Source organism: Schistocerca americana, chromosome 1 (assembly GCF_021461395.2).
Source record: "Schistocerca americana isolate TAMUIC-IGC-003095 chromosome 1, iqSchAmer2.1, whole genome shotgun sequence".
NCBI lineage: Eukaryota > Metazoa > Arthropoda > Insecta > Orthoptera > Acrididae > Schistocerca > Schistocerca americana.
In genome coordinates this window covers 884,544,824-884,616,912 of record NC_060119.1, presented here as the reverse complement: position 1 = coordinate 884,616,912, position 72,089 = coordinate 884,544,824, and the positions used below count along the sequence as shown (strand labels likewise).

Here is a 72,089-nt window from a genome sequence, read left to right as displayed (position 1 = left end):
ACAGAGCTTCCACCAGCCTTAACAGTCCCCTGATGACATGCAGGGTCCATGGATTCATGAGGCTGTCTCTATACCTGTACACGTCCGCGCGCTCGATAGAATTTGGAACGAGACTCGTCCGACCAGGCAACACCTTTCCAGTCATTAACAGTCCAATGTCGGTGTTGACGTGTCCAGGAGATGTGTAAAGCTTTATGTTCAAATGGTTCAAATGGCTCTAAGCACTATGGGACTTAACATCGGAGGTCATCAGTCCCCTAGACTTAGAACTGCTTAAACCTAACTAAACTAAGGATATCACACACATCCATGCCCGAGGCAGGATTCTAACCTCCGACCATAGCAGCAGCGCGGTTCCGGACTGAAGCGCCTAGAAGCGCTCTGCCACAGCGGCCGGCAAAGCTTTGTGTAATGCAGTCATGAAGGGTACACGAATCGGCCTTCGGCTCCGAAAGCCCATATCGATGACGTTTTGTTCGCACGCTGACACTTGTTCAAAAAATGTGTGTGAAATCTTATGGGGCTTAACTGCTAAGGTCATTAGTCCCTAAGCTTACATACTACTTAACCTAAATTATCCTAAGGACAAACATACACACTCATGCCCGAGGGAGGACTCGAACCTCCGCTGACACTTGGTGATGGCCGGCATTGAAATCTGAGCGATTTGCGGAAGGGCTGCTCTTCTGTCACGTTGAACGAATCTTTTCAGTCGTCGTTGGCCCCGTTCTTGCAGGATCTTTTTCCGGTCGCTGTGATACCGGAGATTTGATATTTTACCGTTTTCCTGATATTGACGGCACCCTCGTGAAGTGGTCGTGCCGGCCGAAGTGGCCGTGCGGTTAAAGGCGCTGCAGTCTGGAACCGCAAGACCGCTACGGTCGCAGGTTCGAATCCTGTCTCGGGCATGGATGTTTGTGATGTCCTTAGGTTAGTTAGGTTTAACTAGTTCTAAGTTCTAGGGGACTAATGACCTCAGCAGTTGAGTCCCATAGTGCTCAGAGCCATTTTTTTTGAAGTGGTCGTACGGGAAACTCCCCAAGTCATCGCTGCCTCGGAGATGTCATGTGCCATCGCTAGTGCGCCGACTATAACACCACGTTCAAACTTACTTAAATCTTAATAACCCGCCACTGTAGCAGCAGTAACCGATCTAACAACTGCACCAGACACTTGTTGTCTTATATAGGCGTTGCAGACCGCAGTGCCGCGTTCTGCCTGTTTACACATGCCTATATCTGTTTCTTTGGCGCTCCAGTGTATATCAGCAGCTGTACCGAATTTCTCAACATATTATGTATGAAACTTTAAGGAAATTTACCGATCTTTAAAACTGGTAATAGGATATTTTAGCCTAAAATGAACTGGAAGGGCGCTGATGAGGAATCACTGAAACAATTGCAGTTTCTTAGCCTTTTGTTTCAAGATGGTGGATACCGCACAAGGGAAGGTCTAAAACTTGGATTTTTACGAGAGGGACAATACATACAACATAACTGAAAATTAAATTTATTCCACTTTTTGCAACCATGCCCGTTTTTCATAACTACTTCTACTGTGCTAATTGGTATTCCTTCTCCGGCCGCAGGCTTCAATACGCAAGCAGTAAAAAGTGCGTAACAAGGTGGAAGATGGGAAAGAGTTCAGCTCTATTCGAAATAAAATCAGGAATAATGGCCATGTCATTTGATTTTATTTCTATTTATAGCACCAAAAAAGTCAAGAAGTAGTTTCTGTGCACCAGTCTGCAGTCATTATTTGTGGCAAAGTTTCATTTATGTCCAGAGCGCCACAAAAGTCGCAATAAAAAGCTCCGCACTATCCTAGGATTTGTCTGAGATTAACACGGGCTCGCGCAATAACTACATCCGAGACAGTTTTAATAAACTGTTGTGTCCCAATGCGGGATCACATTTTACACAGTGATTAACGTATTGTCTCTTTCGAAAATGTTCACTTGACTGTTTGCCGCCTGCTCGTGAGGGCGCGCCTGTGATTGCTCCGTAGTTTGCACCAAGTGAAATTTGTATTTAGTTTCTTCTTGTGCACTGAAAGTTATTGAAATTAATAATATTATCAATCTGTCAGTGCAAGTAAGAACAGAAACACGATTTGAGATGAATAGTAATGTGTAAACCAGAAACCAGAAATACAAAAAAAAACTCGCAGGCAAACCTCTCCTGTGTCTATAGGTTACAGCATCATACGGCTCTTACCAGTACTTCTTGCAACCTTACAACGACATTACTCTACCTATACTGAATGTTAGAATGTAGCATAAAAAAGTAATTAAGCGGGTATGTGTCATAAACGCCACAAACGAAAGGAAAATTTTGAGGGCAAGTACTCAGAGGTGACCTCTCATATCTACTGATTATGTTACACGTCTGTTACCACTGAAGGACTCGTGTTGTTGACTGGTCAGTTCATCCACTCCAGGTTTCTTCAGTCTCTTTGTTTGGGGGCGAAGAAGACTGGTTTTACGTCAGAAGTTTGCCACTCGTCGAAGATGCGAGTTGAGGACGAGTCACTGTGTCGCTCTGTAGTGAGTGTGACGTGTCACTTCTGTGAGCACTTAGCTGATTTTGGATGGGAATTAGTTCAGAGTTTTCGAGTCGTGAGCTTTCTGTAACTTCCAGGCCATTTGGAAGAAGCGTTATATCCGTAACATTCCGAAAGCACTGTTCCATTAGCTAGAAGATTGTCTAGTCCTCCACCCGTCAGTGTATAGGTAGAGAGCTATCACAACGAGAAAAATAGCACACTAGCATAGAGGAGAAAATTCACATCCATGCTGAGTATACATAGAGTATACATGGACTGCACAAATAAATTCAGAAGCATAACACCTACAATTCAATGCTATCAAATGACTGTCTATAAATATTCCTCTTTACATTTCCTAATCTCCTTTATCGTATGCCGATGACTGTTAAGCTACAAATACGACAGTGTAATCGTGTCGGAGACTTCGCTGACAGCACAGTGGCCTTCTCTCTTATTTTTATAACATCCAACAGAGTAAAACTACGAACTATAAAAACTTCGCTAACGTCACCTAGTAGAGAACTTAATAAGATTTTACCACATCTCTCTTACCGTGTGTTGAATCAACCATATTTGGTGATCCCATTAAATATACATGTAATTGTCCATTAGAGCAGGCAGCCAGTGATCGAAGTCGCTTCCACGGACCTGTATGAAGTTTTTTCCTCTGTAATGGAGAGAAATCATAACCCACAAACTATTAATCACAATAGAGACGTTTTGTGTTGTTTCATAAGCAGTTTCATACCTTCTTATTTTGCTGTAACAATTCGAAGAAATGTATGACTACATTTTTGTACACAGCTATACATATCCTTTTTCTACTATGAGTTTGAGGTCTGTATTAGGTGCTAAACCGACATTAACTAGTTTAGATCCACTGATTCTCATGGAAAGATGGACACCACATGCTGTATAGTGAGGTGCTGCCACAGCACACGGGTTGGCTGAAATAAAAGACAAAGGGGGTGTTTCTTATTGACAAAAATGTAGAAGACAGCACAACATATGGAAACTGGAAGAGTTTGCGGCATTGTGGAGCGTTTCCGAACCTCTACATTTAATCCCATCTTCCACAGTGATATCTCGGTGTTACATTTCCCAAGAGACCAAGAGCATTGGTTCCTCATATTGGACCGAAGTATATGATAATTGTTTCGGTGTCCTAAGTCAACAAAAGGCTCGTCATGTCGATCTCGTGATTCTGTCAGCCAATGATATTGCAGCATGGTTTTTAATTTCTGTGTTATTGCTAAACCACCCGACCCATTGCTTCGCGAGTGCCATATAAATGTGGACATATCACGAGTTGTGTTACACTGCCTACATCACATGACACAAATACTGATTCTTAGTGAATGAACCAGCCATCAGGAGAGAGGAGGTGCAAAATCTACCTTCTTTAACCGAACTATTTCATGTACTTGGTGAGATTTTGTTAAACGTTTTGTCTCATCTCCCCCTATGTGGATGGGAGTCACCAACTATTCTTGCATTCATAAGATAAAATTGGAGATTGAAATATCTCACCAACACCTTCGACGATTACCATCTCAACAAATTAATCATATCCATAGCAGTACACTGCCATCTATTTCGGAAAGAGCTGCCCTTCGTTGAATCTATCAGCTAAGGATTCTGAGCAAAACTCTAGATGGTCTCTCTATGCATCTTCGAACTGTTCCTCTTTCTTAGGGCAGCCCTCCCAAAAACATTGTCTCTGATTTAAATTGGAACTGACCAAAGATAGGAGGGCATTTTACCCTCTACTTTCGACGTCTCGTGAAGGAACAGAACGAGACAAGTTCCACGTAATCAAATCACTTCAATATTTTGCTTTCGGAAAGAGCATGATTTCCACAATCGACCGACTTAGTCATACAAACTGGTATTCTCATTCCAATACCATTACTACTGTTCTGCGAAGACTGTTTCACACCAGTATTACTCAAGTAACCCATCCAGTTACACTTGGACACTCTTGGCACATACATGCTGAGGAGGTCATCGTTCCTTATTGGTGTGTAGTAGACACGAGCCTGATACATTTAAGATGTTGTGGTGATATAAGAGGATTAAGAAGAAGAAGAGACGTAAGGTTAATGCTTGGTGGAGCTCCAGACGGAAGGACTTTGAAACATTTGACGTAAATCGCTTGTGCTATCAGTTATGTAGTATTGTTGTAGTGTTTGGATTCCATACCAAGAAAGTATTTGAAAGAAAGAAAAGATCGTAGAACATATACACACACTTCTAGCGTTACATACCTCTGCACCTAAACATGCTACGATGTTAAAGCAGTGTGGTTTCCAATACATTAGTCGCGTGGAATGCAACGCAGTTAATACTCCAATGCAGGACATATGTTTACTACACATGACATACATTCACCCTGCAAATTTTCTATCCCACTCACTGTGGTGTGAAACTTTAAGATGATAAAACTACTACTTTCTACATTGTTGTTGTTATGGTCTTCAGTACAGAGACTGGTTTGATGCAGCTCTCCATGCTACTCTATCCTGCGCAAGCTTCTTCATCTCCCAGTACCTATTGCAACCTACATCCTTCTGAATCTGTTTAGTTTATTCATCTCTTGGTCTCCCTCTACGATTTTTACCCTCCACACTGCCCTCCAATACTAAATTGGTGATCTCTTGATGCCTTAGAAAGTGCCCTACCAACCGATCCCTTCTTCTAGTCAAGTTGTGCCACGAACTCCTATTCTCCCCAATTCTATTCAATACCTCCTCATTAGTTATGTGTTGTACCCATCTAATCTTCAGCATTCTTCTGTAGCACCACATTTCGAAAGCTTCTATTCTCTTCTTGTCCAAACTATTTATCGTCCACGTTTCACTTCCAAACATGGCTACACTCCACACAAATACTTTCAGAAACGACTTCCAGACACTTAAATCTTTACTCGATGTTAACAAATTTTTCTTTTTCAGAAACGCTTTCCTTGCCATTGCCAGTCTACATTTTATATCCTCTCTACTTCGACCATCATCAGTTAATTTGCTCCCCAAATAGCAAAACTCCTTTACTACTTTAAGTGTCTCATTTCCTAATCTAATTCCGGCAGCATCACCCGATTTAATTCGACTACATTCCATTATCCTCGTATCCTTACAGTAAAGCTGCATGCCCTCGGGAAAATTTACGGCAGTAGTTTCTCCTTGTTTTCAGCCGTTCGCAGTACCAGCACAGCAAGGCCGTGTTGGTTAGTGTTACAAGGCCAGATCAGTCAATCATCCAGACTGTTGCCCCTGCAACTACTGAAAAGCCTGCTGCCCCTCTTCAGGAACCACACGTTTGTCTGGCCTATCAACAGATACCCCTCCATTGTAGTTGCACTTACGGTACGACTATCTGTATCGCTGAGGCACGCAAGCCTCCCCACCAACGGCAAGGTCCATGGTTCATGGGGGGAGGACGGAAAAAAATACATTCTTTGTGATACATGCACTATACAAGGTGTCACATTTACCTTGACCACCTTAAATAACTGTTTGTCCAGATGCAAATTACAAAATGTTTCAGGCAAATGTCCTGTAGCCTTCAGGGGGATATCAATCAGCATGAATGCCTTCGTTGTAGCTTTGTTTTTTACAAAGATATGAACAGAGGTATGACTTTTTTTAATGACACCCTGTATTTTTTATTCGACAATTCATTTCTTCTGCTAAAGACCTATTCAAAAATGTATCACAGTGTACCATTCACTGAAACACAACGTTATTAGTTCCATCTGTCTAAGCCATCGTGGGTTGTCGCTGGACCAATGACGCCTGTCCTTTGATGGAAGGAACATTCTTCGGTAAATAGAACCTTGGAGAAGAAGTTCGGGTTGGCGAGAATTTGATGCTGTGCCCATTGACAGAACTGTACACTATACTGGAAATCATTCCCGTGCAATGTAGGTGTGCATGTTAAGGATGGAACTGGTGACGTGTAAGAATACGATGTACACTGGTTTTAGAAATGCCAACCTCATTTTCAAGCTGTCGTGTGCTCACATGTGGATTCATAGCAAAGGAAGCGAGAAGAGTAACTTCGGCAGCTTCGTCTGTGCGAGTGCTACGACGATTGCGTTGTCGTGGGTTGAAACTTCCCGTTTCCTTAAGCGCCCCAACAAGAGGAGAAAATATCCGTCGGGGAGGTGGGTTCTTGTCGGATATCACTCTCTGTACAGTTCCGCTGCTTGCGTAGCATTTCGCCAACCTCCAACAAGAATAAAAGAAACGTTATGTCGATGCAGTTTGTAGGAAGACCAGCCTTTACTGTATGCCAACTCTACACAATGGTATTTAAGAGGACTAAACTTCTGTACTGAATATACCCGTACATAAGGAAACAGTATTGCAATTACTGTTCTGATATCTTACATTGCCCATAGATGAATAGCATTTCTATCTTCTCTTCGTTGGTGTACTTCCTACTCTCACAGCTCTTCAACTGACGATGGTTGACGGAATGACTGGTGTGCATTCTACTTATGTTTTTGTCCTCTTCCAACGTCAGCAAGTGGATGTGTTCCATTAACCCGAGTACCTGCACTAAGCGCTGGGAGCGTCAACGTCAATGTTGTGTTATATAATTAATAAAGTTTTGTTTCAATGAATGGTACACTGTGACGGGACACCTTGCATAACGTTCCGGAAGTGTATAGCGCCCACTGTTCGCACGTGATTATGGTTCTTAAATTTCGCCACGACGACAACGATTCTATAAACTGATCATCAGCAACAGAAAACGCATGAAACAACGCGACATGCATGCGTAGCATGCATAGCATGCATGTATAGCATGCATAGCTGCGGTGTTTTACGTGTGTAATTATAACGCCATGGAACAATAACTCTGTGAACAGAACACAGTCTCTTCCACACACAACTGTCAAGCAGTTGTATACAAAGAGATTTCAATACCTCACAAACTCCTGTCACTGATATAGAATCACTACAATTATGCAACTGAAGACTGGATTTATGTCCAAGAAGTTGCAAGGAAATGGGGTACTTCGCATAGATCTTCGTTTGTGTAAAGGAGGGTGCCGAAATAGCTTTTACATCAGTTTGGTGGACATGATTCATCACTTGGGTGTTGGACGTCCTCTGCTGACTGTGGTGTGTGTGTGTGTGTGTGTGTGTGTGTGTGTGTGTGTGTGTGGAGGGGGAGTGGGGTTTATTGTTAACAATTGCAGGTAAATAGCATTCTAATTACACCCAGAACACACAATCGTAAATGAATTGACCCCATGTTACACCATACAACTAATACAGCCTGAGATAACAACGGAAAAAATGGTCAATTGTGCGATAAATGACCTGCCACAACATACCACTCTCTCTACAATGCATCGTCATCATCAGTCTACCATTAAATCCTACCTCGTTACAAGCCCTCTCAACCGATTACTCCATTTACTTTCTGTCATCCTTTAACGCAGACCCATGTCAGTTTAAGGGTAGATAGTCTTCTTTTCTAGATAAGCAGTTGCTTGTATTTCTTTTACCTCAGTGGAATTTTGTTAAAAACCGTGCATGCAACTATTCTCTGAGGTATTTTTTAGCTGACACCAAATGGTTGTGACTGGTAGAGAGTTCAGAGAAGCACACTAAATACTGTTCGTTAAAGTTTAAAACTCTTTAACACTCTTGCAAGCGTCAAACGCACCATACATTCGGAAGTTATGTATTGCAGTCCCCAAGTTGGTAACACAATGTTCTTCAGAAAAGGAGAACGTATCGTAGTCACAAGTCTAGACACTTTATAAAAATCTATAAGGGGTCACACTTGGGCTTTTGTAGAAGAGAAGGAAATGATGATGATGATGATGTGGCTAAGCTATGAGTTCCCGAATTTCTTGGAGGATTAGAAGGCGAATCAGGGCTACAGGGCGTGAATTTACAACTTGTTCTGTGCTAACAGAATGGTACTCGTCCAAGAATGAGGGAGCAGGAAGCAATTCGTGTGATGGTATTTTGTCGCAATTGAAGGGGAAAATTCCAGTGGACTCAAACACTTTCACAGAATTTCCTACGTTATCTCCACGTCTCCAGGTATCGAAATTTTTACCGAAAACAAATTTTTTAGTGAAGCTCCATAATTATGCTACGCAAATGCTTTTATAGAGAAGAAAGGATGCATATTACATTCAGATTCGGGAAGCTTCACGAAGTCTGATTCACTTAGCCCCATTTCCTTGTTACTTTTTAGACGTAAGCAGTTACTCAGATTTATAACAAATGCCCCTAATAGTTCCGTTGACCCATCTGGTGGCTGCTGTACAAGAGGTAGCGGAAAGATTTATAATTAGGATTACGTAATTTAACAATATACCTTGCTTGAAACAGACGTACACTGAGGTGATAAAAGCCATGGGACAGTGATGTGCACATAAACAGACGACACTAGTGCAGCGTACACAATGTATAAAAGGATAGTGCATTGGTGGAGCTCTTATTTATACTCAGGTGAAAAGGTTCCTGATGTAATTATGGCCGCATGACGGGAATTAACAGATATTGAAAGCGGAATGTTATTTGGAGCTAGATGCATGCGATAGTCCATTTTGGAAGTCGTCAGGGAATTCAATATTCCGAGGTAATCAGTGTCAAGAGTGTACCGAGAATATCAAATTTCAGGTATTGTCTCTCGCCACCCACAAATCTGTGGCGGACGGGTTTCTCTTAACGACCGGAAGCAGCAACGTTTCCACAGAGTTGTCAGTGCTAAAAGGCAAGCAATACTGCGCGAAATAAACGCAGAAATTAATGTGGCACGTACGACGAACGTGTCTGTTAGGGCATTACTGGGTTATGCCAGCTTGCGACCGCAGTTGTGGACGGCTATAGAGGCAGCATGGATCAATATTTCTGGGAGGGACTTCGAACGAGATGTTGAGTCCACGCCACGTCGAACGGCCGCGCTAGGCCGGCAAAGAGGTTCAAATGGCTCTGAGCATTATGCGACTTCTGAGGTCATCAGTCGCCTAGAACTTAGAACTAATTAAACCTAACTAACCTGAAGACATCACACACATCCACTCCCGAAGCAGGATTCGAACCTGCGATCATAGCGGTCGTGCGGTTCCAGACTGAAGCGCCTAGAACCGCACGGCCACTCCGACCGGCCGGGAAAAAGGTATTCCATGACTTTTGTCACCTCTGTCTAATGTCAGCACGGAATCACCTTGAGTGTCTCTCTTGTACTCCTGATCGTGTTGGTTGAACCCTAGACGACTGAAAAACACAGGGCTCGTCCGATGAGTCCCGATTTCAGCTGGTAAGAGCTGATGGTATGATTCCAATGTGACACAGACCCTGGAAGCTATGGACCTTGGTTGTCAAAAGGGACTGCGAAAGCTGGTGGTGGCTCCATAGTGTTGTGGGCTGTTTTCACATAGAACGGAGTGGATCCTTTCATGAACCAATCATTGACTGGAAATGCTTGTGTTCGGCTACTTGGATGTGATTTGCAGGCTTTCATGGAGTTCATGTTCCCAAACAACGATGAAATTTTTATGGATGACAACGCGCCGTATCACTGGGCCACAATTGTTCGCGATTGGTTTGAAGAACATTTTGGATATGTCGAGCGAATGATTTCGCCACCCAGCTTACCTGATATGAATCCCATCGCATATAATCAACAGCTCAGTTCGTGCACAACATCCTGGACCGGCAATACTTTAGGAATTGTGGACGGCTATAGAGGCAGCATGCATCAATATTTCTGGAGGGGACTTCCAACGAGATGGTGATTCCACGCCATCTCGAAAGGCCGCGCTACACCGGGGAAATGGTATCCCAAGACTTTTGTCACCTCAGTGTAATCTTGCAGAGCAGATTGTTATAAGCAGTACTATCTTACCTCTTATATTTCCTCCTGGATGGCTACTGACTGGGTTAACGTTATTTGGAAAAAGCTTTTTGCCGCACGGCTTGTCTAGCTAAGGTCCTGTAACGTAATTGCATCCCAGCTGCTCACATGGAATGGGCAGTAGAATATTTTATTTCTGTGCACATAGCCCCACGAGTCAGAGCGCCCTCCCCCTCCTGTTAGTGCTGTACACATTTCCGTGCAGGGTGGCCAGGCAGCACGGCGGCGCTCCTGAGGGCGGGCCGGCCCTTCCTGGCGGTGTGCCGCCTGCTCGGCCTGGCGCCAGTAGCGGTCGCCTTCGACGGCCGCACCGGCAGGGCTTCGCTCACCCGCTGCCGGCCCGCCGTCGCCTGCTCCGCCTGCCTCTTGTTGCTGATCGCTGCGTCGGGGTCCGAGATGGCGACTGCCGTAGTGCCGATTATGGGAACCAATGCCTTCTCAAAGAATTTGGGCTACATAATGCTATTTCTGTTTCTAATCCAACCATTTTTCGCCATCGTGTCGGACTTGAGAAATATATCTACATACCAACGGGTCCTCCAGTTGCTCACCGATTTCGACGAACAGCGTTTTGCGCCGACCGTTGACGGAACCACTGTTGCCTGGGTAGCAGCACTTGCCGAGACTCTGTTTCTGCTCTCTGTAGCTGTGGCTTTCGGCGGACACGCACTAGTAGAAGACTCCGTCGAGGAAGCTCGACACACTCTGTGTGCCACGGTTGCTTTGCTTATTACAATGACCAATGTTGTAAAGTTCGTGAATCTCATGTTAGTGCTGAAAACAAAATTTCGTAGCCTTAACGGGGCACTCGTTCGTGCATGCGGTGAGGTGTCAGCTGTACAGGAACACCCCGCCTCGGCTCAGTGCTTTATTTCCGTCGCAACACTTTCTGCCCATCACATGCCTCGCAGAACCCCGGAAAAGAACTTGCCTAGAGTACATGACGGCCGAGTGAATCTGATCGAAGGCTACGACTTCCTGCGCGGCTATGTCAGTCTCTGCGAGGCATCTGAGCTGGTTTTAAGCGCTCACGAGCCTTTCCTGGCTGCGATAGTACTAATGGCGGTGTTGGAAGGAACTTTCACCGTGGTGTATTTGGCGTCGGCGAAGCATGTCGATCCGCTGGAGGCGAAATCTCCATCGCACTGGGGTGTGCGCGTTTTAGAAATTTTGCTTTCAGTCGGCCTGACGACGGCGGTCGTGGTGCCGGTGAATTACGCAGTGCGGGAGGCGGCGCGCACCTCGGACGCGGCGATGCGCCTCCTGGCGTCGGGACGCCGCGGCGGCGACGCCTACCTGTCGCTGCTGGCGACGCTGCGGCCGCCCGCGCTGCGCCTGTACGGCGTGGTGCCCCTCGACCTGGGCCTGCTGCTCAGTTTCGTGTCCGTCTTCACCACCTATTCGGTGCTCCTACTCACGACTCCCTAACGGCGCCAGGGGCGCGGGTCTTCCCGCTCTTCCCAGCATGCGTACATACCCCCACCGCCAATATAGTGGCTACGGCACGAAATCCCATGCCTCATTGCTAGAATTCAGATGTAGCCCTTAATTGCACATATCATGTCTGCAACATCGAATGCACCTCTAGTGGTAATTTAGTGAAGTAGCCCCATGGAATATGTACGGGTGTTACCCAATTCGTGTTGCACACCTCTAGACCTTGTAGACTGGTCGTAGACGAAAAAGTTTTAGACAGGAACCTTTGTCCGCAAATGTCATCCAACGAAGATACAGAGAGTGGAAGGTGTCAGGCAAATCCAACACCTTCCATGAAAACCCTGACATGATAAGCAAATCCAGTAGTATGTCACATAGCTCCGAATAAATCGTGACATTAAATTAACCAAAGTAATACGAGTAACGAGTAAGCAAATGGAATACCACAGACTAACACAAGAATGCCTAAATGCATGTCATACCTTCCCACCGTGAGACAGACGCAGTGCCGAGGGGAGAAAGGAGAACAGAAGCCGAGAGCAGAACCGTGTTAAGCTAGAAGGCCCTACGATAAGGGACGGACACCCACGTCGCCAGCTAACCATCAGGACCACCCCCCAGCCCATGTTAAAGGCTAGAGCCGTCCAGAAGAACAGTATAGATCTTACGATAACACTAAAAGGGCCACACCAGCCACAAGTTTTAGCGTTAGACTTTTTCGCGTCTCTGTTACGTTACAAACGTTAAAAACATTGCCCCACCACGAAAAGTAACCGCCAGGACCACCCCCAGCCCATGTTAAGAGATAGAGCCATCCAGAAGAACAATATAGATCTTACAATAACACTAAAAGGGCCACACCAGCTGCAAATTTTAGCGTGAGACTTTTTCGCGTCTCTATTACGTTGCAAATTTAAAAACATTGCCCCACCACGAAAAGTATAACGTTTCTCATTGGATAGACAGAATTTTTGTAGGCGGAGCTTAAGGTTAACATTGAGACCCTGATTGTTCAGATGAAAACACAGCCAGATAGTTTTTTTTTTATACCAACTCCGGTAAATTGTAGTAAGGAGAAGTTAGGAGAGAGTTGCTTCCGAGACGGCGACCTGTATGGAGCTGCGCCGGCCGCCGCCCCCTGACGAACACCGACAAGTAAATGAACGCACGCGATGCCGCATTTTTGGGCGCATAAGGCTTCACTCAGAACTGCAGAAGTCTCATCTGTTACATCCCCTTTTTACGTAATACTAGTGTCGATCGTCAATTGAAGCTCATGGTATTCACATTTGCTACGTGAAGTAAAAATCTGAAATGTGATGATTTTTCTGTTATATAATTATTGAGAAGCCACATCAGCCACCGTACTTTACAACAAGTTAAATAAGTAATCAAAGATAATTGAGGGTCACTGTAGACCATTTTGATAGTTTTCTCTATTGTGAAACTTAATTTAAACCTAGATTATAGATGTAATATAGCATAGATAATCCTTCAATTCATTGTAGAACTTGGAAACCCATTCAGGGAATATTCGTTCACATTTTTGTTGAACGTAGTTCGTTTTTATCATCCTGTATTAAAACATTTCCTTTTATCAATAGTGCAATTTATAAACAATGTTTTGTGAGTAGAATAAAATTTCCGATGGTAAACTTAACTGCTTTTTCGACGTTATTTTACCAGATAACTAAAAATAGGAAAGCCTTGAACCCCTTCCACTAAATTTAGTTAGTATTAAGATTCTTTTACAGGGAGTGCAGTGGAGCTGACGCTGAAATCATTAACTATTTGGTTATATCATCGCTAGTCTCACTGAACTCTTCTGAACTCTGCATGTCATGTGTGGTCTGGCGTCTCCTTACTGGCAACAGGTCCCAGGTTCAAACTAGTCAATTCCCTAAAAAAAAACGCTCAGAGCGTCGTTGCGCGAAAGTGGTAGGGAGACACGACATAGAACGACAGACACCACGCAGAATGTTAGAAGAGTCAAAGTTATGGCCGCCGGCGCCTGTAAATGTATGTATATACAGAGTGATTCCGTGAACATGTTATAGACTTTCAGTGTTGATGACAAGAATAAATGTCTCAAACTGAGGTAACGTTCCCTATACCGGAAACGAACGAATCGAAAATTAGAATAACCGAGCGTTTCTAGGCTCTACAGTCTGGAACCGCGTAACCGCTACGGTCGCAGGTTCGAATCCTGCCTTGGGCATGAATGTGTGTGATGTCCTTAGGTTAGTTAGGTTTAAGTAGTTCTAAGTTCTAGGGGACTGATGACCTCAGAAGTTAAGTCCCATATCGCTTAGAGCCATTTGAACCATTTGAAAATTAGAACTGAAAACCGTTCCTGTACATCTGACAGTAGAACACGTGCTCTGGTACTGTCGCTGCTAAGAATGGGTAGGGTATGAAACTTTCAAGGTGGTGATATGGACCAAAAAAAGAAAACATGCCTAACAGATTTCACACTAGCGAAGTGCCCATAGCTCCTCAGCTATGCATTTTAGAGCCCATGTTTACTCGAAATTTTTCTGGCCATGGTCCATACTACCACCTCTGAAAGTTGCATACCATACATTGATAGCAGCAATAGTAAGGGTACATGTATTCCACTGTCAGACGTATCAGAATGATATTCATCTGTAACTTCCGACTCGTTAAATTTCGAACCAGGGACCCTTACCTCAAACTGATACATTTATCCGTTTCCATCATCCTTGGAAGTTTGTATCATCACGTAATCTCCCTCTATACACATATATTTAGAAGCACCTGCACATACAAGTTCGACTCTCAGTGGCGTCGTTGGATGACATTTCCGGACATCAGTTCCTATGCAAAACTTGATCTACTAAGTACGCACTACAGTCTATAGAAGCGTGTAACATGAGATGTGAAACACCCTCTATATCTATGGAGTTAACATAGTGCACTCCGCATGTTCTCTATATCAAGCAGGGCAAGTCACGCCATTTTGGGGCAACATGCTTCTCTACAATTTTCGGTAGTAGCGAGAGTTGAATATTACATGTATTCGCCTGGTTTTATGTACTTTTCGGCACGTTTCAGCTTCAGTAACAGGTATGGTGCAATATTGTTGTTGCTACTGATGTAAATAGATGTATGTGAAAGAAGGACCAGTTATTTCCCGTAGGTGTGTACGACATATGTAACACTGTAAATATCGCATTAATACGAAGCACCTTGTACGTTTCAAAATATCGAGATACGATATAACAATCTGTTGTATTGTAGAAATAATTTCTGTGATTTTATGGCCATATGTTTACAAGAGAAGTGCTAGATGAATCAGCCAGTAAATCTGAGTAAATTGTCAGTCACTGAGTAAATACTGGTGATATGTGCATGTGCAGATGAAATTGATACATCACTTTCTAATTAATTTCCTCGAGTTTATGCAGGTTCTCAAACCCTTGTGTGTGTCGAAGTCTTTATGCATGAGACAGTTTCCTTTACAGTGTCATTGTTAAATAACTAGAACAGATTCGACAATATGAATCAGTGCAATAGAAAACCTAAAATCTATTGTTGGCTGACACTTCTTCCATCACTCAAAAATTCGAGCACTGATATTTTTCTTTGTGCGTAGTGTATGGTTTTACTTTTCTGATGGGATGGCGAAAAAATGTTATATGTATTTTATTTGTCCATAAAAGCAGAAGGGTAAATAAAGAAAAATGTAAAATATTAATGGACAATCGGGTGGTGCAAATCGTTTCCCGTTGTTTGTCATAACAATTTCGTAGTTTCAGATGCATTAGACTTTCGTTACACTTCGGCGCTTTCTACGATGTCATTGTAACACAGTTAATTAGAACAGTCATTCGACAATACGAATAAGTGCAGTAGAAAGCGTAGGAAGTGTTGTTGGGTGACACGTCTTATCCTTTTAGTGAAAATAACGTAAAAGTAATTGACTGAACTACGGAGTTCTGGTAACCTCTTTGAATGAGTGCAGAGAAAGCCGCCGAGCTTCAGTTTTCATTACTTTCACGTTGTGTTTGCCTTAGTAAGAGCCAGTTTAGGAAGAATGAAGAAAACTCACAAAATAAATTAGTATATCGAACCATATTCAGCGAGAAAAGCTATTATAATCGTTCAGTTTCTGATTTTACATAATTTTATAAATTGTAGACGTGCAAGGTGGCGTGAGTATTGACACACAGCGTTGATACGATTACTTTGCCTTGTCACTATTTTTGCATAAATATTCTAATTCGTTGATCTGTTTTCTATGTTGGATGTGATTTTTCGGGATGGTAGAGCTACTACGGTAGTTAAATATTATTATTTTACGTTGAGTCTTAGGTTATGGACCGATTATTCAATCACAGAGAGTTTTTTAAGAAAGATGGTGCTGCGGAATGGTGATGGTGAAGAGGTCAGTACTGATGCATGCGGTAATGACGGTGCTACAGAATTACGTGGTAACACCTGCTCTGAAAATGATTTCTCATCAGGAGGTAAAATAGATGCTGTAGAGTTATCACCCAGGGTTGTGTCCCATCACAGGATGTACGAAGTGGTTCGACTGACCACTGCCCAAAGTGGAACGCCAAAGGAAATCGATGCAAAACTCTGGATGTCACGAGTATACATGCATTTCTAGCACAAAAACTTATATGTACTTTTATTTCAACGAAGCCACGAACTGCTTCACCAATTTCCACCAACAGCTGGACAATATCTTTTAATGTTCTTACTATTACTAGACCACTGATCAAAGTTAACACACAATGTTACCATAGAAAGTTGTATTAATTTTACATTCAGAAAAGTCATTAAGATGACAGTGTATTTAAGGGAATTGATTTTAATAAATATCTTAGACACAAAAATAAAAGAAAATAAGTTAAGGTTTTCCATATTTTATTTTGTACCTCAATATTGCATATGTGCAACATCTAGAATTTTTCTTTATTTCTTTTTTTTTACAAAACTAAGAAAATGGGATTTTTTTCATTTCTGCTTTTCTAAGTATTACTTACAGCCTTCAGAAGTAATTTCTTAAGGAAAAAAACCATTCATTTAAGAGACAGTAACATGCATAGGCACTAACTTTGCTTTTCAGATAGAGCGGAATGTTAGTTTTCAAGCTTTTTTTAGATTTTGGGAAGCACTTAAAGGCACTTTTACTCTTTTTTATTTCTTTTGCTTTAAATGTTGCCCCAGCAACTAAAACTATCACGGCATCACCATGGATAGGTTACCTATTAAGCTTCGAAAACCAGCTGCAAAAATGAAAACCCATAATGATTTATTGCAAGAATGCTACTTCCAGCGGCGCCGACTAAATTCTCTGAGCGCACGGTCTGGGTTACACATCAGCTGAGTATTGTCCAGGTGTATGGCTCAACGGTTCCCACAGCCATGAAGTACAAGACGGTAGGTTTTTACAGGTCATGCGCATTGTATGTGTTAATACTCTGCCTCCACATGTTCAATGGTTCCCGGTATAAAGCGCCATCGCTCCACCGCACGTAAGACTCTCCGTTATGGGAAGGAATACAGAGGAACCAGTCTCTTCTCAATCACAATATTACACAGGAAGTTACTAAGGTCCGATTAAAATATTATCAAACTGTCTGGAGGACCACCATGTGGCTGTTAACCACTGCTAGCCTTCACACCAGCAAGGCTCCTTACAACACAAAAGCCCGACCATAAAATTCCTAGATATCACACTACTTCACATGACATGGCGCAGACGGATTAGAAACAGGTGTAGAATGAAACAGATGTGGAACTGGGAGAACGGCTGCCGCTCTCTATCGCTGGGGATGGCGGGACTCTCCATGCTGCTTCTGCAGCGAGGTGCCACTGGCGGTGCCACGCGACGATCACGACCGCCCTCAGGTGCGTTCACCGGCTCCCTGGAAGGATTATATCAAACTGGCTCTACGGCAATCGAGCGGTTGGAAAACATGGACAATGATCTTAAGGTTATCCTGTATGTGTTAAAATGGTTGTCTATTATTTCTTTGTAATTGTTTATGTACTTGTCGATGTATAAGAGCATCAAATGCTATATAAATAAAGCTTTCTAAACACAAAGGCTGATGTGAATTTTAACGTTACACCCGCCTTTTGCAGCCAAGCAAGTCCGCTATTGCTGAACATTGTATTTCTACTGGACATTCAATGGAGTATGAGAAAACAATGATTTTGTCCACAGCAACGTCTTTCTGGGACTCCATTATTAAAGAATCCGTAGAAATACGACTGGCGGAAAATCTGTTAAACTGTGACAGCGGCTACCAGCTGGACAGTGCATGGAATCCCATCATCTCCACGATTTGCCCAAATCGAAGACGACAGAGTGCGTCGACGGCCGTGGCAAACAGCAACGCAGAGGGCGACTGAGTTCCGCTATTCCACCAGCGAGGGCGCTGCCGGCGGGCAGTGTTGGTTCAACTATCAAGTTTTCGACGCATGCGCAGAATAGTTACGGTACGTTATATATTGCGGAGCGAAGGACGTTATCGACAGTCTGCGACGGTTCACCTGAAGATGACTGGCAGGTGCCCAGTTGAAATATCGTGCGAAGTATTGAACGACGACCGGCTGCAAGCCCGAAATTTGTTTGAACACAAAGGCTGATATATGTATGATTACTATGCTCTTCACAATTGCTTTTCAGAGGGCTCATAGAACCACTTTCAGATTATTTATCTACCGTTCCACTATCTAATAGTAGTTGGTAAAGATGAACATATAAATCGTCCTGTGCAAGTCTGATTTCTCTTATTTTATCACGATATTCCTTTCCCAATATGTGGATGCAACTCAATTAAATCTATTGGAATTCTAAGAAGAAGTTCGAGGATTATAGTTTTGTGAAAAGATCTCAATCTGGAAGGGCGGCTGATAGTAACTTCTAAATCTCTCCTGCAGACGCCAATGGTTCTACAACTTTATTTTAAATGTGTTCTATATTCCTTTCAGACTTTTCAGTGTAAATTATTTTAGTGAATGTTTCATTCATGAAAACGATGTTTTAGAAAGTCGGTAGCTGCGTCATTAAGGATTTAATAATTGAACGCTGCAATTTGTACTTTTTTCTCATTCATATCATGACACGTTTCAACAACTAATTACCGTTATCAAACGGGTATTTTATATGATGTCAGCGTGGCTGTTATTCTGCCTCTCTTGAATTGCGATACTCTTTTTGTGTTCTTACTGCAACCGGAAAGCGAGAAATAAAAGCTTGTGACTCTTTACACGCTAATTTGAGAGAACAGTATTTTTTTTTTTTTATTTTAATTACACGTACGGTGCCTCCTTCACCGAGCGACAATTCAACCACACGTAAACCATTATTCACACAGCATGTTTACGTGAAGTCAAAGTCATTATGATATAACGTTATCAGGAGTATAAGGCTTTAAAAGAAATTATGCCGTCGGAGTTGTTCCATTTTCTGTGTATTACATTACCTTCATGAAGTTGTCGCGTATAACTCCTGTCAGTGGCATTGATGACTATTTATAATTATCACCTATGCTTTATACTCTATTTTGTGCCATGAATGAGAAATTATTTATGGAATTAGTATGGTTATTATATACAGACGAAACATTTGAAGAAAGTAATCGGTCAACTATATAGCTTGTCATTGGGCACAAAATAGTAGGAAATAGAATATAAAATATAATTTTTATTGTTAATACTCAGTGGTGTTACTGACAGAAGTTATAAGTCGCAAATTCATGTAGTAATGTAATCCACATAAAATGAAACACATTCGAATGCATACAAAACTCTTTGAGAAGACATAATAGTAATGTCTTTCTACCATACTTTGATTTCACACATAAAAAAGAACAGTGTCTGCATGATTAGACTGTGTGTGAATTTTCGCACAGTAAAAGAGGCGCTGTGCCTCTAACTAGATACACAAAAATTACTATTCTCTAACATTAGCAAATAAAAAATTACAATATTTATATACCCCGGTTTCCAATTCTAGTAAAACCACAAAAAAGCTCGGCGTGGTAAAGAGAGGCACAACAATATACACCATATACAATACAAACGTAAATAACTGCGTTAGATAATGAAAATTAAATCCTGAAAGACGTCATGCTATGCATGAGAAAGGGAAACGTAATTGGTGCAGTGATTTATCACTAAAATTTTTTAATGTTATTGCAATTTACTTTCATTACTACACAATAAATTATTGTATTTGGATCTTTTATTGATAACTAAAGTTAATTTGCTTAATTCGGGGGTGTCAGCAAAACAAAGATGTTTCCAATATGATCGATTAACGCCGACCGGAGTGGCCGAGCGGTTCTAGGCGCTTCAGTCTGGAGGCGCGCGACCGCTACTGTCGCAGGTTCGAATCCTGCCTCGGGCATGGATGTGTGTGATGTCCTTAGGTTAGTTAGGTTTAAGTAGTTCTATGTTCTAGGGGACTGATGCCCTCAGAAGTTAAGTCCCATAGTGCTCAGAGCCATTTGAACCATTTGAACGATTAACGCACGTACATTCTTTGCTCTTCTAGTTAAATGATTCACATATTTTCTATAGGACCGTTAGAACATATCATGTAATATGGAACGTACCTGTTTCACCCCTGCTTATAATCTAAATTTTTCGGTACCATGATGAAGATTGTATCATTGACGTATATGGTGTACCTACCAATCGGTACAGAAGCGTAATTTAAACTAGTGGAATATTATGCATATTTCCTCTCGTGTCACATAACTGCACTTGGGCTATACGCATCACATACACACTCTACTAATCTGTGGAGATCACAAATAATCCTTTCAGCTACGCATAACTGTAGAATTTCCATCAATTATTTATCTTTTAATTCCTCACGTTCTTAGGAACTTATTGATGTAATATCAGAGAACGACTTAATAAATGTGCTATAACTTAGAAGTGTAGCGCTCGTTGTGACTGACGTACTAAATTGCGTTTTCCGCAAAACTTCCTCTTATGAATAGTGACAAAGCATAAATTGAAGACAGTGTGCTGTTCTGTAATCGTCATCTTTCAGCTATACAGAAAAGAAGCGTCATATACATAACTGATAAAGTGACTCGTTCGATATACTTACGTTATAAATCGTTCCTATACGCTATGGAACATGTACTAACTGTTTAAAAGTACACACATCACCTCGATTCCGAAAGATTCGGAACACATGCAGAAAACTGCAACAGAGATCAGCAAAAACTTCATTTACGCACTTCTTATTGCACATGAAAACCACACATTGCATGTTGTACCACCATACAGCGAGAGCTTCAGAGGTGGTGGCACGGATTGCTGTACACACTGGAACCTCTAGTAGCCAGGAGCATGTCCTCCTGCATTGATGCATGCCTGTATTCGTCGTGGCATAAATTCCTCAAGTTCATCAAGGCGCTGTTGGTCCAGATTGTCCCACTTCTCAACGGCGATTCGGCGTAGATCCCTTAGAGTGGTTGGTGGGTCACGTCGTCCATAAACAGCCCTTTTCAATCTACACTCCTGGAAATGGAAAAAAGAACACATTGACACCGGTGTGTCAGACCCACCATACTTGCTCCGGACACTGCGAGAGGGCTGTACAAGCAATGATCACACGCACGGCACAGCGGACACACCAGGAACCGCGGTGTTGGCCGTCGAATGGCGCTAGCTGCACAGCATTTGTGCACCGCTGCCGTCAGTGTCAGCCAGTTTGCCGTGGCATACGGAGCTCCATCGCAGTCTTTAACACTGGTAGCATGCCGCGACAGCGTGGACGTGAACCGTACGTGCAGTTGACGGACTTTGAGCGAGGGCGTATAGTGGGCATGCGGGAGGCCGGGTGGACGTACCGCCGAATTGCTCAACACGTGGGGCGTGAGGTCTCCACAGTACATCGATGTTGTCGCCAGTGGTCGGCGGAAGGTGCACGTGCCCGTCGACCTGGGACCGGACCGCAGCGACGCACGGATGCACGCCAAGACCGTAGGATCCTACGCAGTGCCGTAGGGGACTGCACCGCCACTTCCCAGCAAATTAGGGACACTGTTGCTCCTGGGGTATCGGCGAGGACCATTCGCAACCGTCTCCATGAAGCTGGGCTACGGTCCCGCACACCGTTAGGCCGTCTTCCGCTCACGCCCCAACATCGTGCAGCCCGCCTCCAGTGGTGTCGCGACAGGCGTGAATGGAGGGACGAATGGAGACGTGTCGTCTTCAGCGATGAGAGTCGCTTCTGCCTTGGTGCCAATGATGGTCGTATGCGTGTTTGGCGCCGTGCAGGTGAGCGCCACAATCAGGACTGCATACGACCGAGGCACACAGGGCCAACACCCGGCATCATGGTGTGGGGAGCGATCTCCTACACTGGCCGTACACCACTGGTGATCGTCGAGGGGACACTGAATAGTGCACGGTACATCCAAACCGTCGTCGAACCCATCGTTCTACCATTCCTAGACCGGCAAGGGAACTTGCTGTTCCAACAGGACAATGCACGTCCGCATGTATCCCGTGCCACCCAACGTGCTCTAGAAGGTGTAAGTCAACTACCCTGGCCAGCAAGATCTCCGGATCTGTCCCCCATTGAGCATGTTTGGGACTGGATGAAGCGTCGTCTCACGCGGTCTGCACGTCCAGCACGAACGCTGGTCCAACTGAGGCGCCAGGTGGAAATGGCATGGCAAGCCGTTGCACAGGACTACATCCAGCATCTCTACGATCGTCTCCATGGGAGAATAGCAGCCTGCATTGCTGCGAAAGGTGGATATACACTGTACTAGTGCCGACATTGTGCATGCTCTGTTGCCTGTGTCTATGTGCCTGTGGTTCTGTCAGTGTGATCATGTGATGTATCTGACCCCAGGAATGTGTCAATAAAGTTTCCCCTTCCTTGGACAATGAATTCACGGTGTTCTTATTTCAATTTCCAGGAGTGTATCTCAGGCATGTTCAATAGGGTTCATGTCTGGAGAACGTGCTGCTCACTCTAGTGAGCTTGCAAAAATGTAGCGTGTTAGGGGTTCGGTGGTAATCTGGTCAGCAATATCGTGGTATTCCATTGGCCCCACGGTTACTCTGCAAGATCGTTTTATTGCCAAAAATTACGTAACCATTTTGCCTCGTTTGACACTCCCATGGAATAAAGTTTGTCGGAAAATGGAGGTGCTGTCTTCCATGGTCGGCCGCTGTGACAGAGCGGTTCTAGGAGCTTCAGTCAGGAACCACGCTGCTGCTTCGGTCGCAGGTTCGAATCCTGCCTCGGGCATGGATGTGTGTGATGTCCTTAGGTTAGTCTCAAAATCTGGCAGAAAACCCAAAGAGATTCTGGTCATATATAAACCACACCAGTGGCAAGACGCGACCAATACCTCCACTGCTCGATAACAACGGTGAAGTCACTGATGACAGCGCCACTAAATCAGTTTTCCGAAACTCCTTCACCAAAGAAGACGAAGTAAAAATTCCTGAATTCCAATCAAGAACAACTGCCAAGATGAGACACATAGAAGTAGATATCCTCGGAGTAACGAAGCAACTTAAATCACATAATAAAAGCAACGTCTCCGATCCAGATTGTATACCAGTCAGTGTCCTCTAAGAGTGTTGTTGTTGTTGTTGTGGTCTTCAGTCCTGAGACTGGATTGATGCAGCTCTCCATGCTACTCTATCCTGTGCAAGCTTCTTCATCTCCCAGTACCTACTGCAACCTACATCCTTCCGAATCTGCTTAGTGTATTCATCTCTTGGTCTCCCTCTACGATTTTTACCCTCCTCGCTGCCCTCGAATACTAAATTGGTGATCCCTTGATGCCTCAGAACATGTCCTACCAACCGATCCCTTCTTCTGGTAAAGCTGTGCCACAAAGTTCTCTTCTCCCCAATCCTATTCAATACTTCCTCATTAGTTATGTGATCTACCCATCTAATCTTCAGCATTCTTCTGTAGCACCACATTTCGAAAGCTTCTATTCTCTTCTTGTCCAAACTATTTATCGTCAATGTTTCACTTCCATACATGGCTACACTCCATACAAATACTTTCAGAAATGACTTCCTGACACTTAAATCTATACTCGATGTTAACAGATTTCTCTTCTTCAGAAACGCTTTCGTTGCCATTGCCAGACTACATTTTATATCATCTCTACTTCGACCATCATCAGTTATTTTGCTCCCCAAATAGCAAAACTCCTTTACTACTTTAAGTGTCTCATTTCCTAATCTCATTCCCTCAGCATCACCCGACTTAATTCGACTACATTCCATCATCCTCGTTTTGCTTTTGCTGATGTTCATCTTATATCCTCCTTTCAAGACGCTATTCATTCCATTCAACTGCTCTTCCAAGTCCTTAGCTGTCTCTGAAAGAATTACAATGTCATCGGCGAACCTTAAAGATTTTATTTCTTCTCCATGGGTTTTAATACCTACTCCGAATTTTTCTTTTGTCTCTCAGAGTATGCTGATAAAATACACTCCTGGAAATTGAAATAAGAACACCGTGAATTCATTGTCCCAGGAAGGGGAAACTTTATTGACACATTCCTGGGGTCAGATACATCACATGATCACACTGACAGAACCACAGGCACATAGACACAGGCAACAGAGCATGCACAATGTCGGCACTAGTACAGTGTATATCCACCTTTCGCAGCAATGCAGGCTGCTATTCTCCCATGGAGACGATCGTAGAGATGCTGGATGTAGTCCTGTGCAACGGCTTGCCATGCCATTTCCACCTGGCGCCTCAGTTGGACCAGCGTTCGTGCTGGACGTGCAGACCGCGTGAGACGACGCTTCATCCAGTCCCAAACATGCTCAATGCGGGACAGATCCGGAGATCTTGCTGGCCAGGGTAGTTGACTTACACCTTCTAGAGCACGTTGGGTGGCACGGGATACATGCGGACGTGCATTGTCCTGTTGGAACAGCAAGTTCCCTTGCCGGTCTAGGAATGGTAGAACGATGGGTTCGATGACGGTTTGGATGTACCGTGCACTATTCAGTGTCCCCTCGACGATCACCAGTGGTGTACGGCCAGTGTAGGAGGTCGCTCCCCACACCATGATGCCGGGTGTTGGCCCTGTGTGCCTCGGTCGTATGCAGTCCTGATTGTGGCGCTCACCTGCACGGCGCCAAACACGCATACGACCATCATTGGCACCAAGGCAGAAGCGACTCTCATCGCTGAAGACGACACGTCTCCATTCGTCCCTCCATTCACGCCTGTCGCGACACCACTGGAGGTGGGCTGCACAATGTTGGGGCGTGAGCGGAAGACGGCCTAATGGTGTGCGGGACCGTAGCCCAGCTTCATGGAGACGGTTGCGAATGGTCCTCGCCGATACCCCAGGAGCAACAGTGTCCCTAATTTGCTGGGAACTGGCGGTGCGGTCCCCTACGGCACTGCGTTGGATCCTACGGTCTTGGCGTGCATCCGTGCGTCGCTGCGGTCCGGTGCCAGGTCGACGGGCACGTGCACCTTCCGCCGACCACTGGCGACAACATCGATGTACTGTGGAGACCTCACGCCCCACGTGTTGAGCAATTCGGCGGTACGTCCACCCGGCCTCCCGCATGCCCACTATACGCCCTCGCTCAAAGTCCGTCAACTGCACATACGGTTCACGTCCACGCTGTCGCGGCATGCTACCAGTGTTAAAGACTGCGATGGAGCTCCGTATGCCACGGCAAACTGGCTGACACTGACGGCGGCGGTGCACAAATGCTGCGCAGCTAGCCCCATTCGACGGCCAACACCGCGGTTCCTGGTGTGTCCGCTGTGCCGTGCGTGTGATCATTGCTTGTACAGCCCTCTCGCAGTGTCCGGAGCAAGTATGGTGGGTCTGACACACCGGTGTCAATGTGTTCTTTTTTCCATTTCCAGGAGTGTAGCTCCATATTTAGCAATTATTTACAACCACTCGCTCACAGAGAGATCCGTAGGCCTACCTAAAGACTGGAAAATGGCTCAACTCACACCAGTACCCAAAAAGGGAAATAGGTGCAATCCGCTGAATTACATGCCTATATCACTAACGTCGATTTGCAGTAAGGTTTTGGAACATATACTGTATTCGAACATTATGAATTACCCCGAAGAAAACGATTTATTGACACATAGTCAGCACGGTTTCAGAAAATATCGTTCTTGTGAAACACAACTAGCTCTTTATACTCATCAAGTAATAAGTGCTATCGACAGGGGGTGTCAAATTGATTACATATTTTTAGATTTCCAGAAGGCTTTCGAGAACGTTCCTCACAAGCATCTTCTAACCAAACTGCGTGCCTACGGAGTATCGCCTCAGTTGTGTGACTGGATTCGTGATTTCCTGTCAGAAAGGTCACAGTTCGTAGTAATAGACGGAGAGTCATCGAGTAAAACAGAAGTAATGTAATATCCGGCGTTCCCCAAGGAAGTGTTGCAGGTTCAAAATGGCTCTGAGCACTATGGGGCTTAACTTCTGAGGTCATCATCCCCTAGAACTTAGAACTATTTAAACCTAACTAACCGAAGGACATCACACACATCCATGCCGGCCCAGGATTCGAACCTGCGACTGCAGCGGTCGCGCGGCTCCAGACTGTAGCGCCTAGAACCGCTCGGTCACTCCGGCCGGCAGTGTTGTAGGGCCTCTATTGTTGCTGGTTTATATTAACGACATAGGAGACAATCTGAGTAGCCATCTTAGATTGCTTGCAGATGATGCTGTCATTTACCGTCTTGTAAAGTCATCAGATGATCAAAACGATTGATTCAGATAAGACACCTGTTTGGTGCGAAAAGTGGCAGTTGACCCTGAATAAAGAATTTGAAGTTATTCACGTGAAAACTAAAAGGAATCCGCTAAATTTCGATTAAGCGATAAGTCACACAAATTTGAAGGCTGTAAATTCAACTAAATACATAAGGATTACAATTACAAATAACCTAAATTGGAACGATCACATAGATAATATTGTGGTTAGAGCAAACCAAAGACTGCGATCTTTGGCAGAACACTTGGAAGGTGCAACAGGTCTACTAAAGAGACTGCTTACACCACGGTTGTCCGACCTATTCTGGAGCATTGCTGTGCGGTGTGGGATTCGTATCAGGTGGGACTGACGGATGACATCGATAAAGTACAAAGAAGGGCAGCTCGTGTTTTATTATCGTGAAATAGGGGAGATAGCGTCACAGACATGATACGTGAATTGGGGTGACAATCGTCAAAACAAAGGCGTAATTCGGTGCGATGGGATTTTCTAATGAAATTTCAATCGCCAGTTTCCTCCTCCGATTGCGAAAACATTCTGTTGGCACCCACCTACATAGGGAGAAATGATCATCACGATAAAATAAGAGAAATCAGGGCTCGCACAGAAAAATTTATGTGCTCGTTTTTCCCGCGTGCCTTTCGAGAGTGGAACGGTAGAGAGACAGCTTGAAGGTGGTTCATTGAACCCTCTGCCAGGCACTTTACTGCGAATAGCAGAATAATCACGTAGATGTAGATGTAGTTCTAAGTCTAGGGGACTGATGACCTCAGATATTAAGTCCCATAGTGTTTAGAGCTATTTGAACCACTTTTCTGGCATGATAACAATTTCCCATTCACGTGGCTCACAACGTCCATGACGAGTTTCATGATAACGACAATGAATTGTCACATCTTCCCTGTCCAGTGAGACTTTGTAGTCTACTTTGGTGAGAAAAGTCAGTGATTGCTATTCACCTCAGTCATCGTCAACGTATCTTGTCACTATTTTGCAGGAAGATGGGTATAAGATCCCCTTAAAACTGTAGATGGTCTGTGTTTGTCCATTGAGAGACGACTGGTTGCCGTTTTCAATGCCAACAGTTGTCCTACAACGTTTGAGACTTGGTAATGTGTTGTGGTTTTGGTTTTTCCATACTTTTGTCCACCCCTACATAAAACTCTTTGGCAATGTGTTCGTTGAAATGACGTGCCTGAGGAACACTTTATGATTAACTTTATTGATAATGGATCATAACCACTATTTTTTTTATTTTAAAGTTTTTGTGGTGCATAGTACCTCTTAGATTGTGAGGGCCACATACATATTACTGAAGTTGATTGTAATGGCTGATATGAGATTTTCCATGACAACATCACGGAATCTGGCAACCCCAGATTTTAAATCACAGTTATGAAGTGCTTATAAAATGATTTGCAACACTGCATACAATTGTTACCAATGTATTATCCACTCATAAATTTATCTGGTCGTTCACCAACTCAGGTGTTCCTGTCTCCTCTTTCGCCATATTGAGTACCGGTACTGTCTTTAAAGTCTTTCCTTATGTGAGTATCTTTTTCTCAATTTACGTTTGCTTTGATGTCCCTATTACTATTTTCAATGAATCTGAGTATGTATTTGATTGACCTATTGCATCACAACAATGAATTTCAGTACTTATTTGAATGACCTATTGCATCACAATCAGAGCTATTTCACACTGACAGGTACAGTTGCCATTTGTTGTAGAAGACACCTTTATTCCTGGAGTAAGCCATGCTTTTTTATAGACTCGGGTCTAATCTGTGTTATTTTTGGAGGGAAACGGTTTGATGATAAGGAAAGTATTTCAGTAAAAATGTGTTGTAATTTTCATTCATGTCCTGAGCTACAGTTCATATCTTACAGTAGTTTCCTCTGACCACTGCCCTGGACTTAGGCTTACTAGATTTTGTATCATGTTTAATATTTACGTGTAACACAATGACGCTTTCGAACGTAATCCTGTATTACTGTCTAACAAATGTGTTACTGTCAATGACGTTTTCTTGTCGCTCGCAAACGTAACTGGGTCCTCACCACTACATCTCCTCGTCTCTCCTGACGGGGCGGGACTCCCATTAGATTGTCAGTGGCTGATTTTGAGCAGTTAGCTAACATCGCTGGGAAGTATATCACTTAACATATCTCTACAAGTGGTCATATGATGCTCAGATTGTTTCAACACGGTTTGATAATTTTCATTCGTAAGGGCAAATAGATAGTTCATTAATTTTATTCCTCGGTTTTCTTATGTTACGGTGCAATAAAGGTAGTTAGCATTTCTCATTGACCAAGACATTTCTCGTGATGGTAGAAAATTTTCCAACGAACAGCTTTTGCGTATGCATGCAATATGTTAGAATTATGCAGTATAGTTTGCTTCTCAAATTGAAATTTCGTTTCAATCTTAACCATTCTTATAACTTCGATTATTTCTCTTCTCCCTAACTTAAAAACTTACAGGGTGACAAGTATTGAACTATAGGAAAAAATCTAAATTAGTTACAAACTACCGCGTTCTCACACTTTTTCAGCATGTAAACGTTACTACAGATATCCGGAGTTAGGTTATGTTCGATACGCTTGCCCTCATGGCGATGATGTGGCGCAGACGAATTCTGCATGACCCAATGAAGTGTCGGAATATCGATAATGTCGATGACTTCCTGAATGGTTGTTTTCGGATCAGCAATGGCTTTGGGGTTATTGCTGTACACCTTGTGTTTAATATAGCCTAACAAAAAGGGGTCGCTTTTGTTCAGAGAATATTGCAGCCAATCGAGGCCCATGCCAGCAGCTCTGGGTACCCCAGAGCCAGAATGCGGTCCCCAGGGAGCTTCTCCATGACATCAAACACTCTCCTACTTCGAAGGGGGCCAACTTGTAACTTCCCCATTCCCAATCGGCCTACTGGATTGCGATATAGCTCACCATGCTCGCATATGCCTAATGAAATTGTACAGTGTAAAGCTATCATTACAGAAGGAAAATGACACCAGCTAGTTGGAGGGAAGTATACAAGAGACCCTTAGGAAGGAAGAATATGTTCTAAACCTAATCTAAATGCTGATGATAATTTTGAAATGGATGGAGTATTTATTAAAAACACACTGATTAGCTAAAAAGGGGATATTTAAACGGTCACCAGTCCACTTGGGCAATGAATCTCCAGAATCTTAAGAAAGGTAGTGGCAAAGAAATTTAAGCAAATAGTCAGTGGTGTGGCAACAGAAGGTTGTCACTTTTTTCCACAACACAACAGTTCATGAGAAAATAAATGAATCAGAAAGTACTGAGTTTGCAGTTTCTTGTTCTGAAATACTAAATTTCAAAAGGAAAGTTAGATGGAGTTACCGGTTAAATAAATGTTAACTAAAACCTTGTAATGAAAATAAAAACTTATTTTCAGTAACCTCAGCGCAATGTAACGCAAAATTTAGAAAAAGGCAAACAATATACTTTTGATTATTGAAACACTGAATTAAATTTACTTTAAGCAAATGAAAAACTGATTTTACTTATATAATAACAACAATGAAACACATACCAAGGCAACAGAAGTCAATTAACAAGCTAAATACATAATAAATGAAATTTCTCACTATTAATTTGTGCTGGGTCTTTAGTTATTAGTTTTGCCAGTGAAATTTTACTTTAATTTAAGTGAATGATGCTAATACTCAAAACTGCAAATTAGTTAAGCCTGCGTTATGAAATACAACAGCTTCTGAGGCAGAAAATTTAGACTGAAATTGGTCATTAGCAAAGACACGAAATTGGCAGTATATAATTAATCAGTTTTCATATTCTTAAGACATTCGGTTGTTCCATGGAAAGGGAAGGGACGTTGCCTGGTAATAATGTCTGAGGACGATGACAACACAGGTGCCCCACTAGTTTTAACTATTGCAAGTTATTTTTCAAGTTAGTCATACTTTGTGAAAGAAATGCAACTGGGTAAAGCCTCTACAATACTGTATCTGTCAGTTAACAGTCTTACGATGTTCTAGCTGTGCGGACGACGAAGAATGTAGCTGTCGACAATACTGCGCTGGCGGTGTTGACGCTGCTGCTGTTTGAGAACTCCGAGTCGTATCCAGAGCCTTGGATAATTACGAGACATGCAGCTTCCTCCACCTGTCCACTCCTGCCGTGGTCTCAATACTCACAGGTTAACGAATCAGGCGCGTCTGCACTGCCGCGTGCATAGCAGCATATCGCGTCTGCGGGAACGCCCAACAGACACTCCCGTACTCCATCACTCAAGCTGCTCTGCTCGCAACGCGACAGAGACTCTGCAGATGCAAGCCGGCCGATGTGACCGAGTGGTTCCAGGCGCTTCAGTCCGGAACCGCGCTGCTGCTACGGTGGCAGGTTCGAATCCTGCCTCGGGCATGGATGTGTGTCATGTCCTTAGGTTAGTTAGGTTTAAGTAGTTCTAAGTCTAGGGGACTTATGACCCCAGATGTTAAGGTCCATAATGCTTAGAGGCATTTGAACCATTTGTATTTCTCCATATGCAAAGATAAACAACGGCACAGCTACTGCCATTTCGTCGTTGCTATCGATACATTTAAATAACGTTCCCTCTGCTATTACCCAAAAATTTACAGTATTTTCATTTATAATAACAATCAATTATATACAATCATAAATAAATACATCATTACAATGGTTATTATTAAATGTAGTTCCTATAATAAAGCTTACAGATTCAGAATTAGTTGGGCAGTACAAGCTATCAACGGCTATTAAACGTCGACAATTTTGGATGGTGCAGAAGATATTTTATTTGCATTTTCGGTGTTTAATGTGCTCCACATTCCATGACTTTTTTCTGAAGCGAAAGAAATTTAGGGAATGTCCGAAGAAATACAAACAGCAATGCAGATCCTGCAATGTACTCAGTTTTGTCTACATAAATTTTGTTAATCACTGATTAAGCGTCTCATTAAATTTCATGATTATGTGTGTGGTCACGTAATAACATGACAAAACTGTGTCGTAACATATTTAAATTTCTACAGAAAATGAGTAAAAAGGTGGGAAGCAAGATAATAAATCACTAGTTGCAATGTTTACTTTAGAATTTCAGAATTATCATAATTATTGACAGATTCCATTTTTTTTAGCAAGCATCCCCATAAAACTTAAATGTCTATAACAGAGCTTTACACTGGTTGTGTTGAAAAGGAAAAGGCTGCGTTCTACACTCGTGTTTCCAAAGGAGGTCGCAGCGTTCTAAGGCCGGCAGCAGCTCACTCCCAACAGGGCATTGTTGCGTGTGCCACAGCGGCACGCTTGATCTTTCTGTTTGCGCAGTGGCATTGCAGAACGTCCACCTGTCTTACATGCTTCGAAAACTAACTCTCGAGGAATATCAATGAGTCTTTACGTTTCTATCGCAAAGGAAATCTCAACACTGTCCATATTCACACGCATACACATACCTATACATTGAGTGCATCGGTATTCACTTACATAACACATGGTATAAAAGTATTTTTTACAACGTATTATTTACAAAGTTACAAATAATACATATACCTGAGTGACATTCATTCACACTGGTCATAGCTTGGGTTTTCTTTTCATTTCAGTTGTTTCCAGAACATTTACTCTCTAAGCCAAATTTCTCTTTATACTTCGTGCAAAATTCGTTGATGACCGTTTGGTCCAAGATATAAATTTGGAATAAATTTTGAAAGTTACACTAATAGTTAAATCTTTACGAGAAATTCTTGCTCAGTTTAATCAATTTTTGACTGATACAACTCCAAGTCAATGTTATGTACACTTATGAGTTTGCCAGTATTAGGAAAAGCTAAACAGTAAGCCTTAATGCGAGGTATACTGACAATCTTTAATGATCCATTATAAATGTATTTAAACTTTGAAACCTCATTATCATTCCCTCTTGATTTCTTGATAACTTTAACGAAAACGTGGTCCCAAATTTCAAATTTAGCAAAACGCGCTTTCTTGTCGTGACGTCTTATTCACACCTCGGCTTTCTTTTTCATTACCTCTCGCGTAAACGTTCTTTTTTCCTTTCTTTTCTCTCTTTTCAATACTAACTCGCAGTGGGAAATCACTTATCTTTTCCACTTAACTCTTAGACTTATGGTCTAACAGGTTCTCCTCCAGAATGAATCCATTAGATTCGCGCGTCAAACCAGTCATGCATAATCTTTTCAAAATCATTTATATGTTAGCCCCACGCTCTGTGAGTGTGGTGACAATACGTTTGGCAAAGTCGCCCTAGCTCGCGCAACTATCGTTCCGCTGGATTTCCGTCCGGGTAAAAGGCTGAGGTGTATGGCTTCAACCCCATTGCTTTCCATACCTTCACTCCATAATCTAAAAGTAAATTGTGCCCCATTATCCGACAAAATCACTTTTGGTTTTCCAATATGCACAAAGTAATCATTTAGATTACACGTACCATAGTATCCCATATTTATGCCTAGACCAATCTCATTAGCCCAAGTAACAATGTGAATAGGTTGCCACTGACTACTCACATCACCATCTGTTTCGTTAAAACTCACACAAACCTCGGTCTTATCTTCTGAAATGCACGTCATTGTTTTGTTCTTGCATCAGTTACTGCGTGGTATTTGAATAATCAGTCTAAGCCCATTATTATCTCGGTGCTCACATGTGGCACGACGATAAATTCATGTTCAGACTGTTCCTCTTGAATTTCTAAACAGGCATATATTTGATGGTATATAGGTTTGCTGCCCTTTCCGGTAGCACCGATTATTTTAACTCCCATTACGGGCATTACTACTATTTCTGGTCCTTATTTAAAGAAATCGAACATTTTCCGGGCATAGCTCTTAGCTCTGCCCCGATATCTATTAAAATTTGCATTTGTAGGCCGTGCACGTCGACTGGCAGTATTATTTGTCTACACTTATCTGTACCTAGTTCTTGGTTTTCCCATAAAAAGTCCTTATCGACATGAAGGTCATTCCAAAGAAACCGTCCTGCTGAGACATCGATAGCCGTTTATCTGGTGTTTCTTTTTCTGTTCTTGGACATTCATAATTTCTATCTGCCTGTCCTGCGATTGTTGAAGCCGTTTTCAATCCAACACTGAAAGCTTTTTATCAGTTTATTCGATGAACGAACCTTGTATTATCAACAATTTAGTAACTCTCAAGTTAGGTAAATTTTCTTCGGAAAGATGGCTATCATCTTCCAAATTGCTTGGAGAAATGTGCTCAGTTTCTGCTTCTAATTCTTCTCACGCAACCCATGCGACTCTCATCTGACTGTATGACCTCAGTGTTAATCTCATAGACGTTGTAATCTATGTGACGGTCAATTAGTCATCTCAAGTCATCATCGGCAAACTCGTCTAGCCCCTCTTCAGAAATATCGTCTCTGTTTTCCTTAGGACCAGCGTCATTGAGGTGGGCTACTTCAGTTACTACAACATTTGGACAAGCCTGCCTCGGGATACAGCTTTCCGTTTCTTCACAAACGCTGATTCCAATGCGGGTTGAGAAGCGTCAAATATTGTCAGTCCTGCCCATTAGCACACTCCAATACAATCCTCTGAAATCCTTCAGTTCGTCGTATATCAGACCGAAGTGACTTAGCCACACCTCGTCGCGTTCCGCATTGTCCTGCGCGATAACGGGAGTTTTATCCAATATCGGTCTCTTTAGTTCCGCTGGCGAACCACGATGTACTGGAGCCTGCGGCATCATTGTCATCAGCAAGGACAGTGATCACTTTGCCGACTGCCTTTTCATCTTCAATTATAATTACTGCTGTTGAGGAAATCGCTCTCTCTTCTTGCACATTCTTCCATTGCTGATTTATCCATCCGTATCTGTCATAGCGAAGTTGCCTATGCTTTCTTCTGGGCCGCCAAGGTATTCCCACGCCGGGTGAGTCCCAAACCGGCGCGGTTAACCCTCCGTCGGGCGCAATCGGCCTGACAGGCACTGCTGACGTGTTTTCCTCCCTCTCTCGCCAAGTAGGCGGCGTGGGATTTCCCCTCCACTAGTAGCTTCCTATCTTCAGGTGCTGGTTACAACTCACTCCATTAGTGTTCACGTGACCCTAGTGGAGAGGAGGTGTGACGTTCGTGGCCACTCAAGCTCATGGCTCCTGATCACGTCTCACTTTCGAAGGTGCGTATTTTTTGTTCTTTTTCATCAGAGTGCTTATTTTGTTCATTTGATGGATGAGTAACGTGAATTTTGTGAATTATTTACACAAATATATACTATTTTGAGCTCGGCCTTTGAGGCACATTGCGGCTGAACACGTGATTATCCTGGTGTTTTCTCTTTTACGCCCCAGATTTTCCACAAATATGGCTCTGAATTACTATGATCTGTCTAACCCACGTCATCTTGAGGAAATACAGGATTTGCTGATGTGTGCTGAAGAGGAAGACCCCATGCTGATTGAGGATCTTGGGGATGAGAGTGACATTGATTCTGAAGATGAGGTGGATGAACGTGAAGGCGATTCTGTAACAGAGCAAGATGGTGAGGACGAAGATGAAAAAAGTAGGGACAACAAAACAAATAGCTTTTATTTAGGAAGAGATAATAAGACCATGTGGGCCAAAAAGCCACGTGGGAAAAGAAAGCGCAAGGAGTCTCACAACGTCATCACTCACCTTCCTGGAGTCATAGGAAAAGCTGAGAATGATAAAACTGCAGTTGAATGTTGGAATAATATATTCACTGATGACGTCCATGATATGATCGTTAGATACACAAACCAATACATGGACACTATCAAGTATCATTTCTCCAGAGAGAGAGAGACATCAGTTCCACATATGTAATCGAACTAATGGCCTTTATTGGCTTGTTGTGCCTAGCAGGAGCATACAGAGGGAACCGTCAAAGTCTGGAATAACTTTGGGGGACTGAAGGCGACGGCGTAGAAAAATTCAGCCTCGTGATGAATCTCAAACGATTTAAGAGTCTGATACGTTGCCTTCGTTTTGATGACCGAATGACCAGAACCCAACGGAAAGAATTTGACCGGCTACCAGCGATTCGTGAAGTTTTCAAAAAGTTTGTGGAAAATTGTCAAAAGAGCTATTCCCCTGGTAAAAACGTCACAATAGACGAAATGCATCCAGGGTTTCGTGGAAGATGTGTTTTTCGGCAGTACATACCATAGAAACTAAACAAATATTGAATAAAACATTTTGCTCTTGTTGATGTTAAAACGATGTATAGAGTCAACGTGGAGATCTACGTTGGATTAAAGCCATTGGGTCCCTTCTGTGTCAGAAACAAGGCAAGTGAAGTTGTCAAGAGAATGGCTAAGCCTTTATTTGGATCTGGTCGCAATATTGCAGCAGATAACTAGTTTTCTGATTTTGAGCTCATCGACTATTTGAAAACAAAAAAGCTGTCATTTGTTGGAACTGCCAGAAAAAATAAAAGGCAAATGCCATCAGAATTTGTTGAAGTAAAAGGGAAGGAACGATACAGCAGCATGTTTGGCTTTAATGATGGGAAGGTTTTGGTTTCCTACTTACCACGCCAGAACAAAAATGTGATTCTTGTATCTTCGTTGCACAATGACGCTGCTATCGATACCGATTGTGGAGAGAAAAATAAACCACAGATTGTTACTTTCTACAATTTAACAAAAGGTGGTGTTGATACTGTAGATCAGATGTGTGCTACTTATACTGTCAGCCAAAACACGAAGTGCTGGCCAATGATAATTTTTTTTCACAATGCTGAATGTGGGTGGTATCAACTTACAGGTAATTTATCTTGGAAATCAACTGGAGAAAATGCGTAGAAGAGTGTACCTATAATCACTGGCACATCAACTTGTTCTTGGAGAGCTACATAGAAGAAGTATGAAAAAGGTGGGAATCCCCTCCAGCCTGCAAAGTCGGCTCAAAAGATTTATCCCCACTGAAGTTAGAGAGGAATCACCATGTTTCCCACGTCCTAAAAGACGTAGATGCACCACCTGCACTACAGAAACGGGTTGCAGAAGGATGTCAATCTATGAATGTAAAAACTGCCATAACGCAATCTGCCTATCCCACGCAAATATGGAGAGCTTCTGTAAAGTTTGGAAGGTAGGAGACGAGGTACTGGCAGAAGTAAAGCTGTGAGGAAGCAGCGTGAGTCGTGCTTGGGTAGCTCAGTCGGTAGAGCACTTGCCCGAGAAAGGCAAACGTCCCGAGTTCGAGTCTCGGTCCGGCTCACAGTTTTAATCTGGCAGGAAGTTTCATATCAGCACTCACTCCGCTGTAGAGTGAAAATCTCATTCTAAGAATGTCTCTTCTATTATACAAATGCTCATAGCTCTTAAGGGATGCATGTTTACCAGACATGGTTTTCTTGTTTTGGTCCATACTACCTTCTCCCAAAATTTAACAAGCAAAGCGCTTGCAGCAGAAGAGACGTGTTTCATAGTATCAGAGTTCAACAAGCGTTCACATCTCTCAAGGTATGCTCTTTAGAGTCCTTGATTACAAAAACTTTTTTTCTTGTGTTGGCATAAGGAGCCTGTCCCTTAGATTTGTCGTTTTTTTCTTTTATACTAGTGCGCTATTTCATTTCTTCACATTCTACCGGACACTAGATGTGATTGACTTTCCTGTTAGCATTTTACACCTCGACACCCACACTGAGCGTTATATTGCACACACAAATTCATGTCGCTCCAAGGTATGTAATGCCACTTCCCCGGACGAGAAATAGAAATCAAAAATTAGCTCCCAATACCCCAAAGATTTCCCCCCAAGTCCCACATTCCCAGAAAAGTGAATAAGCGAACGAAGTTCCATTTATCACTATTATTAGGACAATAACAAGTAATTAAATCAGGAATCTAAGACTTGACAATTTAGCAATCTACGAAAGAAAGATTAAATTTCAATAAAATTAACGTCAAAATCATAATAAATCGCAAAATTAGCATTAATTAACATTCGCAAAGTAGAACCAACGATCCCAAAGAATACTCCGTGTGAGCACTCTTTGAGAATCGTGAGTAATGACTAAGTATAATTCAATGCATTGTCACTACGTTACGAGAGTTAGCCGAAGCAGGTCATATATTTAAATGCTCGTACATGTAGGTGCGCTTAGATTGTTTTTGAGATTGAACAATTGCGATCTGTTATGACGCAGTAATACGATCTTCTGACTTCAAATATCACGGCGTTAGAATTCGAACGAAGGACTTTTACCTACTAGAATAAAGTGAACTCCTAACTCGATAATTGAACTAAACATTACTTGGACAGTAATTTAGGCAACGAACACTGATAGACAATTTTCATTCATAATACCAGTGGTTTATGGAACTTCAGTAATAGGTCATTTATCCACTGCGCCAAAAACAGCGGGTGAAAGCTGCAGCTGATAGATATTTATCTTTGCCGTAGTCGGCTTGGTTACGAGTTGTTTATTCTTGTTAGTTTTTGATCTGTGCTTGGAAAATAAAATGTTTTCTCATCTCATGAAAAACTTGTACCTTCATAAAATATAAAGGCTACCATAGTGGTGACCCCGAAAAATCGTAGCAGAAGCATAAAGAAAATATATATACCGACGAGAATAATGAATTCAGAGACAAAAGCATGGGGCAGTGGAATCAAGATTGAAGACTACAGTCTGGTCGACCAAGGATCGTGGTCCACGCCCTTTGATTCGCCACAAAACGGAACGACAGATATGAACGCAAAAGATGGGAGTACCTGCGCGCGACACAGAAATGTTAAACTTTCCGCGTTCTGGCCGACGCGCCCCCAGCTTTGGTTTACGCAGGCTGAATGCATATTTCGGCAGCGTGGGGTGTCTAACAACATTGACAAATTTAATATAGTGGTTTCACATCTAAATTTAGAAGTGGTAGAGCAAGTAGAAGAAACCTTGTCGCAACAAAATTACTTTGTGCTAAAGGAAGCTCTCATACAGCATTATACGTTGTCACCAGATTTGCGACTAAAAAAAATTTTCGCATACGAAGATTTGGGCGACAAGACTCCGTCACAAGTACTCAAAGCCTTACGTACATTAGCCGGGCCGGAACTCCTACCTGAAGATACTTTACGTCTAATATGGCTTCGTAAACTTCCTGCCAACATCCGTGCCGTCATTGCAGCAGAAACAGACTTACCATTGCAAGTCTTAGCAAAAAAGGCAGACACCATCGTAAACACCTTAACCGGAGTTTCTGCGTGTTCCGAATTCAACTACAGCCAGGATAGAGGCCCAAGAACGTGTAGTGTGATGGAATCTGACGTCAGTGAGCCAGGAACATGCAATAATACTTCCCAACAGCAGTGCTCATCGACGGAACCCACCATACAGCAACTGGCAGCACAAGTGGCAAAACTCAATGTGCAAGTAACTTCACACCACCAGCAGCTACGAAGTCGCAGTTGGAAAAGACGAAGAAATGCTATCCAACAGGATTTGACAGATCAATGGTGCTGGTACCACAGACGCTTCGGTAACACTGCCCGTCAATGTATTCAACCCTGCAGCTACCCAAACTTAAAAGGCGGGCGTTAAAGGGCACTAACGTTCGTCAACAACAACATAGGCGCCCGAGTCAGCGTGATTCAAAGAGGTGAAAACGCCACGGTATCTGCAGTCAACCAATCACACCGATTGTTCGTGTTGGACCTCTCTTCAGGTGAGAAGTTTCTGATTGACACAGGTTCAGAAGTCAGTGTTTATCCAAGAAAGAGAGGTGATATACTCACGACAATAACGCAACATGTGCTGACTGCGGCAAACAATTCCAGAATATCTACCTATGGTGAGAAGCAGTTGGCATTACATCTGAATTCCAACTTCCATCCAAAATGGACTTTTGTGGTTGCTGATGTACCGAGTCCTATAATTGGAGCGGACTTTTTACGGAACTACCGACTTATGCCCGACCTGGTTAACCGTCGTTTGGTGACAGTTCCCACAGAAGGGATATTGCCTACTGCGTCTTCCGCGTCGGTTCAAGTGCAGTGCGATGTGCCTGTGTCTTTCTGCACGATGATTCCCGTCTCCTCTACCGCGTCATCCGCGTCGGTATATTGTGATACGATATCGTACCCGCAACTAAGCGGGGCGCACACGTGTGCGTCACGCAAGAAGACACCCGACAGTCGTAACGATTCGTATACTGTAGGCAATATCAGAGCACTGTCGGAGGAATCACTTTTTCGTAAACTGCTTCAAGACTTTCCAGCACTTACCGAACCCGTCAACGCAACCAGGAAATGCAGACGCAATACTCATCACCACATCAGCACGACACAAGGTCAACCCGTTGCCTTCCGCCCGCGGCGTCTGCCTCCAGAGAAGCTGGTCGCGACGCGAGCTGAGTTTGACAGACTTCTATAAACAGGTATTGTAAGTAGGTCTGATAATTCATAGGCATCTCCAATTCACATGGTCCGTAAAAAAGACAATTCATGCAGAGTATGTGGAGACTACAGGGCGCTCAATGCCCGCACAATTCCCGACCGCTACCCAGTACCCAATGTGACTGATTTTAACAGTACGATTAGCAATGCCAAAATATTTAGTGTGATTGATTGCACCAAAGCATTTTCCCAGATTTCCAAGGCTCCATCTGACATTAAAAAAACAGCAGTTATCACACCATTCGGTTTGTTTGAGTACAATTTTATGCCATTTGGCCTCAGAAACGCTGCCCAAACATGGCAAAGGTTCATGCATGAGGTGCTTCGAGAATTACTATTCGTATTTTGTTATATGGACGACATTTTAGTATTCTCTGGTTCTGTATATCAGCATGTCGAACATCTGTGGCAGCTATTCCGCCGTCTGACAGAGTATGGCATAATTATTAACGAAACAAAGTGCACGTTTGGAAAACGCGAGGTTAAGTTCCTGGGATATTTGGTTTCAGCAGCAGGCCTGTCACCTTTGCCTGAGCGAGTTGAAGCAGTACAACAGATGCCCCTTCCCACAACTTACAAAGGACTTCGCAGATTTTTAGGCATGCTCAACTATTACAGACGTCACTTACCTAAATTAGCTGCCGCCCAAGAGCCAATCACAACGTTCCTTGCAGGCAAAAATACAACAGGAAATCGTAAAATTCCATGGAGTCCAGATGCTGAAGCAGCTTTCCATGACTTAAAGAAATGTCTTTCTCGGGCAACACTACTGGGACATCCAAGATTGAGCGCTCCTTTAGCGCTCATGGTTGATGCGAGCCAAACAGCAGTGGGTGCAGCGCTACAGCAAGAAGTTGATGGCAGATGGCAGCCGCTCGCATTTTTCTCTAAAATCCTGACTCGACAGCAACAAAAATGGAGTGTTACTGACCGTGAGTTGCTTGTTATTTACTTAGCCATAAAGCATTTTCGCACGTCTGTCGAAGGGAGGCACTTTACAATTTTTACCGATCACAAGCCGTTAGTAGCTATATTTCAACGAGACATAGAGCTCAATTCACCACGTCAGTGCAGGCAAGTCGAGTACATTGCACAGTTCACAACTGACGTGCGTCACATTTCAGGAAAAGACAACCTGGTCGCAGATTGCCTGTCTAGGAATTGTGTCAGTTTAAATTCAATTCGTTGGACCGAGGTAGCGTCTAAACAACGAGAAGATCCTTTCTTGCGACTTCTAATAGAGGAACAGAGAACTGCGCTGCAGCTCAGACGTGTGTCTGACCCAAATGTTCCAGACGGAATTTGGTGTGATGTAGCAAAAGGAAAGGAGCGACCTTACATACCAGAACAATATCGTCGCGAGATTTATAGTGCACTACATAACCTATCACATCCAGGAGTACGAGCTACAGCAAAGTTAGTTTCCTCGAAAGTAGCGTGGTCTGGAATACAAAAAGATTGTCGTGCGTGGGCGCGTGCATGCCTAACATGCCAGCGTAATAAAATCAGCAGACATGTCTTTGCACCTATTGCTGACTTCCCGACGCCATCTGCAAGATTTTCACATATACATGTGGACATTGTGGGCCCGCTATCATGCTCTTCAGAACAACGCTATTTGCTCACAATCATTGATCGCTTTACCAGGTGGCCAGAAGTAGTTGTAATACAAGACATTTCTGCGGAGTCGGTTGCAAAAGCACTGTTGCATTCATGGTTCTCCAGGTTTGGCGTTCCGCAAAACATAACAACAGATCGCGGAAGGCAATTTGAAAGCCAACTTTTCAGTGAGCTTTTACTACTGCGCGGGTGCAACCACCTACGCACCACAAGCTATCATCCATCTAGTAATGGAATGGTGGAACGACTACACCGCACACTCAAAGCTGCATTAATGTGTAGTTCCACTTCATGGCCTGAAGCACTACCGCTGGTCCTACTCGGATTGAGAACGGCCGTGAAGGAGGACTTACAATGCTCTTCCGCAGAATTGGTTTATGGCGAGCAATTGAGGGTTCCTGGAGAATTAATCGTTCCAGCATCTACACAGCCGTTCGCCCCTGAGCTATGCACGCAATTCGCGAGACAACTCAGCGTTAGAATGAGAAACATCAAACCCACTAACCCTGTCAGACATGGAGACCGGAGAGTGTTTGTACATAAAGACCTGCAAGCAACGTCCCACGTGTGGCTTAGGGATGATACGGTGCGCCCGCCGCTTGTTTCGCCTTACTCTGGACCATACAGGGTAATCACAAGAGGAAGCCACAGCTTCAAAATCGATAAGGATGGTAAAGAAGGGACAGTCTCAATTGAGCGGGTTAAACCTGCTTACACCGAAGAGGGTACACTCCTTCCTCGGTCTGCAAAATCACCCTCAAACGTGGAGGCCAAAGAAACAGCAAAGAGTCTCGCTGAGCCCTCGGTTTCAGAAGAGGACAACGAAGCAGCAAGTGCAGAACAGGAGCAGCCATTGCCTGCACCAGATGTTTTCACGGGAGCTGGTAGAAAAATCAAGTGCAAGTTTCCCCACATACCTGGTGCACCCGGTTTCAAAAGGAGGGGGGCTGATGTGGCGACGTCATTTATCCACTGCGCCAAAAACAGCGGGTGAAAGCTGCAGCTGATAGATATTTATCTTTGCCGTAGTCGGCTTGGTTACGAGTTGTTTATTCTTGTTAGTTTTTGATCTGTGCTTGGAAAATAAAATGTTTTCTCATCTCAGGAAAAAGCTGTTACTTCATAAAATATAAAGGCTCCCATACATATAATTTAAATCCCCCCAACACCTGGGAAAGTTATCTTCTCAAGGCTCGGTTAGGAAGTGACTGATATTGTGCAATAAAACATCCTCTCGTGCCAAGTCGTGCATTTGTGATTTAAAATTATTGACATGAAACTCCCGAGTAATAATTACGCGCAGCGATAATATTTGACTGTAGCGCTCGGCGCTTGTGTAGAATCTTTAACTCAAATAACAAGCCCAATGTTACGATTTCTTAGATGCTTGAAATTACGACCAGCTTGTAAGAAATTTGTTGTGGATGTGACTGTATTGGTTTTATCATTAATATTTCATCATTAATCAGTTAAACATCGATTACGAACGATTAATTACGATTCTTGGTGAAGTAAATATCTCACGCACGTCGACATTTCGGTTCAGCACTGTTATTTTGTGTAACGTCGTCTTCGTAATTTGATAACGATCTCAACACTCTACCGACTGTCGCCGAGTCTTAGCCGAGGCCAAGTACAAATCAAACCAAATCATCAAGAAGAAGAGCCGTTATAGGTACAACCAATTAACACATGTCTTGATTGCAAAATTTCTGTTTAAATGAATCTAAATGTAATTTTTTGATGCATGCTTCTTTTTATCCAGCTGTCGGGATAGTGGAGAAAGAGAACGTTCTCATTACGTAGAATAGTCAGTCAGAGACTGAAAATTCCTGAGGTAGGCTATAGAGAAGATGCTGTTCCCTCCTTTCTTTCCACCTCCTCCCCCTCGTTACTCCACCCTGTCGGCTGGTGCCAGCCGTTACTTGTTATCTGGTCGCATGGCCGCCACGAGGGCAGACGACTCGCTCGTCACTTGTTCTCGGCTCCTGACGACCCAATTACATCCGCGGCCGGGCTTCCACCGGCCTTTCCTCCTCAGCCCCACGGTCGCCGCTAACAATGAGCGGCGCGGTGCGACGCAGCTGTATGGGCGGTGGCGCTTCAACTTTCTCATGACAGCGGGCGCTCGTTCCAGGGCGACAGCGAATGGTACGGCACACCGCGATGCTGGGAAGCTGCAAGCAGCCTTACTAATAAAACAGAACTCCCTGAAACAACCATTGTCGTAAATTGTTTGAGAACTTTGCATTCTCTGCGCAAGTTCTCCGCTGACAAATTGAATGGAAATAGCACGTTCGAAAAGCAAATTAATGGCAGTCCGTTCAAAAGCGGAAATATTTACTTATCTGTGAAATCAAAGTCTTTTTCGAAGTGACATTCAGTACCGCGTAGCGCCACTTCATGTACTGTAGCGTGCTTCAGCTTTCTTTGACATACTGGTCTCTTGAGATGCCGCTGGTCAGCCCTGTTCCACACTTAGACGGTGATTTTACTCACTTCATACGGTTTGTGTTGCTATCACGATCTCACATTACATGTTTCAACAGGTCGAAATGATTCATGTCATTAGACACCACAGGCCTCTCCTGTAGGAAGGTATTCACAAAGTGGGAGTGGTATGCGCTTATATTAACTACTTGAAAGACAAAATGTCATCTGTAGGGCTGGAGAGCAGGTTGTAGGATCTTGTCCCGATATTTCTCAGCTCTCAAATTAAACTCGGTAGCGATGAAGCCGTGTGGTATTCGTACATGATACTGGACCATAAAATAAATGACCCATCTCCATGATAAACGTGAGGGACTGCACGCCTGAGATGCAAATTGGTCAGTAGCTGACTGTGTACGACCATCTTAGCGGTGTCATAAATCTTGCCCTCGTCGGTGAAGAGAATTCAACGCCACTGAGCCGCCCTTTCGTTCTAGGCACCCCTTGCCAATTGCCGGCCGGAGTTGCCGTGCGGTTCTAGGCGCTACAGTCTGGAGCGGAGCGACCGCTACGGTCGCGGGTTCGAATCCTGTCTCGGGCATGGATGTGTGTGATATCCTTAGGTTAGTTAGGTTTAATTAGTTCTAAGTTCTAGGCGACTGATGACCTCAGAAGTTAAGTCCCATAGTGCTCAGAGCCATTTTTGAACCTTGCCAATCTTTCTCGCACATAAGTCTGTGGGAGTTGGTACTGTTGTTCGTGATGGACGCCTAGATGGTAAATCGATCGTGTGGAGACGGATGCATACTGTCTGGGTCCACACAGTTCTGCCAATTGCCTTCAGATTGTAGCACGCTGTTCTGTTGCATTTTCCTCGTGGCATTCACGAGTAATAATTTGTAGCTGGCAGTTTTCAGCTGGTGACCACAACGAGGGATTTTGCGTCTCTCTATAGTAGTTGAATGCTCGAATGACGTTAAGCACCGTACGCCAATTTGGCAGGCAGCTACCCATACTGAGAACCTTTCTCGCTGTGAAATGATAATCTACGTTTTGTCTAAGCCTGAAACGACGATTCCATGTTGATAGACTGAACAGTGTGTGGAATACAGATTGCTCCACTCTACAGAAATGCACAGAGGATCCAGGATTAAATTTACCTCCATCACTCAGGATGTTGTATGAAGTTATTTACGCGTGCCAAAAGTGTCATGAGAAAAGCTTTTCTGAACAAACTGCAAAAACTATGCTAGCAGTGAAGGTGGTGCATGTATTTGAACCTTAGTAACTTAACTTAAAACATTTAGGTTTCCTTCGTCAGCATTCAGCTGCAGTAGTACAAGAAGCTTTTTAAAGTTCTAATAATTCTCAACCACAATATGTTTATCATCTTTCAGCTTCTGTATGTTGGCCTTAAAATTGGACACCAGTTCCTTGGAAACATCCCCTTCTATTCGATCGTAATTTACTGCATGAAGGCGATTGTACTTAGGTCGTAAATTGCATGTCTTTGTAGAAACAAGGATTTTGTGACACACCGGCACTACGGACGTCTGTCGCTGTGACTGAAAAGATATGTTTCTTCTAATGAAGTGGGCTATTAGACATTTCTCTTGCTGTCACAACTACACATCCTCGAGAAAAAAAAGGAGGCACATCTGTTTACTTGTGCCCGTAGAGTACTAGCGCACGTGACGTCAGCTCCCCTGAGCTGGAGCCCACAGGAAATGTAGTCCACCTCCCCCTCCCCCCAACACTCTCCCCCTCCCTCTGCAACAAACTTGTGATGTCACACTATCTGCCTCGCCCGACATACATTGCAAACGTTCGGCTACGTCCGGGACCAGGTGGGAAATCAGTTTGTCAATGGAAACCTTGTTACATGTGATCGAGTGAGTGAGTCTAGTTAAACGCGCAGCTACGAAGTATTAAAGTATTTTCAGACAGTAACATGGTTCCTGCTGAAGACGATTGTATCAGCTGATAAGAGCTGTAGTGCGGCATGCTGTGATGTTCGTCACACGGCCCAGATATCCCCCTGGCTCCGGCCTCACCACTCCAGTTCCAGACTGACGCCGTGAGTGCTCGGGAGCGCTACTGTCCACAGGGTACTTGCTGGAACTCCCTATCCACTAAATTCTACCAGGCAGCGATGGCATTTTGCCTTTAATGTGGTAGCTGATCTAAGGTTAAGGAATATAATGCTGTGCTATTGTAACTTCTTAAATGTTTACTTCCTTAAATGTGTGTTTTGTTTTTAGGCCGGCCGAAGTGGCCGAGCGGTTCTAGGCGCTACAGTCTGGAACCGCGCGACCACTACGGTCGCAGTTTCTATTCCTGCTTCGGGCATGGATGTATGTGATGTCCCTGGGTTAGTTAGGTTTAAGTAGTTCTACGTTCTAGGGGACTGATGGCGTCAGAGGTTAAGTCCCATAGTGCTCAGAGCCATTTGAACCATTTTTGTTTTTGTTTTTAGGCCTCCTTGATCGTTCATTCGCGGCTTAACAAATCATACTAGTAGTTTTTTTAAAGAAACTACTGAATTTATGCAGCATTAGAGAGAACGAAGTTTTTCGCGTCGACCTGAAATAGAGTGGAACAACCATGACGACTTCGTTCACAAAACACGTAACATATTCTGGTCCATTTCACATTACCGTCTTATTTAGGAATTTGGCATGTAAACGTAAGTGTGGAGTACGTATCAGGTTGTCAGGTCTCCGAAGCAGAAATTAACCATTCTCCCTCCAGACAGCGCATACATCATAACCTCTTCAGTTCTATTCTGGATTCTAGTAGCATTCGGACGGGTACAGCTGGGAAAAATTTGATAACCCACGTTTGTGCGTTTTCTATGTAAAATTTTTACAGTTTTGAGTGTTAATTCAAAGTAAATCCATTTAAAAATTACATGAACTTGGTACTAGAACTGACAACTATAAGCTTCCAATATCTGCCTGGTCTCTATGACATCAGTAGTGTGTATTATCTGCAGACTGTGAAAAAGAAAATAGCGGAGTGGGTGAAAGTAAACGATTCTAATGGGGTAAAATTTTCCAATGCATGCTTTCATCCCTTCAAGAAACTATTCTCGAATTTTTACCCCCGACCTGCACTTGACTTACGTAGTCCCTTCCATCGTATTCAAGCCCCTTTTGTTGGTGTTTATTTACGTTTCCCCTTATAGAACTCACCGAGCGAGGTGGCGCAGTGGTTAGCACATTAGACTCGCATTTGGGAGGACGACGGTTCAGTCACGAATCCGGCCATCCTGAGTTAGGTTTTCCGTGGTTTTCCTAAATCGCTCCAGGCAAATGCCGGGATGGTTCGTCTTTGAGAGGGCACGTCCGACTTCCTTCCCCTTCCCTTCCCTAATCCGATGACCTCGTAGTTTGGCCTCCCACCCTCCTCCCTCCCCCGCCAGCCGTTGTGGTCGAGAGGTTCTAGGCTCTTCAGTCCGGAACCTCGCCATTGCTACGGTCGCAGGTTCGAATCTTGCCTCGGGCATGGATGTGTGTGATGTCCTTAGGTTAGTTAGGTTTAAGTAGTTCTAGGGGACTGATGACCTCAGATGTTAACTCCCATAGTTCTCAGAGCCATTTGAACCATTTGAAACCCCCCCCCCCCCCCCTCCCAAACAACCCAACCCTTATAGAACTCGAATTAATTTTTCTTTTCTGTAGTTTGTCTATGACTGGGTACTAGTGTTTTCAAATATTTCTACCTCTAAAAGACACTCAGAATTTAATTAAACCTTCCACAGAGGCATTTTTTTCAGTAGTCGACAGAGAACATTAACCTGACAGTCATTAACAGAGCCGCTCTTACATCAAGCTCTTGAACTTCTTGAAAATGGGAGCTCAATACGGTAAACACCCAAAACTACCAGGTTTTCAGTGGCTGGCATAAGGAAACACGTTGAAACCGGCGATTCACAACATATTTTTCATTGGAGCAAGAACAAGCCATGGTGCAGCACTACATTTCCCTCTGTAACTGTTTTTTTTTTGGCCTTACTATTTTTCATGTATTTATTTGTGATCCTTTATATTTTCTTCAGTTGGGGGTAAAAGTACGTTCTGTGTACTATTGCCCCAACTCTGCATGTTCTTACCTCACAGCATGGGGTAAGAGAATGCAAAATTATATTTTATTGTAACTTTTAATATTCCTGAAGTAATAACTGGGTCACAACAAAACTTTTAAACAATGTTACCAAGATGACGAATTAGCTGCTGCATGGGAAGTTCACATAATACTGCTGAAAATTTTTAACGTTTAGTTTAACAAAATATGTGCACTTTTACTCCCACCTACCCATCAAACCTTGTAATTTTTAATTTCTCTTACTTTACCAGGCTGTGATATTATGCAGCAACATATATGTTCATCACGTTTGATTTCTTCTGTTGAGATGTAGCAAGTTGTGTGACCCCACATAAAGTTCGCAGGAACTCTTTTGGAATTATCACTCAACTGTAACTACCAGATTTACAACGGTAACGTTACAGAGTTACCCCCTTTCCTGGTTTGCTTTAGTACAGACTCTCTCGCCAGTAAATAGACCTATATCGTAGCAAAGAGCACAGGTTATACAAAATAAATACTTCGTTAAATAATAGAATTACTGGCTAATATTTATAATGTCCATATATTGATAGGTCCTTGAACACATTGTGAGCTCAAAGATTTTTTTCCCTTGAGGAAAGGGAACTTCTCTCCGCGAAACAGAGCTTCATTCTTTAACAGAAAACACGTGGAAGTTAGATGCAGATGCAGGGTGTACCCTGTATCATAATACTGAAATGAGAGATACTATTGGTTTTAGAACAACATAAGTGAGGTCATTAGAAGTTCATTTTGTACCGAGGATGTGCTTTTTCATAAGATACTGACCTTACTTTTCCTCAGTTCCTCAATCAATAAACCACTGTTTCAGAATTCTGTTGCAACTACTTCTGCACAGTAAGTTAGAGAGGTGATACTGTGTAAACTACTCTGAGTTTAGCAAAAGAAACAAATTTTAACATTCCAACAAGAGAAATGTGTAGCTTTTACTCAAAATTCCCCACTCGTGACTCTTCTCTGAAATTTACAAATGGTTAACAAACTAGGCGAAAATAAATCGCTGCATTTCAGTGGAATTCTTTCTAGGTTCTAACCAAAGAAGTGGTGACAGATCTTTTTGAATGGTCACTTCACAAGTACGAGCATGGAGAGGCTCTATTTAATACTTACCAAAAATGTGAATGTAAGCTTCAGCTTAGAATGGCACTTCCCCTCCAGCGCTCGGCATTTCCCCTACAGTGCTCTGACCAGCCGCCCACCACTGCTGCTCCCACACACTTCCCCCGCCGACTGCGCATCTACTGCCTGCGGCATTTTGTGTGCGCTAGTCACCTGCATCATGGAATCTCTCTTACAGGCACACTAAACGTTGTAAGCAACAAAAACGTTTTGTGTGCCAGACTCATAAAAATATGCAAGACTAAAACTGAATATCATGCAGCACAAGAACACCTGAGCTGATGGTGTAAACTCGGTATGTTAGTGTTAAACATAAAAAAGTCAGCTGTATTAGTTTAAATGGTGACTATGAAATAAATAAATCTTTTAACACGTCCAGTGTAATGGTGAAAGAGACGACGGTACCACAAACTAGATATACGTGATATGATGTGGTGATTGTCCTTCTGCAAGAAAATGAAAAGAGTCAAACGTTTTTGTGTTTACAAATAAGAAGCTGTACGCTGTATTGTATGTATTATGTCACCAGCACAGACAATTGATAGTGTTATGTTAGGTAAACATATTGAATGTAACTACACTATTTTCCGAAATTGTACTGTACCCCTGAATTGCAATGCAGCATAAATGACGGACAGCCCAGCTTCATAATGTTTCATGGTCCTCAGCTATGTACATAAGTTCATATGGTCACTTCTCCTTACACAGAAATAGCCTTCATTCTAATACATAAAGTGGAAATACTCCAAAAATGTAGTAGCTTATTGATTTAAATAACGAATACATGCAAACTGGTAACTCTGCATTGAGGATCGGTACATTCCATATTTGGTTTTAAGGTACATAATGAACATTCAGCGACGGCAGTTTACTGACTTATAGTGGGGATTTGTGATCTTATCAAGAAAATTTCAATCATTACAGATGCAATTTCTCTGCTCAGTTTTAAATATTTATTTAAAATAGGGCTTTACTTGTTCTGAGCGACAGTAGGCAGCTTTGCTGAGCCAGTGCAGATCATATCAAGCAGATCATATCAAGCAAAATGTCTCAAGGAACGCCAACAACGTCAAGAGCTGTGAGATTCCAGAGTGCTCATTTATATTTACAGGCAAGCAGGCAAGTGAAGTAGTGTTATTAACTTATTTGATTGTAGTCAATGAGTATCTCTCCACACCGATCAAATTTCTTGTTCATTTATACAGAAAGGAGGAACGAAATACAATATGTGGGAAAGCCCTCCGTCTTCAGGCCACAAGTGGCCCATCGGGACCACCCGACAGCCGTGTCATCCTCAGCTGAGGATACAGATAGGAAAGGCGTGTGGTCAGCACACCACACTCCTGGTCGTTATGATGGTTTTCTTTGACCGGAGCCACTACTCTTTGGTTGAGTAGCTCCTCAATTGGCGTCACGAGGCTCAGCGCACCCCGACAAATGGCAACAGCGCATGGCGGCCCGGATGGTCAACAATCCAAGTGCCGGGCACGCCCGACAGCGCTTTACTTCGGTGATCTGACGGGAACCAGTGAATCCAACTGCGGCAAGGCCGTTGCCGCAATGTGTGGGGACGGGGAAATAAGCTTGAGATCATTTAGGTTAATCCGGTAGACTGTTGACTGATGAAATGGCTTCGTATGATGTCGGATATTGCGTGGTATACATGGGACAAAACTTCTAAATACGAGTGTTCCAGAAAGGTACGTAGAAAGAAAAGGCCCATCGTTTTCCTGAAAGTATCCCATTAAAACCCCTGTAACATCTAGAGAAATGACTGTTTGGCGCTTTCGACTCCATATTTTGAAGCTAAGTGACCGTCTCACGTTAGTTAGTAGTTTTTCTGTTATTGTAAAGATTAATCCCAAATAGTGAGTCTCATCATGAGCAGTGTAGTGTACCTTTCCAGAAATGCGGTATCGGTATTGGCATTTTATTTTTAGTTCCGTATAAAAACATCGTATTGTAGGTCACGAGAAAGCAACGAATTGTTGTTGTTGTTGTTGTTGTGGTCTTCAGTCCTGAGACTGGTTTGATGCAGCTCTCCATGCTACTCAATCCTGTGCAAGCTTCTTCATCTCCCAGTACCTACTACAACCTACATCCGTCTGTATCTGTTTAGTGTATTCATCTCTTGGTCTCCCTCTACGATTTTTACCCTCCACACTGCCCTCCAATACTAAATTGGTGATCCCTTGATGCCTCAGAAATTGCCATACCATCCGATCCCTTCTTCTAGTCAAGTTGTGCCACAAACTCCTATTCTCCCCAATTCTATTCAATACCTCCTCAGTAGTTATGTGTTGTACCCATCTAATCTTCAGCATTCTTCTGTGGCACCACATTTCTAAAGCTTCTATTCTTTTCTTGTCCAAACTATTTATCGTCCATGTTTCACTTCCATACATGGCTACACTCCATACAAATACTTTCAGAAACGACTTCCTGACACTTAAATCTATACTCGATGTTAACAAATTTCTCTTCTTCAGAAACGCTTTCCTTGCCATTGCCAGTCTACATTTTATATCCTCTCTACTTCGACCATCATCAGTTAATTTGCTCCCCAAATAGCAAAACTCCTTTACTACTTTAAGTGTCTCATTTCCTAATCTAATTCCCGCAGCATCACCCGATTTAATTCGACTGCAGTCCATTATCCTCGTTTTGGTTTTGTTGATGTTCATCTTATATCCTCCTTTCAAGACACTATCCCTCCCGTTCAACTGCTCTGACAGTATTACAATGTCGTCGGCGAACCTTAAAGTTTTTATTTCTTCTCCATGGATTTTCATATCTACTCCGAATTTTTCTTTTGTTTCCTTCACTGCTTGCTCAATATACGGATTGAATATCATTGGGGAGAGGCTACAACCCCGTCTCACTCCATTCCCAACCACTGCATCTCTTTCATGTCCCTCCACTGTTATAACTGCCATCTGGTTTCTGTACAAATTGTAAATAGCCTTACGCTCCCTGTATTTCACCCCTACCACCTTCAGAACTTGAAAGAGAGTTTTCCAGTCAACATTGTCAAAAGCTTTCTCTAAGTCTGCAAATGCTAGACACGTAGGTTTGCCTTTCCTTAATCTAGCTTCTAAGATAAGTCGTAGGGTCAGTATTGCCTCACGTGTTCCAATATTTCAGAAGCATTTATCGGTGTATTATATCCCTTTACAAATGCGTTTTCTTCTAATTTCATGAAAAAATATCGTATGTTAGTTATAAGGGACAATCAGAAGGTTTCCTTTCCAAGTCCATACAGACTAGAACCGGAATGCCAATCAGGTAAAATTGCCATGTGCATTGAGGCATCGGATGCCGTACAGTTCACAACCGATATGCCAATCAGGCAAAATCGCCGTGAGCTTCGAGGCAATCATCCCAACGACGCTCTAAGTTGAAGATACCCGTTTAGTAAAACAGTTTTCTGCTGCGCGAAGAAGTCCACAACTGGCTGTTGCATGTCCTCATCCGATAGGAATCGTCTACCCCTCAAGGTCTGTTTTAAGCGACCGAGGACGTTAGAATCACAAGGGAAGATATCAGGACTACAGGCGCTGGTGCCTGAGTGTTTCCCACTTCCTTTGATGTTACTTCCGCATTACGATATTTCCGATATGGGGACGTGCGTTATCATGAAGGAGAAGGAGAACTTGTCGCTAAAGCTTTCGTCGTCTCCAATAATGCGCTCAAGGAAATTGTTATCTTCAACAATGAAATGTATCAGGTACTTCAGACCAACAGCCATGGGTGAAGATAGCCTTCCAGATCGACCGGCGTTTTGTGTCGGATGGCGGCCAGCACGGAATTTGCCGTATCATTCCACACCGGTGGTTTTCGTCAGACGTGAAGCCGCATACACATTCATCATTTTCTGATGGATGTCTGGCGGTGTTTCTCCTTCCGTATCCAAAGAATGAACAACAGCACGTTGGTCCTATTTGGATGTATTAGGTAATAAAGTCGCCACAGTTCACGTTTTCACATTTACCGCACACACACTGCAAAGACAAGAGTTCCACACTAGCGCCTTGCCTAGATGTCGGCCTTGCCTAGATGTCGGTGCTTATATACGCGCATCGGTGTCGCTTTACGTTGCATATACGCTGCAGCAACGCACTGAAACGAGAACTTTTTTAATCGCGTCTTACAAAAATTTCGCTAAAGCTCTCACTAGCATTTTATGGAAAGTACATATTTTGAAGAGCCAAGAAAATCGATATGTTTGTGAACAATTTACATCGCACAGCACAAGGACATAGTATTTTCGTGTCATCTACGATATTTAATTGTTTTTCGGTTACTCGTTTTGTGACATCAATGCGAATGGGCGCACCATCTTAGCAACTACTCGTCGAGACCAGGAACGTGTATCGTTGCTGTATGTTTGTTATCTGTGTACCAGTTGTTGCTAACTTATTATTCTTTGAGACACTACAGGTAATGTTAATCCAACAGTAAACCATTTGAGACTAAGCTAATTCAGTGAAAATCTGATATGCAAATAAATACAGTATTTATAATCTTCCAGTGTCTCCCTATCCTGCTTAAAAATTCACACCCCTTTAAGGGAAACGCTTTCTTACAATGATGATGGAGTTCGGTTCGCTATGTGCATAACATCTTCTTATAAAGGAGCACAGTTCGTAGCCAAATTGGTTACACTATATCTATATCTATATTTTTCTTTTTGTGCTCTTCAGTCTTTGTCTAAGTAAAATGAACGAATTGCTTCAGATCTTGAGCTAGAGCTGATATGTATTTTGGGGCTCTACGTCTTGACACAAGAAGTGTCTGCGGAGTGAAAATTCAGATGTGTAGAACAGCATTTTTATCCCGCATATACATTGAAACCCAAAGTACCGTTCCTGTAATATGAGGTAATGTTTATTCATAAGCGCTACCACCGATTTATGTTCAAGAGTTTCATAGGCATCTTAGTAATATGCAGTCGATATTGGGAATGAACATAGCTTAAACCTGTGAACAGGTAAATGCAAGGACGTTCTGCTTATTTGAGAGAAGTGTCTCTGCGTTGATGGCGCAAGTTGTATAGAAAAAGAACGGACAAACATTAGAGCTTTTAAATACTGTACTGTACTGTACTGTACTTGCTCGTTTTGTAGATTTCCGTTTTGATAAATTATGCTGTGCCGACAAGGTGATATAGTTTGCTAATACGCCAAAGTGGAATTGTGCCGAAAGATATTGGACTTCAAGCTCTTATGTGAGACACTTTTTGATTTTTACTTGACCATTATTTTTACAATTTTTCTTTGTTCTCTTACATTTTTGCTGTAGGTAGTCAACAATAATGCTCTACATCATCCCGTATTTATTTGGCGTCTATAGGTATAAATGTCCACTACATTGCAACAAATTTTACACCAAAAAGTGCTAATAGTTATACGCACACACACACACACACACACACACACACACACACACACACACTCTCCACCTCTCTCTCTCTCTCTCTCTCTCTCTCACACACACACACACACACACACCTCTCATCACCTTCCGGTCATACAATTCTTCCGTAAAATGTTTTGTGGGCAGTTCGAAATATTTTAGAACGAAATTCTTCCGTTTTGATTTTCACGTCTACAATTTTAATTTTAGATCATCGTTATGGGAACTAAAATATTAATAGCCCATAATCATTACCCACGTTACAAATATTAGCAGTACAGATTCTTATTGTGATTATCCTGAAGTGAAGCGCCGAAGAAACTGATATAGGCACGAGTATTCAAATATAGAGATATGCAAACAGGCAGACTACGGCGTTGCGGGCGGCAATGCCTATTTAAGACAACAGTTGTTAGAACAGTTACTGCTGCTACAATGGCAGGTTATCACGATTTACTTGAGTTTGAACGTGGTGTTATAGTTGTCGCACGAGGAATGGGACACAGAATCTCCGAGGTAGCGATGAAGTGGGATTTTCCCGTACGGCCATTTCACGAGTGTACCATGAATATCAGGAAACCGGTAAAAAATCAAATCTCCGATTCTGCAAGAATGGGACCAACGACGATTGAAGAGAATCGTTCAGCGTGACGGAAGTGCAATCCTTCCGCAAATTGCTGCAGATTTCAATAGTGGGCCATCAACAAGTGGTAGCGCGAGAACCGTTCAACGAAAGACCATCGACATGGACCTTCGGAGCTGAAGGCCCATTCTTGTACGCTTGATGACTGCGCGACACAAAGCTTTACACCTCACCTGGGCCCGTCAACACCGACATTGGACTGTTGATGACTGGAAACATGTTGCCTGGTCGGACGAGTCTCGTTTCAAAGTGTATTGAGCGCTTGGACGTGTACGGGTATGGAGACAACCTCATCAATCCATGGACCCTGCTTGTCAGCAGGGGACTGTTGCAGCTGGTGGAGGGTCTGTGATGGTGTAGGGTTGTGGAGTTGGAGTGATATGGGACCCCTGATACGTCTAGATAGGACTCTGACAGAAGACACGTACGTAAGCATCCTGTATGATCACCTGCATCCATTCATGTCCATTGAGCATTCCGACGAACTTGGGTAATTTCAGCAGGACAATGCGACACCCCACAAGCCCAGAATTGCTACAGAGTGGCTCCAGAAACACTCTTCTGAGTTTAAACACTTCCGCTGGCAGCCAGACTCCACAAACATCAAAATTATTGAGCGTATCTGGGCTGCATCGCAACGTGGTGTTCGGAAGAGATCTCCACCCACTCGTACTCTTACGAATTTATAGCCATCCATACAGGATTCAGTGCTTCAGTTCCCTCCAGTACTACTTCAGACATTAGTTGAGCCCACGCCACGTCATGTGGCGGCACTTCTGCATGCTCGCAGGGGCCCTACACGATATTAGGCAGTTTCTTTGACTCTTCAGTGTATAACTCGGAGGAAATTACACACATATACAAATCGTATTGGCAGATGAACATTTTCCGAAAGTACGAGTACGCATTGTGTGGCACTGCAATCTCATGCTACTCGATCTATGTAGCATTTGGAATTAATATTATACAGCTAATTAATAACCATATATATTATCACTATATAATGATTTTAATTAGCTGTATGATATTAGCTCTTATCACAGCAGGTATAGAAGTTTCTCAACTCATAATGCGGTTCCTACTAGCACATTAACTGTAATTAACACCTTCGCGATACAGACCTGCTTTTCTTGAAGAATTTCGATTTATTTTCGTAGAAGCACGAATTCAGATGCACTTTCGTCATTCATAAGTAAATATGTGAAAACAGGTCAGTGTGTGTAATATTTAATGAGCCCTGCTCTCCTTCCTCTGGCGTATCGCCCGCCAGACGGGGTCACGATGCTTAGCGCGTAATCGCTGGCGGCTTTCGGAGACAGAGGACGTACTAGCGTACGGGAAGTTGGTTGTAGGTGGTCCGCGTGGACGGCCGTGTTTCGCGAGCGGAATTGTATCACACAGTGAGCTGTTTTGAAGCGAGAAGCCATGCCTCGTCGTGGTTTGTGTTGCGACTCATCCAGAAGGCCGGTGAGGCGATGTTCCTGGAGGCATGATGTTCTGCCGTTTGTACGTGTTATCGAGTTCCCGGCTTCTTGTGGTAAGCTTGCTCTCTCCTTACGCATTGTATCCCCATTAAAGAGCATGTGGTGGTGTATACTGTGGCCGTTGGTATTCGAAGCTGCCTCACGCAGACTAGTCTCTTGGTTGCTAGTATGAGCCGGTTGTTTGCTATTTATTTTGCTGCCTGCAAGGTTGCACCAGCGAGATTGCCTCCTGGTAGAGCGGCGCTCACCGTTTGACAGTTTGAATCTGCCTGTGGTCGCGCGCGCGCGCGTGTGTGTGTGTGTGTGTGTGTGTGTGTGTGTGTGTGTGTGTGTGTGTGTGTACCGTTAAATGGTGTATTATCAACTTGATCTGCAAGTTTGTATCTTGGCGGATTCGTGTCTTTGCTTTCTAGTTGCGTTCCCCGAATTTTGCTGTTGTTGTTAACGTGCACCGTTGAATGTCGATTTGTTTAACGGCAAGCAACAAGAGGAGCCTTTCGACAGAGCGACGTTGAGCGTTTAATGAGCGTACAGTTGAAGTTACTGTTACAACCAAATACATCGTTGCTCTGTGATTATTAAATACTGTTGTAGATTACTACATTTCGATAGAGCGCCGTTGATATTTTCTGTTGTTATTAACGTGCAATATTGAATCACGATTTGTTTAACGGCAACCACAAGAAGAGCCTTTCGTCAGAGCGCCGTTGAGTGCTCAATCAGCTTACAGTTGAAAATATTGTTATTACCAAATGTTTTACAGCCATTAGTATTTGTACTCTGGGCTTGTGACTTGGTGGACCATATCATTTGAGTTTCTTAGTGCAAAATGGAATCAAGGGCGTCATATAAAACACAAATGTTCGCTGCGGGACATCATAGCTTGTAACGTTTATGTGTATCGCGTCGTGGTAATTCTATGATAGTGCGGTGTAACTTCGTGTTAATCAGTGAACTAGTGAGCTCATTTTCATTTGATAGTAATAACCCCACTAAATTCAATCCCAGATTCTCGTCATGTTTAGTTTGAAATACAGTGAAGGTTGACGTGAAGAAAGTGACGAAACAGGGAACTAGCGCATGTCCAACACAAATAGTGTGCAGATATCAGAACGCTGCTAGGTTCTGTCTTAGGCTCTCCAATGAAATTCTGCAGTTAAGTTCTCAGGAGCTGACAAGACGGCTTTAAGACGGGACTCAATATTGACAATAGAACACCGAATAAAGGACCTGCTGAATTATCTCATGAAAGGCGATAAGTAAATTCCAGCGAATTCTATAGAAAAGACAGACAGGAAAGCTTCCACTGACGACAAAAGGTGGTGTCTGGGTGAAAAACGACAAAGAGAACACGCAGAAGATGTCACAGCCATCTTCTATAGATTGACTAATACCTTAAAATAGATATAAAAAGACAGTCCCGGATGCATATGTGTTGTACGTCGAAAGTCTCGACCCAACGGTCGAGGCGAAAGTCTCGACAGAAATGTTGGTACACTCCACCCAACGGTCGTAGGGAAACAAATGTATTAAAAACTACCGATAATAAAGACTGATATTGTAAATTTCTGTTATTCGCAAAAACCGTATCAAAATAGAGATTAGGAAAAGTGAGGCATTAAATCAATTAGTACAGGAAAAAGTTTTCAAAGAAAATAGTTTTGATGTGCATATTCACATACATGTGATGGACAAGCGAAGTGTATTCAGGGACGTTGAACTCTCATTAAATGAAGAGGAGGTATTCGATGTATTTCTTAGGGAATACAAAGTGACAACGATGTGAGATTTCCGAAGCCACTTATGCAGATTGGAATCGGAATGTTCGGGAAACGTCAGACTTGATTGTTCACATTTCAGTCACAAACTTTACTGCCATTTGTATATATTCATGGAATATATAGAATCAGGTACGCCTGCAGCGCAACAATGTTTCAAATGTCCACGCTACGGCCAAATTAGCAGTCAGTGCAAAGGCGCCACAAGATACGAAAAATGCGGTGGACAACACACATCAGACATGCCCCTCTCCGTCCATTGAATGTATTTGTTGTCAAGAACATCATTGATCCACAGACAGAAGATGCCGTTAATGTAACAGAAGGGAACAAACATAAGCAGTGTCTATGTGCAACAATATAAAATAAAGTTATTTTATCCATGTTGGATCTTGTGAACTAAGCGGCCGTTTATGATAATTGGTGAAAGACGCAGCCAGCCACGAATATTTTTAATTGTTTTATTTTAGTGCCATAACCGGTTTCGGGCTACCACGCCCATCTTGAGATGCCTAATATTTCTCTGTACTTAGATGATGAAGTGGCTGGTACTAAAGACTAAAATATTCTTGTGAAGTGTGGAGCAGACGACATGCTGTAGCGAAAAACATTAACCATCTGAAGACGGGCATGGTAGCCCGAAAACGGTTATGGTTGCGTCATTCAGCAAGCATAATATAAAGTCGCATTCGGGAGGACGACGGTTCAACGGTTCAATCCCGCGTCCGGCCATCCTGATTTAGGTTTTCCGTGATTTCCCAAATCCCGCTCCAGGCAAATGCCGGGATGGTTCCTTTGAAAGGGCACGGCCGACTTCCTTCCCCATCCTTCCCTAATCCGATGACAACGATGACCTCGCTGTCTGGTCTCTTTCCCCAAAACAGCCCAACCCATAATATAAAGTAGCAAGGAAAATTTAAGATCATATCGTTCATTAGGACCCAGTGTTCCGAATAATATGGTTGTGATGGAGTGCCGAATAAATAACATGGAAGCATTTTTCCGACTTAAGCGTAAGGACGAGTCGCAACAGCAAGTGAAACTAAGCTAACAACCTTGGTTGAGAGCAGCCAGTTTTACTGCACGGTACAATATGAAAATAAAAGTGGGCACTCCTCAACAGGAAGACACCAACAACTGGAATGCGTATCGCTCAGCTCACATATTTTCTCATCGACCAATAAAACTAATTACTTCAAACCCTTATACACCTTCACCTCACTGGGTGAACGTCGTTATGACCCAAGCTATAGGCGATAACTGAGTAGTGGACGGTTCTCCAGTTTAATAATTCAATCAAGGGGAGGTGAATATATACAATTGTAAGAAATTGGAAAAATCACAGAATACCTTATGAATAGGATAATGCTTACAATTTTACAGAGGAATGAACTAGCAGCAGTAGATCTGTCGTGTAGAGAAAGTTCGCTACACGAATTACTTCGAAAAAAAGTAAATACCGTAGGACTCCTGGAAATACGGTTTAAGAGTACTTCAGGTGTGGTGCTTCCAGCATACGATATAAAAGAAAAATGTGGGATGTGTGATAGCGGAGGACTTGCGATTCCTGTCCAGAGGAACATTTCTTACAAAATATTGCCTGGACAAGTAACAAATGGCGAAGAACTGCAAGTTGTAGCAGTTAGTGTTCAAATACGGGGCGGTTATAATTAATTTTCGTTGCATGAGCCAGTGTAGACGGAAAACTATATGCCGTATTGCTACCATATGAGTACTCAGCTTTATAGGCACGATGTTCACACCATACACTGCAGGATTTGCGTTTCATTAGAGTTAGTGTCATGACTTGCCGTTAGGCACCGGTGCTTGTACGGTAACATAGAGTCACTTGCTTATGCCGTAATACATTTGGAGAAACCAGAATCATTCGCCGATCGTTGCAAATTGCGTGGCCACCAAAACACAAGATTTGAACCCGTGTGATTTGTGGGTGTGGGTACCTGAATGGAATGATTTATTAACAGGACATTAACACACGTTGGGTGTAGAAGATGATCATTGCCAGGGAGGTAGCAAACATCCCAGCAGGAAGCGGTAGGGCACTCTCCAGTGCGGTTCCAGACTGTCATGGACGCAGATAGTCGCCTCATTGAGCAACGTTTCCCACCTGGAACGTAAACAGTGTACCCAGTTAACAAATGTTACCCCTTCATGTGGAAAACAAAATGTTTTTATATCAATATTTTATATGATATTTCTGTTTCACATGTCCTTAAAAATGTTTCCACGCAGTTTAATTGTCCTATTATCACTAGTTTCTCATGGAGTCCTCTCAATTAGCGAAAGTTTAATTATAACAATCCTGTATATATGAGCAGTTTCTCGTTTATGTCCAGTTACTACCCAGCCAGACCCAGACTCCAGTGTAGATTGGGGAGAAATATTTTTATCCAGACCCAGACGAAGTATCTGGTGTGTGGTTACTGTAATGCACATGATAGTTTTTGGGGGGCTGAGTTTGAGACGGCTGCGGGAAAAGTGGAAGAGATTATTGAAGATTGCGAGTTAATGTGGCTTAATGAACGAAAGTCTATCACAGTATCTAGACCAAATTGGCCATAATTGGCTCCTTTAGCAATTCAACAGACAATTAAGAGGGACACACTGGGATCAGATCACCTCCAAACTGAAATTAAACAAGGAATAGCAACTACGTTAGACAATAAGTTGAGATAAGTGCAAATGGAGAATAAAAGAAGCGCAATGGGAGAAATATAAGACATGGGTCCTGCACCTAATTTCTGACGTAATTGTGTCACAGCATGGAGGACGATTATAAAGCATATATCGTAAAAATATGAAAACGACTCTCGAATCAATTCCCATGGAGAAAATGTAGAACACACCAAAGAAGGAATACATCAGTTTAGTGCAACCATTTGGTGCGATGCAGAATGTCCAATATCAAGAAAAAACGCAATGAGAGAATATCGTGAAAATCAGTCACACGACAGTTTCTTACAACACAAGAAAATAGACTCCAACGTGAGGGGTAATTTGAAGAAAATGCAGAAAAGGAAATGGACAGGAATTTGTAGGAACTTACATAAAGATGCTAGTATCACATATGTAGACGTCTCAGGGCTTTTCGTCATAGGAACCAACGATATATCAGTTTCAAAAGGATGGATGATTCACTCGCGGACACATTCTTAGATAAAACAGCGCTTTTATCAGCATTGTCTAAATGTATGAGTGCTCCAGTAGGTGTTTCATCCAGTTAATCTTAGTCGGATGATCGACGTTTCAAAGGAAGAACCACCGATCGTCTTTTGCACAGCGGATACAGCAACAGGAGTGGGCAATATTTGTTATGCGATGCATATGAACAAGGAAATGGGTGACTGCTGGAAATTTTAATAGTCGTACGACTCGCTTCCTGAAGACTGGACTACACACGTGATTATACCGGCCCTGTAACCAGGAAAGGGCCCAACATCTACAACTTCCCACAGACCCATAGCACCCTTGCCGTGCATTACGAAAACCGTGATAGGATTAATTAAGAACTATCAAGAGACGTGGATAGAAACTAACAATATACAGCCAGACTATTAAAATAGTTTTCACGAACATCGCTCTACATTAGATAATTTGACAGAACTGACTTCGGACATATAATGAACATTTGAGGAGACAGAACATTACGTCCGTGTTTGTGAATATGGAGGGGTATACGAGCAAATTATCAAAGTTATTATACCCTTATTATGACAAAGAATAACAGATATTGGAGCGATCAACAACTTCGTTTATGGTATCAGTAAATATTTCGTTAGGTCTGTTCTCGTACGCTTAAAAAATCGGCTACAGCTGTTGTCGACGTGTGCCTTTCAGCACGTGCAATCGCTCTGAGCATCAGCCGCACACAGCACCATTGGAATTACATACTGGTCTGAAGGTGGTCTTCCTGTTGTTTCCAGGGCTCTCGGATGTCCAGCCGGATGCGATCGTTTAAGTCCCTCGATATTTCAGCGAATAACCTTTCTGCCATCATCAGGTGGTTCTGATGGAATGGTCTGTCAGTCTCTCTCTCTCTCTCTCTCTCTCTCTCTCTCTCTCTCCCTCTCTCTATCTATCTAAGCTTTACTTGAAGGCTGAATTGGTGAAGTATTTTGTCTTTGCGACATTTACTTCTGCCTTTTGGAGTGGAAGGGTAATGGTCATGGCTTTCTTGTGGGGTCCTGTCGTTTGTGCGAGAAGCTTTTTTTAGTTTTCCTGAGTTTATCTGGGGTTAGATAGTGGGTCTGTGTATTTTCATGTTAGTAGGCATCTGAGGGGTTTTGATCCTGAATTGTCTTGGGTTTTAGTTACCAAGGGAACTTATCAGCGCGTTCGGGGATTGCCCAGCTCTATCGTAGAATGCTTGTACTAGATTTTTAAACCTTGTTTTAAGAGGTTGTATATTGACGGTAGCGTGCAAGTCTGTAGTGGGGAAACGGGAGCCTATATGTATGGCTCTTTTCGGGGCTCTGTTCTGTATTGCTTTGCAATCTTTTGATATGGGTTTTTGCGCCGTAGCCCCATACAGGACAGGCGTATTCGAGAATAGGGATCACTAGACTGCAGTACACCCTAACCCTACGTTGGCTGCTGGGCTGCTCTCTGTTTAGAGTGGGGTATAGTACGTGAAGCCTTTGACTTGCTTTTACCTTCAGGGCTTCTATGTGTCTACGCCATGTGAGGCGTTGGTCCATAGTCATTCCGAGGTATTTTACGTCAGCCACTCTATGTTGGCTGTGGAGACGGAGAGTGGGGTGTGGGCGGCAGCGTGGGGGCCTCTTCCCTTTTCTGTCTGCTCATTGTCGTTGTTATTTATGTCTATCAGTCGGGCTTCGATTCCTGCGCCGACGGTCCGACTGCGGCCGCCGACAATCCGTTTGCGGACGCCGACCCAGGTCCGAACCGTCCCCAGCGTCGCGCCAAGTGCTGGAAGATGCAAAATCCCGCGGAGCGTCCCCGGCAGACGTCGTGGAAGGATCTTGTCTTCGCTTGAGGCGTGACTCCTCGATGGAGCTAAGTAAGGTTTTCCATGCCTTGCTCAGTTGAAAGCCTGTGTCTCGGTTTGTGAGATTCTGACGCCGAAGAGACGAGCCTGTCCTAGGCTCGAGATGGTGTTATTTAGAGAAAATTGTCATTCCTGCGGTTCCTAGGGGTGAGAGAAAAGACGTTACCATTCTTGTTGATTTTTCCTTGCTGGTGGATCCTGTAAAAGAGGTAAACACGCTCTGATCGGGGATTAGTAAAAATTCCTCAGCAGGTCACGCCAATGCGTGGTTGGCATGTGGTGAGATTGTTAGCCCAGTCCTCGGATGAGCCGGTTGCCGGAGTGGCCCGCTTTCTTGTAGAACTTCTTGGCGATGGCGTGGATCCTGTCTCGGAGAGGCAGGATCCCGGTGTCCTCGTGGAGTTGGCACGTCCATTAGCGCCTCGGAAAATGCATGACAGTCTTCAGGGCGCGATTCTGTATCCGCTGCAGAGTCACAATGTGAACATCTGCGGCTTTCCCCCCAGACCACGGCCGCATATTCTAACAGTGGGCGGACCAATGTTAAGTATAGCTTGAAGCCGTGTTGTGGTGGCAATGACGACTGCGGGTTTAGCAGCGGATACAGGGCGCGAAGTCATCCTATTGCTCCCCTTTTGACATCACGGATATGATGCTTCCAGGTGAGCCTGCGGTCTACGCTGACCCCTAGGTATTTCGCCGTCCCACTCCGTGGGATAGGTTCTCCCAAAGTTTCGACTGGTGTAAGCCCTGGCGGCAGAAGTCTTCGGGTGAAGACAACTGCCTGGCTCTTCGTGGCGTTGAATTTCACCCGCCATTTTGTTACCCGTGAGCCTAAGGCGTCGCACCCGCGCTTGAGGCGGTTTCTCAGCACTTGGGCGTTCATGCTGCGAGTGAACAGGGCTGTATATCCGCGTACAGCGCCAGTTCAACTCCTGCCACTTTCGAGGAGTCGGCAGTGTACAGGGAGTACATCGAGGGGCCGAGTACCGACCCCTGCGGCACTCCTGCACGCATCTACCTGTCTGTCGACGTACTGTCATCAGCCCTCACGTGGAAGGTTCGTTCAGACAGGTACGATCGCAGTAGCGTCATGTGGGACGTCGATACCCCTAGTTCAAAAAGTTTGAACTCGAGACCGTCGTGCCACACTGAGTCCAACGCTTGGGAGACGTCGAGGAACACTGCCCCAAGGTATTCCTTTCTTTTTCCAGTGCCCTCATCGCCGATTCTACCACCCGCAGGATCTGGTGGAAAGTGGCATGTTCTTCTCTAAACCCGAACAGCTCGTTCGGGATGATGCCCTCCTGGGTGACGTGTCCCATCAGTCTTCTCGCGTACAGCCTCTCGAAAACCTACGAGAGGGACGGGAGCAGGCTGATGGGTCGGTAGCTGGATACCTGGCATGGGTCCTTGTCGGATTTCAGAATGGCCACAACCTCCGCGTGTTTCCACGCAGAGGGGCAGACACCTGATCGGAGGATCTCGTTGAAAACATCGGGAAGTTGCCAGTGTAATCCCGACGGAACGTTCTTCAGCAGGAGGTTTGTGACGCCATGACTACCTCCAGCCTTATTGGGGTTCAGCGAGTGAAGCTGCACAGCAGCTTCTTCCTCTGTTATCGGCTCGATAACGTCGCCTTCCTCCCTAGCGGCGCGGGAGGTTCGTAGCTGCTCGCGAACCCGCCGTGTGTGCTCCATGTCGATGACGTCGGCCAACGCTGTGATGTTCGCTGCGAATGCGTCAGCCAGAGCGCTGGATTTCTCGCCAGCTTTCGCGTTTTTGGCGAAGTCCTTCCCGACCTGTAAAGGCGGTATTCGCTGTTGCCGGCATAGGAAGGATTTTACCACCTTCCATGCACTACCATCCTCAGGGCTGAGGGTAGACACAAGGTCTGCCCATTCCTCGTTCCAGGGTTGCTCGACTGCTGCCTTAATTTCCCACCTCATGCGGTTCAACGGCGCTTCGTGTCTGCTTGGCGAGTGAGCTGCCATTCACGAAACAGTCGGTTCATCTCTGTGATCGCGTCCAGAATAGGGCACGGTAGCTGTCGCGAGAAGTCTCGTGGCCCTTGGCGATGTCTCGGCGTGGCTTCATCTGCTGCTTGGAATATTCTTCGGGTGAAGAATGCTAGGGCGGTGTCTGCCCCTACCTCTGCCGGGTTTGGTGCGTCCTCGAGCAGTTCGAGGGTATTCGTCCGAAAGCGCTCGGCGTCCAGCCTGCGATGGATCTGACGGCTCTCTGGAAGAGAAGTTCCGACCACCTCGAGGCCAAAAATGACCGGTACGTGGTCGGAGGATGGGACGTTTCGCGTCCTGGCGGTCGCGAATTGTCCGATGCCCTTGAGAAGAGCAATATCGAGCGCGCCCGGTTGTCCCCGTACAGGGAAGATCGTGGGGTCAAACAGCCCCACAGTGATCGCGTCCGTACGGTGAACAGCGCGGGAGAGGCGGCGCCCGCTGCGGTTGACAGTTCGCGGGTTCCATTCGGTGTGTTTCGCATTGAAACCCCGGCAATGAAAGCTCGCCCCTCCAACGACAACAGGGCGTCGAAATCGGCTTCATCTAGCGGTCTATCAGGCTGCCGGTACACCGACACGAAAAGAATCATTCCGACGGTGGTGTTGACGGCCACTCCTGTGGTCTCCAGCGCATTGAGCGCCGGCAGTTGGACCCGGTGGTGGCGCAGTGACATCTTCACGTAGGTGGCAGTGCCGCCCCCGTGGGTGGCTCTGTCACCTCGGTAGCAGCAAAAATTTGCTGCTCGCACGTCGACCCCGGGATTGAGGAAGGTCTCCTGCGCAAGGCAGATGACGACCGCCTCGGCCCGTAGGAATTGGCGAAATTTGCCCTGTCGGGGGTGGAGGCCCTTAGCGTTGAACGTGCAAATGGTTAACCCATAAATACGGTGGTTATCCATTTTAAGGCTGGCTTCTCCCGGCGGTGGCCTGGAGGACTCCATCGCGACGTTTCCCGTAGTCGGCAGCGGAGCGGCATGCTGGGAACGCCCTGTGCTGGCGGCAAGCCGGCTCCCCTGCCTGCAGGTAGTGCCGTCGGCGAAGGCAGCTGCGACGGCTGCTGTGCCGGTGCGGCCTCCCCCGCGAGCGGCTCTGCCCTCTCGGAGGTGGCGGGCGGCTTACCCCTAGCGACGTCCGCGAAGCTGCGACTCGGGTTTACGTGGCTGGCGAGCTTCCCGCGCTTGAATGCGGCGCATCCTCGATAGGACGTGGTCCCCGTTGCAGTTGCAGCACTTCGGCCGGTCTTCTTTCTTCTTCGCGCAGTGCCACGACTGGTGCTCCTCGGCGCACTTGCAGCAGCACTCAGGCACCCTGCAATATTTTGCCATGTGATCCATGCGCTGGCAGTTGAAGCACTGGGCACGCCTTCCTTTCGCTCAGAGTGGTTCGACTTTTACGTCGAGGTCGGCAATGTTTTCAACTTGAAAATTTTCTGCTTGTCAACGTTGTCAACCAATACCGGTAAGAACAGGGGCATGTCCCTGTGGGTCCTGGGCCACTGCATCAGGCTGACGTGGCAGGTCTGGAAGCCGATTTCCTCCAGCTGCCTCTTACCTAAGCAACTTCCATCTTCAGCGGTAGGTGGCGAAAGACGACCTTCAGATGCTTCAGCTGTTTAGTTATCTGCGTGAAGTAGTGCCACTTCTCGGTTTCGCAGAGCTGCATGAGTTTCGCTTGGTCCTCTATACATTCTGCTCTAACCTTGTAGGTGTCGGTTCCCGCGATCACCTTTCGCGGTTTTACGACCGAGTAGAGCTTCTCTCTCAGCTCACCATAGCCCTCGCGCCAATGGATGGTGAACGGAGGCGGGCGGCGGGGCGGTTTCGTCGCAGTAGTTGATGTGGTCCCATCCCCGTCAGTCTTTGCTACTTCCGGCAGATATGCATATCGGTTTTCAGCCTGGACCTGTTCCAACGTCAGCAGTTCGGACGCCCTGCCTCTCGCTGTGTGGCACCGGAAGGGTGCGATGAAGCTTTCTTCATCGGGTTTCCTCGGCGAATCGGTCGTCCTGCGACGCACCCTCCTCTTGTTCCACCTGGCGCGACCGGAACTTGCCTGAGGGGATGGAGTGTCCTCTACGGCCGCGGCTGGGCGCTTCCGCGAGGTTTGCTCGCCCTCTGGAGGCTTGTCCGGTGTTGCCAGACTGGACGTTGGCGAGGGCGTGGAGGCTTCTGTAGCCGGCGTGGCTGGTCCGACTGCTGGCACGGCGTCTGTCGTGGCGGCTGCGACATGCGCTTGGATGTCGCGAGCCATGGGTACCAAGGACCGGAGTCTCGAGAGTACCTCCTCCCTGTCCTCTTCTGTATCCATAGCCAAACGTTGCATGTAGATGCACTCACCTCGGGGATCAGCCTGGCGATGGCGGCGGCAATTTCCTCCTTTGTCACGAGGATCGGCGGCTCAGTGCGTCGTCTCCGTCCTGAGAGTGTGCGGGCGCGTCGCCGAATACTCGCGGAAATTTCCACATCCAACCAGCGGTCGCGCGCGTCACCCTCACTCGTCGTCTTCGTCGGTGGTGGTGGGTCAGACGCTGTCGTCGTCTGGGAAACCTCCCTTGGACCGTCATCTGCCACACTCTGCGTCTCGCCGAAGCGATCTTCTCGTTTCGGCTCCTCCTCCATATCGTGGCCCCTAACACGAAAACTTAGCTTGTTTAGAAAGCGACGACAATTTTGCTTTCTTTGCTACGGAGGTCACGCCACGTGGATTTTGCCACCCGAGTCCTTAAAGACCCTAGCAGGCTAATGTCGATTCTGGAAGAGCGCTGGTGAGCGAGAACACACAAGGCGAGTAGCCAACTGCGTGAACCCGTGCGACAGGTCGCTACGAAATCACGAGCAAAAGGTTAGCCTCGGCAGTGTCAGCATAGAGCGTCCGCACGCTTCGGCAGCCACAGCGCACGTGTTTATGAGATTGTCCGTTACGTGAATTTCAATGGCCTCCTTGAAGATGCTGTCCCAGTAGTGGCCAGGGGGGCCAGAATTTTGGTCTCTTCGTATTTCGCGTTGTGTCCAGTTTCCAAGCAGTGTTCTGCCAGTGCCGATTTCTTGGGCTGGCCTAGGCGAGTGTGGCGTTGGTGTTCTTTGCAGTGGTCTTCGACTGTTCAGATCGTTTGACCGATGTAGGATTTACCGCAACTACATGGAATACTATGCAACCACATGGAATATTGTATACGCCCTCTTTCTTGAGGCCAAATCCGTCACTCACCGTGCCCAGTAAGGCGTATATCTTGGTGGCTGATCGGTAGACCGTGTCAAGTTTGTGTTGTTTTAGCATTCTTCCAATTTTTGACGTCACGTTGCCTGCATACGATAGAAAGGCAAGGTATGGTTCCTCATCTTTAGACTGTTCTTCATCTGGGTCTCTGCTGCATTTCCGTCGTCTGAAGGCTGTCTGGATCTGTGGATTGCTGTACCCGTTCTTGTGGAACACATTTTCTTGGTGTTTGAGTTCTTTGTGCATATTTTGTTCATCTGATATCGAGTAAGCCCTGTGCACCAGTGTGCTGAGCATCCCGTTGAGTTGGTGGCAACTCGAGGCATGTAAATATAAGTCCGCATGTGTAGGCTTGCGGTACACGATATGACCCAGTGTGCCATTTGATTTCCGCACTACAAGCTCATCAAGAAAGGGTAATTTCCCTTCCTTCTCGATTTCCATGGTGAACGGTATATTGTCGTGGATGGAATTTAGATGTTCTAAAAACGTCTGCAGATTATCAGGTCCACGGGGCCAGATGACAAACTTGTCGTCCACCTATCGGAAAAAACACACAGATTTCCGTTCGGCCTCTTGTAACGCATTCTCTTCGAAACTCTCCATAAATAAGTTGGCTGCCACTGCTGAGAGAGCGCTCCCCATAGCCACACCGTCGGTCTGTTCATAGTATTTGCTGCTGAAGACGAAGAAGGTGGATGTAAGTACGTGCCGGAAAAGTTGGTCAACTCGGGGTCCGAATTTCTCGCTTATAAGGTGGATCTAATCTTCTAGCGGAACCCGTGTGAAGAGTGACACAACATCAAAGCTGACACTGATGTCTGTTTCTCTTAGGCTCAGCTCCTTAAGACGACGAATGAAGTCCGTTGAGTTCCGAATATGGTGCTCACCTTTTCCCACATACGGTCTGAGCAGGATTGTCAGGTGTTGTGCAAGAGGGAGGGTACGTGGGCGCCCCTATGTTGCTGACATTGGGACGCATCCCTTCCTTATGTGCCTTTTTACTGAGGTGTAGGGACGAGAACACCATTCCTACGTTTGCCAAAATGGCCTCCACCAGCTTCTACTGGGACAGCATCTTCAAGGAGGCCATTGAAATTAGCGTAACGGACAATCTCATAAACCGAGACACAGGTCTTCAATTGAGCAAGGGATGGAAACGCTTACTTAGCTCCATCTAGGAGTCACGTCTCAAGCGAACACAAGATGCTTCCATGATGGCCGCCGGGACATTCCACGGGATTTTGCATCTTCCACCACTCGGCGCGACGCCGGGGACGGCGCGGACCTTTGTCAGCGCCCGCAAACGGATCGTCAGTGCAGCGATCGAAGCCCGACTGACAGACATAAATGACACGTTCTCTTGTTGCCGCGGGCCGCATTTCGGCTCCCGCAGATCTAGGCTCTGCTCCCCCCCCCCCTTCCCCCAAGAACACGGAAAAAGTAGGCCAGGACCTGGAAGCAGACCGCGGAACCAAAGACAGGTTTTCCGCCGCCTCCGTCCAGAGCTCAACGTCTGACATTGTTCTTTTAGGGCCAGCAATGCAACCGGCAAACCCAACGGTGGCAACAAAGGTTGTAACTGGAAATCCCCAAGTAGCAACAAAATGAGAATACACGTAAAACACACAAATAATTACATTGTCAGTATTTGCGATACCCACTCTCCCTCCCCTCTCCTGCACCCACTCCTGCTTGCGAACGCCCAAAACCGACTCGCCCAACATATCCTCGACCTAAATGGCAAGCAGAAGTCCCGTCAATCGACTAAAATCCTCCCAAAACCCGCAATTGCTACCCAACCCCCACCCAATTCCAATGCCTCAAATAACCCCCACTCATGTGCACGTCCACGAAGCAGCGGCGTGCAAAGAAGGACAGGAAGGACAGACATAAAATGAAGACGGATCCCACTGCCCCCCCCCCCCCCCCAGCCCAAATCGCCCTCTCCCCCTGAGGAGCCCGTGGCTCCTGAGTTACCGACGGCAATGTCGTCGCCCTGGAAGTGAACCAAGAAACTGCTGCCCTGGAAGAGAAGCATAAAACCGGGGAGGATTCGGAGGGCTTTGTGCTGACGAGGAAAACTTTTCGCCATCCGAAATTTCCACCTGCTTGGGGAGTGGAACCCACCCTGAACAGGTTTCAAGCCGTGGCCGATGCGTCAGATGAACCACACGAAACAATAGCACAGAATCATAAATCACACCATCTCCCACCGAACGTCGCGAAATTTCCCCGGAACTACGAGGAACTTCACGACATGATCAAAACACAACTTTAGGGGGACAACTTCAAAGCGAAACCAACAGGGGGGGAGGGGGGGGGGACAAAACAAGGATCACACTACACAACATAGAAAACTACAACTCCATAAAAAAGGCCCTCACAGACAATAATATACTGTACTACACGTTCCCCACCACCAAGACAAGAAACAAAAACATCGTTATTAGGGACCCGCCCAGACGGCTCTCTGCCCAGGCAATCAAGACAGCTCTGATTGCCCAGGGATATGTTGTTAAACCTGTCGAGCAGATGGCCAAAAATGGGGCAGTGAGTAAGTGGCCATTATTTCAAGTCACTCTGCCGGACATACCCCAGAACAGGAGCGAGATAAAAGCTGTTCTGACAGTCCCTGTCACCACAGAGCCGCTCCGCCGCAAGAACAAGGTGGACAAGGTGGTGCAATGCTTCAGGTGTTAGGGACTGGACCACATAGCCGCCCACTGCCAGATGCCTGTGCGGTGCAGAAAATTCGCCGAACCCCACGTAACTAGGACACACAGATCAGATGACCCCTGTGTAGAAAAAACCACACAGAAGGGTACCAAGGCTGCAAGGTCCACAAAAACACTCACAAACGGTAAAGGGTGCGAAGGCAGCCCCCCACACACGAAAACAAGAACCTACGAACCCGTCAAACCACAAAGAGAGACAAAACTGGGCAACACACACAGAGAAAACTTGGGTAAAACCTAGACCAGACACACCAAGGGCAACATACGCAGAAGTGGTTTCTCCTTTAAGAAGCCATGAAAACGTAGCCCTATAACCACAACACCAAACACAGTCACAAGAACAACACAGAGAAAGACACAAAAACAACGACCAGGTCCACCAAGACGGAGGAAGCTCTAGGGAACC

The 72,089-nt window shown here is 44.5% G+C and overlaps 1 pseudogene; it reads left to right on the top strand.

Moving 5' to 3' along the window:
* Nucleotides 1-35,008: 35,008 nt before the first annotated feature.
* LOC124594895 lies at nt 35,009-63,697 on the top strand (annotated as a pseudogene).
* The last annotated feature ends 8,392 nt before the right edge of the window (nt 63,698-72,089 follow it).